The sequence below is a fragment of the Cannabis sativa genome, chromosome X (assembly GCF_029168945.1).
Source record: "Cannabis sativa cultivar Pink pepper isolate KNU-18-1 chromosome X, ASM2916894v1, whole genome shotgun sequence".
Lineage (NCBI taxonomy): Eukaryota > Viridiplantae > Streptophyta > Magnoliopsida > Rosales > Cannabaceae > Cannabis > Cannabis sativa.
The window spans coordinates 63,802,526-63,874,614 of record NC_083610.1 but is presented as its reverse complement, the minus strand read 5'-3'; the positions used below and the strand labels follow the sequence as shown (position 1 = coordinate 63,874,614).

At 35.8% G+C, this 72,089-nt stretch overlaps 1 protein-coding gene and 1 non-coding gene across 2 annotated transcripts; one reads left to right on the top strand and one right to left on the bottom strand.

Moving 5' to 3' along the window:
* Positions 1 to 34,262: 34,262 nt before the first annotated feature.
* On the bottom strand, positions 34,263 to 36,488 carry LOC115702454 (probable carbohydrate esterase At4g34215). Its single transcript, XM_030629907.2, has 2 exons — positions 34,859 to 36,488; positions 34,263 to 34,637 (listed from the first exon to the last, which is right to left on the bottom strand). The coding sequence occupies exons 1-2, from the start codon at positions 35,438 to 35,440 to the stop codon at positions 34,449 to 34,451; spliced, it is 771 nt and encodes a 256-aa protein (XP_030485767.1). The 5' UTR covers positions 35,441 to 36,488; the 3' UTR covers positions 34,263 to 34,448.
* Positions 36,489 to 60,930: 24,442 nt separating this feature from the next.
* LOC115703321 (small nucleolar RNA R71) lies at positions 60,931 to 61,037 on the top strand. The gene has a single exon (XR_004009096.1). It is a non-coding gene; the product is annotated as a small nucleolar RNA R71 (small nucleolar RNA).
* Positions 61,038 to 72,089: the final 11,052 nt, after the last annotated feature.

Here is a 72,089-nt window from a genome sequence, read left to right as displayed (position 1 = left end):
TCTTTACTATTTATTCTTTTATTTACCTGCGATGATTGTCATTCATAAATAAGGTCCGCTGTAAGTTGCCAAATTCTGAGTCAATATTTTGGTACTTTCATCGAGAGCCTTTTTTTAATTCATTCACCTCGTTCTGATCAATTACCATGGTTCTAACTAGAAGAACTCCCCCCTCGGATCCTCGTAAGGATCCCATGATGGTAAATCCCGATGTTCGTGTTCCTCCAATCACAAAAGGGCCTACTAATCTGGATAACACTTTCAATCTTGCCAATCTTGCAAATCTTATTGATAGGCCGTGATTCCTCACATGATCTCATGCAAAAGAGCAAATCAATATGGAACAACCTCCACATAACACAACTAGGGCTATTCCACGATGTTTTGTAGAAGAAACAGGGCCAAGAATTGGGGAACCAGTCATTGGTGAGCCTCACTTGGCCCTTGGTGGTGATATTGAGTTGGCTAGGCTCAGTTATAGGCTAGGTCACTCAAACAGGACAAGAAGAACCACGAGCTGCCGGATGCGATGCTTTCGCCTAGCAGAGATGCAAATTCCTAAGGTGGATGGATCACTAGGAGGCCATCTTCTAGGCCCGTTAGGTAGAACTAAATTGCCTTAATAGGGAGGCTAATGACTCGATAAGGCAGTTCAATAAGAGAACTACTGAAAGAGGTTAGGATTTGATAAGAGATCTTTTACAAAAGAGACTCATAGATAGATAAGGCAGAGTCTACAAACAGGTAGACAATGGACAAACAATCCAACTAGGTTCCTCAAACACGAGGAAAAACCCTTCCCTACCTGGTGTCACGGGCTCACCTTTTCAGGCAACGGAACACCTGTGCGGCACCTTGACTTCTCTAAGCCAAGGTCAACCTTCCAACCATCCGAGTAACAATGGGCTCATTTTTTGCGCAACCGTGTGCCTCGTGCACACTTCAGTCTCTCGAACAACTCCCACCGAGTCATGCTCGCAAGCATCCATGAGTGCATCCATGCATCGAGGCTTTCTAGCCAAGATACTCGCACTATCCATATGTTTTCACTATGATAAGGCAAATCCCAACACCGACCCTCACCTTGTCACTCGTGACCAAGGTAGCATGTGTGGCAAGATGCCAACACCAAGCTAACGTGCCAACGCTTCTATCATGCCCCATACGATACTGTCCGAACAGTCTCCCTCGTTGCCCAAGGACTCCCATACGTCCATGGACCAATCCTCAAGGCGCCATGCCTCCACGCATGTTGGTAGGCCCTCAAGATAAGCCACCAAGCTAGTTGCATACATTAGACCTCTGTCCCTTTCCAACATGGTGCATCCGTCCCATGCCTGCATGCAAGCTAGCCCACTAATGACTACCCGTGCCATCTCGTGTTGAGACTCATGGCCAAGGCGCACCACAATGTGTCTTGGAGGATCTAGGCCACGTCCCGTGCAAGCGGCATACCGGCAAGCAAAGGGAAACGTACCAGTGAACCTCTGGCGGCATTCTTCGACGCACTACCAAGTCGGCCCGACAATGTCCATGAGTACTCCAACTAATGGAGACATATGAGTCCCTTCGTGGTCCTCATATGCCCGCCCTACTAGTCCCACTGACTAGTAGTAGCTCACTTAGCACCAAGGTGCAAGGGGTGGTGGAGAGCTGACACCAGGGTACCCCCTTAAAGAGCATTCTGAGCTTTTAGCCTTCTACCAGTAACATAGATGATTTTTGCTCTGTAGACATATGGGAAGAACCATATACCAAATCACCTAGTTTTGCCAAACCGTTTGCACCATTCTATTTGTAGACCCAAATAAATGGCGAATACCAAGTCCCGTCCCATTCCGGACAATATTGAAAATATTTACGAAAATGCCACTGCATACAAACTAAGCATCAGCATGCCACCCGCATTGTAACACCCTAACTATCTTAGGCGTATTACGTGATTTTTAAACGTACTGTGCAGCTCGTTGCTAATCAACGAGGTTTATGGAAAAACGTGATTAATTAAATTTTTGCTTTTTCATTAAACTTAAAAACCATTTTACAAAAGTCTCGGGATCCCGATTTATAAAATATTTACAAAAGTTTTAACTGATTAACTTTTACATCAAAATGAAAGTCGTCTAACGACAGTTACAAAAATCTCAGCCGTGCTGTCCCGAGGATCGTACGCTCCAGGCCTAACCGCCCCGACATGTACAATCTCATAAGCTCGCTCACGGTCCATCAGCTATAGCCTTGCCTTTACCTACACATGAACATAAACTGTGAGTCGACAGACTCAGTAAGAAAAGCATAATAATATAATACATGAAACTGACTGCCGTGTCCAACACGATACTGAGTCCCGCTACTGCCATGTCCAACATGGTACTGAGCACTACTGCCATGTCCAACATGGTACTGAGTTTTGAACGTTCAGGGGACGGTACTATTGACAAGTATCCTCCTGATCGGTCGAACCGGTCATACTCCGCCGGCTGGTCATACTCCAAATGTACCGACGGGATAGGTCAATAGCATCGAACCACCAACCAAGTGTCACTGACGGTCGAGCCGGTCATACTCGGTGCTTGGTCGTACTACGCACTGTACCGACGTGACGGGGTTGGATGGTTCGAAGCCCAAATACATAACTAATGTAATCTAGCGGGCTTCCTACATGCACGCTAAACATGTAATCTACATATGCATCTTATACTAATCTTACACGGATTAGATTTCGGGTGTGCGGTCCAACCCGACCGGAACCCCGAAGCCGAGTGGCGGATTACATCGGCTCCTAAACCATAAAAATCACAACGCTATAAGTGACACGCTAAATCACTTCTAGGGGACTAAAACTTGGAACTAAAAGTTTCCCTATCGATAAAAAGCATGGCAATACCCCCTAAAAACCCAAAAACGAGGAAAAGCGGGTTCTCGAAAAATCCCCCAACCGCAGACGGCTGCCCAACAATTTCGGTTAAGGGAATTCCCGAACCCCCATCCCGAATTCCGATGCACAACCGAATCGGTTCCTCGCAGTGCACCAACTAAAAATCTCATAACTGCGACCAATTCAACCCCAATTGGTCCCAAACTTTCCGGACACATTCTAAACTATCCCTAGAACAAATCCAAAGCCTCAAAATCACCCAGAAAGCACATATACAAAATTCACCATTAAAGACCAAGCTTTGAGTTCAAAAACTCAAACTTGGTTAAATCCACTAACATGCATCCTAGCCTAGTTAATTCTACTTAACTAAGCATAATAACACCTCTGAAAACATACAAGAACATCCAGCAATTCACAGAAACAAAATATAACATTTCTTTCCAAAATTCATAACTTTTTCACATAAAAACTACAAGCTTGAACAACCTAACTAATATGCTTTCAACACAGCTCAATCAACATCAATAATCATGCTTTGAATCACACAAATTAACCACAAAAACACAGCAGCAAAATCAACTAAAAACTCATGCATGCATCATCATTTTTCATCATATTTTTCAAGAAATTAAAGAAGGAGAGGCATGAACCAACCTAGCTTGCAATGGACCTTAAAAGATGATGAATAACCAGCCAAAATCAAAGGAAAAACACCCCCTCCTTGCTGCTCAAGGCTTGGCCGAAAGAGAGAGAGAGAGAGAGTTGGTGTGTGTGATTTTTGGAAATGAACTTCTAATTTTGACTAAGTGTAAAATGTGAGGGAAAGAAGAGTTTTAAGGCATATATCACATTATTTCAGCCAACATTTAATAAAAATAAACATTTAATTTCCAAATAAAAACTCACATAAGACAAAACACTAATGGGGCAAAAAGACCATTTTGCCCCTCCACCATAAACCATGAAAATCATACTAAAGGGGTATTTTTGGGAAATTCTAAATTCCCGGCCATTCCCGACATTCCCAATGTCTAAACCCGTCCCCAAATTACCAACATACTAAGTTGTGATTCCTACTGAGCCAAACGCCGAGTTCCAAAATACCGGACACCGGAAATGCGAAATCTAAAAACTGCTGATGACATAATCATGCATTTCTGAATTCCATAAATAACAGTAATAAATTATTTAAATAGCTATAAATAATTTCATAATTAAACATAAACAGCTGCTAATTTCCAAATTAACAAAGCGGGCTTTACAACTATTCCCCCCTTAAAAGGATTTCGTCCCCGAAATCTAACCTGAATAACTCTGGATATTGAGCTCTCATATCTGACTCTAGCTCCCAGGTGGCTTCTTCCACCTTACTGTTTCTCCAGAGAACCTTGACCAATGCTATGGTCTTATTCCGAAGGACTTTATCCTTTCTATCCCGGGATCCGCACCGGTTGTTCCTCATATGACATGTCCGGGCCGCCGAAGACTCTCATAACCCGAGTATATGAGAGGGGTCTGAAACGTATTTTCTCAACATTGAGACATGAAATACGTTGTGCACTGCTGATAAGGCTGGAGGCAATGCTAACCGATATGCCACTTGACCTATCTTTTCGAGAATCTCGAAAGGTCCTGTAAATCTAGGGCATAACTTGCCTCTTTTCCCGAAACGTTTAATCCTCTTCATCGGAGATACTCGCAAAAACACATGGTCCCCTACTCGGAACTCAACATCCCTACGTTTCGGATCTGCATAACTCTTTTGTCTGCTCTGTGAGGCAAGCATTCTTGCTTTTATCTTTTCTATTGCCTCATTGGTCCGCTGAACTGACTCCGGACCTAGGTATTTCCTCTCCCCTGTCTCATCCCAGTGGATAGGGGATCTACACTTCCTACCGTACAACAGTTCATAGGGTGCCATCCCTATCGTACTCTGATAACTGTTGTTGTATGAAAACTCTATTAACGGTAGGTATTTACTCCATGAACCCTCAAAGTCCATAACACAGGCTCTCAACATATCCTCCAATATCTGAATTGTCCTTTCGGACTGACCATCTGTCTGAGGATGAAATGCTGTACTGAATTTCAGCTTCGTACCCATAGCCCGTTGCAAACTTTGCCAAAATTTGGAGGTGAATTTCGGATCCCTGTCCGAAACTATAGACTTCGGTACCCCGTGAAGTCTCACTATCTCTCTGACGTACAGTTCTGCCAACTGATCCACTGAAAATGTTGTTCTGACCGGCAGAAAATGAGCAGATTTCGTAAATCGGTCCACCACTACCAAGATGGAATCATGCAAACCCGTGGTCCTAGGTAACCCGACCACAAAATCCATCGTGATATCCTCCCATTTCCATTCTGGTAGGGTTAGAGGCTGCAACAACCCTGCTGGTCTCTGATGTTCAGCCTTGATCCTGACGACAAGTGAGGCATCTCGATACGAATTCTACCAAATTCTTCTTCATACCGTTCCACCAGAAGTACGGTTTCAAATCTTGGTACATCTTGGTGGTGCCGGGATGCAGAGAATACGGGGTAGAATGAGCCTCCTCAAAGATCTCGTTCCTCAATTCCACATTGTTCGGAACACAAACTCTGGCTTTATACAAAAGCATTCCACTATCTGACATCGAAAAGTCTTTGGCTTGACCAGCCAATACCTCATCTCGGATCTTCACTAACTCCGGATCTGTCATCTGAGCGACCTTTATTCTTTCCAACAGATCAGATTGCAGCGTTAAGTTGTGAAGCTGACCTACCACAAACTCAATGCTGGATCTAACCATATCCTCTGCTAGCTGAGGTGAGATCTGAACCATGCTAGCTACTTGCCCGGGACCCTTTCTACTCAGGGCATCAGCCACTACATTGGCTTTTCCGGGATGATAGAGGATCTCGCAATCGTAGTCCTTCACTAACTCCAACCAACGCCTTTGTCTCATGTTCAAATCTTTCTGAGTAAAGAAATACTTGAGACTCTTATGGTCGGTGTAGATCTCGCACTTCTCCCCATACAGGTAATGCCGCCAAATCTTCAGCGCAAAAACCACCGCGCCAATTCTAAATCATGAGTCGGGTATCGCCGTTCATAATCCTTTAGCGACGGGAGGCATAAGCGATAGCCGATCGGCTTGCATCAATACGCACCCCAAACCCCGTTTGGATGCGTCGCGATGAGACTACGAACTTCTCCTTGTCCGAAGGCAAAGCTAGTGCGGTGCGGTAATCAATCCGCTTCGGCTCACGAAAACTAGCTTCGCATTTATCCGACCGGATAAATCGGCCGATTCTTCTTTGTAAGCTCGGTTAGGGGCATTGAAATTTTGGAGAACCCCTCCACGAACCTACGGTAGTACCCGGCTAATCCCCGAAGCTTCGATCTCCGTCACTGTCTTCGGTCTCGGCCAATCCCTGACGGATTCGATCTTCCCGGGATCCACCTTGATCCCGTCTTCACCCACAATGTGCCCTAGGAAGGACACCTGAGACAACCAGAACTCACATTTCTTGAACTTGGCGTAGAGCTTATGTTCTCGAAGTCGTTGCAGTACCATCTGAAGATGTAACTCATGCTCCTCTTCTGATTGAGAGTACACGAGGATGTCGTCGATAAACACAATCACACAGATATCGAGGAAATCCTTGAATACTCTATTCATCGTGTCCATGAATGCTGCGGTAGAGCATTGGTTAGTCCGAATGACATAACCGGGAACTCGTAGTGTCCATACCTAGTGCGGAAAAGCCGTCTTTGGAATGTCCTCCTCTCGGATTCTCAACCGATGATAACCCGAACGGAGATCAATCTTAGAAAAGACCGTCTTCCCCGAAGCCGATCGAACAAGTCATCGATCCTAGGTAATGGATATTTATTCTTCACCGTCAACTTGTTCGGCCTCTGTAGTCGATGCACATCCTCATAGATCCATCCTTCTTCTTGACGAACAAAGCGGGGCTCCCTGGCAGTGACACACTGGGCCGAATGAACCCTATGTCAAGCAACCCTTGGAGCCGAATCTTCGGTTCCTTAAGTTCGAGTTTGGAGCCATCCTATACGGGGCTTTAGAAACCGGATCCACCCCTGGTGCCAAGTCAATCACGAAATCAATCTCCCGCCGAGGTGGTAACCCCGAAGTTCTTCGGGAAAAACGTCCAAAAATTCCCGAACCACTCTGATGTCCTCTGGCCGAATGGTGTCTGGCCGAGTGGTGTCCACCACCACGGCCAGAAACCCTAAGCACCCGCCGTGCAATAATTCTCTCGCTGACATAGCCGAGATCACCGGGATCCGAGATCCCTGAACCGAACCCACAAATACAAACGGTTCTTCACTTTCCGATTGGAAGACCACCATCTTCCTCTTACAGTCAATGCTCGCCGAATATTTAGATAGGAAATCCATTCCTAAAATAATATCAAATTCGACTAAGCTCATCTCTATCAGATCAGCGCTTAACTCTCTACCATCTATCCTGATCGGCATAGACCTAATCCACCTATTGGAGATAACCAATTCTCCGCCAGTGTAACGGGGTTCCAAACCCCGATTCATATCTATCAAGGGTCTACCCAACTTACTAAAGACTCTGGCCGCCACATAAGAATGTGTAGCCACAGAATCAAACAGCACTGAATAAAGCGAGTTGTTAATAAAAAGCTGACCTGTAACAGGCGATGGGTGGCATCCGCATCGCTGCGTGATAGCGAATACCCCGGAGTGGGTATCGTGGAGCTCTCGGTGCCTGCGAGTCGGAGCCGGGGACATTCCTCTTGAAGTGTCCGGGCATGCCACAATGAAAGCATCCCCGCCCCTTGCCGCACTCACCGGATGATGCCTCTTGCAGTGGGGCACTCGGGATAGGAGAATCGGGTCTCATTACCACCAGACGACTCCTCGTTCGGTTCCCCGAACCTCTTGTTCGACTCGAGCGCCGGAAGCGGTGGGTGCCCTCTTCCTCCGATCAATGGCCGAACCGCTACTCCCCCGCTAAAGCACGATGCGGGAGGGGTAGGGCTCCGCCACTAATCGGAGTACTAGCCGACTCGACATGCACCCCATCGCGCCCTCGGCTCGCGGTGCCTTCTCCACCATCCGAGCATAGGTGGTCTTTGTCGTCCGTGGTAATCATCGGGTCATGCCCGATCTTGGGATTCAACCCGTCCGAGATACTTCTCCTTCCCCGCCGAAGTCGGTCGGCACAATTCCCGAGGCCAACCTCGCCAACCGATCAAACTGAGTAGTATACTCAGTGACGCTCATATTCTCCCGCTGGGTCAGGTGAACGAACTCTTTCCTCTTGGCGCTTCTGACCGCCTCATTAAAGTATTTCACGTTGAAGAGTTCTTGGAACCTTTCCCAAGTCATGGTGGTGACGTCATGGATCTGAGACACCATGTCCCACCATACCGGGCGTCCTCCACGGAACCGAAATGTGGCGCACACCACTCCGTCATTACCGGTGACACCCATGAAAGTCGGGGGTACGGTAATCACGCGTCCGACCCTGCTCGGCTTTCGATACATCCGGACCTCCGGGAATACGGAGGTGCTTGCTTCGAGCCGCTCATACAAAGGTTCCAATCTATGGGCCGCCACTACCATCTCGGCACAGGCGGCGAGGCAAAGAGGTGCCACCTGGAACTACGGGCACGGGAACCGGGGAGCACCCCGCCGTCTCAACCTCTCGGATCTCGAGGTCTTGTTCTTCGATCCGGGCTTGCATCTCCGCAAACCGCAACTCCCACGGTCCGGGGCTCCACGATCGAGTTTGGGGGAGCACGGCGGCCTGTGGCGGGTTCTCATCACCCGGCCACGAGCCCCGCCTCGGGGACCTCTACCTCGGCCCACAGCGGTGGGGGAAACCGAGCCCCCGTCCCCGATTCGACCTACGGAGTTGCCCCGACTCTGGTAGTCCGCACAGCGTCCATCTAGTTAGAACCGCCCTGCGAAACCAAGAGTTGGCATATCGGGGTCGTATTCAAGGCGAGCTTACTAATGTAGCTTAATTTGGAAATTAGAAATGAAACATGCGCCTATTCTACTATCAAAGCTACTAACATGCTTCCTAACGGCTTTTCTTTTTCATAATCCGAATAAAATAACTACTAAAGCAATAAAGGCTTGCGAACCGTGAACCGAGCTAATCTTGCCGATGATGATTGTACATGTCGTGACGATCTTCGGAAGACAACACGGCGGCTACGATACCAAATTGTAACACCCTAACTATCTTAGGCGTATTACGTGATTTTTAAACGTCTTGTGCGACTTTCGTTGCTAATCAACGAGGTTTATGGAAAAACGTGATTAATTAAATTTTTGCTTTTTCATTAAACTTATAAACCATTTTACAAAAGTCTCGGGATCCCGATTTATAAAATATTTACAAAAGTTTTAAGCGATTAACTTTTACATCAAAATGAAAGTCGTCTAACGACGGTTATAAAAATCTCACCGTGCCGTCCCGAGGATCGTACGCTCCAGCCTAACCGCCCCGACATGTACAATCTCATAAGCTCGCTCACGGATCCATCAGCTATAGCCTTGCCTTTACCTACACATGAACATAAACTGTGAGTCGACAGACTCAGTAAGAAAAGCATAATAATATCATACATGAAACTGACTGCCGTGTCCAACACGATACTGGGTCCCGCTACTGCCATGTCCAACATGAGTGCCGAGCACTACCGCCATGTCTAACATGGTGCGAGTTTTGAACGTTCGGGGGACGGTACTATTGACAAGTATCCTCCCGATCGGTCGAACCTGGTCATACTCCGCTGGTCATACTCCACTCGTACCGACGGGATAGGTCAGTAGCACTGAACCACCAACCAAGTGTCGGCTGATCGGTCGGAACCGGGCCATACTCCTCATTCTTGGTCATACTCCACTGTACCGACGTGACAGTTGGATGGTTCGAAGCCTAAATACATAACTAATGTAATCTAGCAAGGGCTTCACATGCACGCTAAACATGTAATCTACATATGCATACCGTTATACTAATCTTACACCGGATTTCGATTTCGTGTGTGCTCGCCAACTCGAATTTGGAACCGAAGCCGAGTTGGCGGATTGCGGCTCCTAAACCATAAAAATCACAACGCTATAAGTGACACGCTAAATCACTTCCCGGGGACTAAAACTTGGAACTAAAAGTTTCCCTATCGATAAAAAGCATGGCAATACCCCTAAAAACCCAAAAACAAGGAAAACTAGGGTTACGAAAAATCCCCCAACAGGTAGGCCAGGTTGTCTAACGGTCTTCCGGGAATTACGAACCCCCATCCGAATTCCGGATGCACAACCGGGATAGGTTCCTCGCAGCCAACTAAAAATCTCATAACTCGACCAATTCAACCCCCAATTGGTCCCAAACTTTCCGAGACACATTTCTAAACTATCCCTAGAACAAATCCAAAGCCTCAAAAATCACCCGTAAAGCACATATACAAAATTCACCATTAAAGACCAAGCTTTGAGTTCAAAAACTCAAACTTGGTTAAATCCACTAACATGCATCCTAGCCTAGTTAATTCTACTTAACTAAGCATAATAACACCTCTGAAAACATACAAGAACATCCAGCAATTCACAGAAACAAAATATAACATTTCTTTCCAAAATTCATAACTTTTTCACATAAAAACTACAAGCTTGAACAACCTAACTAATATGCTTTCAACACAGCTCAATCAACATCAATAATCATGCTTTGAATCACACAAATTAACCACAAAAACACAGCAGCAAAATCAACTAAAAACTCATGCATGCATCATCATTTTTCATCATATTTTTCAAGAAATTAAAGAAGGAGAGGCATGAACCAACCTAGCTTGCAATGGACCTTAAAAGATGATGAATAACCAGCCAAAATCAAAGGAAAAACACCCCCTCCTTGCTGCTCAAGGCTTGGCCGAAAGAGAGAGAGAGAGAGAGAGTTGGTGTGTGTGATTTTTGGAAATGAACTTCTAATTTTGACTAAGTGTAAAATGTGAGGGAAAGAAGAGTTTTAAGGCATATATCACATTATTTCAGCCAACATTTAATAAAAATAAACATTTAATTTCCAAATAAAAACTCACATAAGACAAAACACTAATGGGGCAAAAAGACCATTTTGCCCCTCCACCATAAACCATGAAAATCATACTAAAGGGGTATTTTTGGGAAATTCTAAATTCCCGGCCATTCCCGACATTCCCAATGTCTAAACCCGTCCCCAAATTACCAACATACTAAGTTGTGATTCCTACTGAGCCAAACGCCGAGTTCCAAAATACCGGACACCGGAAATGCGAAATCTAAAAACTGCTGATGACATAATCATGCATTTCTGAATTCCATAAATAACAGTAATAAATTATTTAAATAGCTATAAATAATTTCATAATTAAACATAAACAGCTGCTAATTTCCAAATTAACAAAGCGGGCTTTACACGCATGCACCACAACATGCGCCACCACTTGACCACTACTTGGCCAACTTGTGGACATCACTTATCTTGTAACGTGCCCTCTTGGACCGCACGTAACATTCTCCCCCACTTCAACATGTCGATGCCCTCATCGACGGACCGCAGACAACTCTTCCTGATCTCGACTCCTAAGCTTACCCCAAGCTTCTCCCGAATCCTAAGTCTGTACTTGTCCCTCTACCTCCGTAAAACCACCCTCTTGGTGACGATCTCTCTCGCCCACTTTTGGACTTGATCAAAGACCCTATGCCACTGTCGCTATTCAGAACCACACATTGAGTAGTGCCTCCACACTAGAATACTTCCCCCCAACATGAACTCCTCTGAGTCCATCACAACGTCCCTCCAGTCAAACCAAGTAGCCCTTGCAGCACTGGCCTTAAAGCTAACACATCCTCTGATAGTAGCTCATTCGCCAATCGTCCAATGCATACTCCTTTCAGCAAGGACTAAGTATGGTGCACCCCTCGGGGTGAGGTTCACAAACCAATTGCTCCCAACGGCACCTATAGAACACGCTTCCACTAAAGCCAAGTCCCTTCAGAAATTACACATGCCAACCCTATGGCGCACCATCCTCCTGATGGCAATCGAGCAAGACACTCCCATTGCAGGATAAAGTTTGGTGCGTCCCACCTGGACGAGGCTCGCAAGCATAGTGCACCCAATACAGCACCAAGTGCACTCTTGCACATAATTTCTTCGCGAAGTTCACAACATTGGCCCTTCGGCCCTATCGCACACCCACGACTTCATGCAAAAGGCCCCGCTGACCCACTGCATACTTGCTCCTCTGAGCTCCTGCTTCTGTCAGCTCTCAAAACTGTGTTACAAGTTTATCTCCCAAATCAACCCTGCATCCTTTGATGACTCGCTAATTTTTGACAAACTTGATAACACCTAGTCTTACTCTTAAGACTTGAAGTCATTCCAATCCACTATCTCCCATCGGCATATGCTCTTTGAACCATTCGACTTACAGTCTCCCATAGAACACCAGTGTCCTCATAAACACAAAACATGCCAATAACATGCCGCAAACTAGCTTAGTCTTGATCTCAGTCTACGCCCCTGCATATTCTCTATCTGCAACTTGGAGCAATCATGCAAGTCTTCGCACTGAACAACCCATGTGTTGTAGTGTTTCCCTCTGGATTCACACACCAAAACTGAACAAGTACCCTGATTCTTCAAACATATGAATTAGTGGGCTCGCCCACTTCAACTTGGGAAAAACTTCTCTCTTAGAGGAATACCCCTCAAGATATAGCTCGCAAGCTAACCGCATACTCGCATACGATTACTCCATTCCACATGTCACTTTGATGAAGATGTTTAACTAATGCCTCAGTCATTCTAACTCTTTGCCCCTCGACATTTCAATGTTGCCTTAGTACCTTAGTCCTGCTGACTTTCACCTTAGGCCAACATTGCCATGGTGTTATCTTAGTACCTGAGTCCCGCAGACTTTCACCCTAGATAACTGGCACTGCCTGTATCTCGAGTCTTCTGGACTTTACATCCTGAACAACAATCAATCTCCATGATACTCATCTCGATGCTTGTAGTGAATAACTAGTCCGTTGAGTGAACCGTGAAGGTCTCTCCCCCACTTCATCTTTTGGCGTCCTCGACAACATGCCCACACGCGAATGCCTAACCTCCCCAACTCTTCATGCACACCATGCCATCTCAAAGTTCATTCCGCAGGATGTGACTCTTGAGTCAACTAACTCATATAGCACCCCTGTCGATTTCCATATGCATGCAAAGTCTGCTCAACCATCTAACTGATTCACACTTGCATCACACCCTTCTTGCTCCCCCAATGTACTAAGTCCCAATGATGCAGCCCTCTGGTCTTCATGCAAACTCTAGGACCCTTCTTGACCTTCGCATGCAAACATGACTAACTAAGTCTTTACTGTCACGGCCCTCTGGCCTCCACTCAAACTCTAGCGCCATCTCAACGCTTGCGCTCGGTCTTCTCAGCCCTGCTGGCTTCTTTGATGCCTTCATTCCACAACTCTGCATCTCTGTCGATGCCTTTGTGTGACTTACGCCCTCTGGCGCTTTTACAAGCCAGCACATTCCACTCAACTGCCTCGGCGCTTCCATATGGATCAAATAAAACTTGCATGCGAACACCTCCAAGTACAACCATCCTCTGACGATTGCGGCCTCTGCCCGCCTTGGTCTCCATGTGCGTCCCTCTTGACACACACATGTAGCAACTGAAGCGTTCCACGTCTATCCCAAATTGAATCATCTCAGTCATCAACTCTCAACCTCTGTCGTGACTAACAAAGATCTGACGGTCCCTGCACTACTTCTACACACATGCCAACAAGATTCCTTTTCAACAAAAGCGCCTCCTGCGGCTTACGATGTCACTCAGGCAAACTTGGTCTAGTGTACTAAGCATACAGTATGGACTACCCCTCAATCTTGTACTATGCAAACGAGTTTCAAACATTCTATTGCGCCTCTCTACAATTTCACGTGGTAGTTGTCTTTGTAGCATCTCTGAACTTGACTCGAAGCAACCATCAACGTCTCCTCTCTAGGATGTCCAATATTCCCATGAAGAAAAGCAATCCAGTCTTAACTCCATCTCAGCCTACTGATCCTCTTTAAAAGACTAACTGGCTCAACGACGACTTGTTCCAACATTCGGACCATCTCGATCCGTCCACCCACCTACATCCTCTCTAGGATAGGCCAACCAGGTTCACCTCCCACTGAGATGAACTTGGCTCTGATACCAACTGTCACGGGCTCACCTTTTCAGGCAGTAGAACACCCGTGCGACACCTTGACTTCTCTAAGCCAAGGTCAGCCTTCCAACCATCCGAGTAACAATGGGCTCATTTTTCGCGCGACCGTGTGCCTCATGCACACTTTCGTCTCTCGAACAACTCCCGCCGAGTCATGCTCGCAAGCATCCATGAGTGCATCCATGCATCGAGGCTCTCTAGCCAAGATACTCGCATTATCCATAGGTTCTCACTATGATACAGCAAATCCCAACACCGACGCTCACCTTGTCACTCGTGACCAAGGTAGCATGTGTGGAAAGATGCCAACACCAATCTAACGTGCCAACGCTTCTATCATGCCCCATTCGATACTGTCCGAACAGTCTGCCTCGTTGCTCAAGGAGTCCCATACGTCCATGGACCAATCCTCAAGGCGCCATGCCTCCACTCATGTTGGCAGGCCCTCAAGACAAGCCACCAAGCTAGTTGCATACATTAGACCTCTGTCCCTTTCCAACATGGTGCATCCGTCCCATGCATGCATGCAAGCTAGCCCACGAATGACTACCCGTGTTATCTCGTCTTGAGACTCATGGCCAAGGCGCACCACAACGTCTCTTAGAGGATCTAGGCCACGTCCCGTGCAAGCGGCATACCGGTAAGCCAAGGGAAACGAACCAGTGAACCTCTGGCGGCATTCTTTGATGCACTACCGGGTCATCCCAGTAATGTCCATGAGTACTCCAACTCATGGGGACATATGAGTCCCCTCGTGGTCCTCATATGCCCGCCCTACTAGTCCCACTGACTAGTAGTAGCTCACTTAGCACCAAGGTGCAAGGGGTGGTGGAGAGCTGACACCAGGGTACCCCCTTAAAGAGCATTCTGAGCTTTTAGCCTTCTACCAGGAACATAGATGATTTTTGCTCTGTAGACATGTGGGAAGAACCATATACAAAATCACCTAGTTTCGCCAAACCGATTGCACCATTCTATTTGTAGACCCAAATGAATGGCGAATACCAAGTCCCGTCCCATTTCAGACAATATTGAAAATATTTACGAAAATGCCACTGCATACAAACTAAGCATCAGCATGCCACCCGCATGCACCACAACATGCGCCACCACTTGACCACCACTTGGCCAACTTGTGGGCATCACTTAGCTTGTAACGTGCCCTCTTGGACCGGACGTAACACCTGGCGATGGTCAAATCTTGCTAAACATAGTTTATGGCACAAACAGTCAGTTCCTAGCACCAAGAGGCATTGGAGGATGACAAAGCAACTCTAGAGAGGGTATTATATACTGAATAGGCCCTAGCCAGCAAACACTATGTCTCTCTCTCTCTCTCTCTCTCTCTCTCTCTCTCTCTCTCTCTCTCTCTCTCTCTCTCTCTCTCTCCTAGAGTATCCGAGAATAAGTTGTTCCAAGGCTCAGGGACCTTGCTCTTGACAGGCTGGGACCTACGATAACCGATAACACACGGGACAACAATAACTCGAGGAGTGAAACTTGGAATGACTTGTTCCACCATAGAATAATAATTTCAGGCAGGTGGATCAACCAAACTCAAGAAATTGGTACGATCAACCTCCCATTAACTTATAGACTAGCTAGGCCAGCTAGGGGAATCTTGCCGGTTTGGTTGGCCATGGAAGTGCAACCACCCAAAGTCTGACCGACCAAGGCTCATGGCTCAGCCAAAGGTTGGCTGGGCAAGGCCCATTGCTTAGCCAGAGGCTAGCCAGCCAAGGCCAGTTGCCCGACCAAGGATAGCTCTCCAACCAGAAAAGGTTGCACGGGCAAGAGCCCTACCAGAACAAATCCATCTATGCAAGTACAGTTAGAACAAATAAAAGACATGATCAAAGGCTTGTCTGACTCAAAGCTGACCGACCTAGACCTGGACATGTCAAGGGGATCACCCTTTACATCATACATTAATGAACTTCCTCTTCTAAAGTTCAAGATGCCAACTCGAAAGATGTACACGTGAAAAGAAGATCCCTTAGTGCACATAAAATACTTTAAGATCCAAACAAATCTCAAAAAAGTAACTAGAGATGTGCGATGCCAGATCTTTCCAGCAACCGTGTCTAAAATAGCCCAACAGTGGTATTACAAGGTGGCCTCAAGAAGATTTAACTCATGGGATGAATTTTGTAATGACTGTATGTTTAATTTATGGATTAATAGGGTAATTAGCATTAATTATTGATATTTTATGTTTATGCATGGTCATATATACTGTGGGTCTTATTTTCAGAAATTGGGCATTAAAGTTATAATTTCTCAATTCCGGAGATTTTATTAAACTCTAAGTGTATTATTTATGTCATATGTGAAATCTATAATATTTATGCTTTTTTCTCGGTAATGATAGGAATATGAGGGATGGCTAATAGAGTCACATGGGTAAATTTAGAATCTTTCATTTAACAAGGTATTCATATGATGATATTTAGATTATCATGGATACGTGGAGTTTTAGTATTGGACTATTTTACACCTAACCCATTTAATTATTTAAGCTTAAGATAGAAGGATAATTTTGGTATTTTGCTTGATGAGCCAAGTGGCTTACTCCAGTTTTGCTAGCTGGCCATTAAAGAGTAAAAGATAATTAGTAATTATCTTTAAATAAGAAAAATGAAGGAATAAACAAAGAAAAGACAAAATTAGAAAGAAAAAAAACCCTAATTCTTGTTCTCTTTCTCTCTCATGCTTTGGCTCAACCAGAAACCATGGGAGAACCTAGACATCTTCATCTTGTTCCAATTATTCTAGTAGAATTCTAGAAGTAAATCAAATGTATAACTCTAGTCCATCATCTCTTTAAGTTTGGAAGCTTCTTTGTTGGTTTGTTATGCTTTTGTTGGAGTTAGGTTCTATTTAGTGAGGGTTTTGATTAAGAATGTTTTCTACAGATTATTAATGTTGTTTTATGCGAGTTTAAGTTGTTTTTTTGTTGTTTGATTTTGGAGTTGAGCAAGTTTGAGTTCAAGAACTCAAACATAGCTCAACAATTGTAATTTTCAAATTTCTGTATGTTCTGAGGTTTTATTGCTTGGAACTTATTCATTTTGATACTATTAGGTCTTTTGGAACTTAGATTAGAGTTTGGGATTGTTTTGAGCATGTTTGGAGGATTTTTGTTGTTTTTCAGTGAAAAATTGCAAGCAATTTCTAAAAAAATGGCCTACCATTTTTATTAGTGCAGAACCAGAAAAATGGCTCATCATTTTTATAGAAACGGCCTAACAATTTTCAGGCAGTTTTCCTGTTTAGTCATTTTTCTCGTGTTTCCTTGATATTTAGGGTTTTGCCATGCTATTTATGGATAGGGAAACTTCTAGTTTTGAGTTTAGATCCTCGGAAAGGTCTTAGAAAGTTGTTTACCTGTTTTACGTGATTATGACATAGGGCCTCCGTGCAGCGCATAATTTTCAATTAAGTCGACCAGCACACTTGAATTTAGAAACGAGGTAAGACTATTATAGAATATATATGCATGTGTATATCTGTATTATATGCATGTTATATGTGTGATATATATATATGTATATGTATATCTGTATTATATGCATGTTATATATTTGATTCATATGCTACCAACACTAGTACGGTAGCGGTACTGAGTGCATTGGTACAACATATGATGTTTAAGGGTACAATCTAGTGTTACCAACACTATTACAATTAGGTACATAGTACATGTGATAAAATACTCAGTGGTACTCAAGGTACAGTTCAGCCGTAACAATGCTAGTACAGTAGCAGTATGTAGTGCTTGTGGTACAAAGGTTGTACCTTCATTAAGAATGTTCTGAATCATTTGTTAAGCCTTGTGGACAGGTGTATGGGCACCTACATACAAGTCAGTGATATATTATATGTAATATGATTTTCTTACTAAGTTGTCGATTCAAAAATATTGTTTGCATGTGTAGGTAAAGGAAAGGCTAAGGCTGAGCAGTAGTGAGTCCAAAGCTCGAGGATGATTGTATATGTCAAGATGGTACTGTTGGGTTTTGTGCCCTAAATAAAACCCATTTCAATTTAATCAGATTTACTAATTAATAAAGATCAGAAATCGCATTCCATGTTGCATGGTTCACATGATTTATTTTATGATTGTATTTAATGTATAAATTCTATTAAGTCCAGAACATATGTATTTGTTCATGATTATAGTGTTGTCAGCACATTGGAATATAATCATGATTATATGTTCAAAAGTTTAATTCCCTGATTTGTCAGTTCACTGAATTTAGACTGGCATGATAATCAGCGATAGGTATACTTACACCTTGGATAAATGTTATGGTTTTTCCAGGGCATTGGTAAAGTTTACCAGTATCAGATGTATGGAGTATACATTGGAAGGGACCGATATTGAACTTGGATTAGATATGATAAATTTACTGTAATATCTATTCCATTCAATATCACCTAGTTGATCCTAGATCAAATGATCTTAATCCTGACATGGTTAGGTTTGATCTCAAGAGTTTTATTCATGTTCTTTGATTTGTTAGTTAAGCCTACTTTTTGGTCAGGGTGACACGTACATTTTGGGAACATGGTAGTGCAATTGAGTAGGAGCACTAATCACAGATATGGAATCTATAGCTTTTATAGGTATTTAGAAGTGAAACGATGATTTCCTTTGAGCTTGCTAAATAGAGATAAATGATAGAGTGCTCATTTTAGTGATTGTATTAATTCACTATAATATCATTTATAGGCAGCCAAGTGTTTTAAGGATAAAATACATTGAAAGGGTGTAACGGTAATTTTATCCCGATGCAATGTAGATCATCTATAGATGATCATTGATTATTGGGATTATAACAATGGATAATTAATAGCGTATCTATATCGTGGAACATATAGAGCGTTCTATGTATCTGAGAGTGCAATTTCAAGTTCTATGGTTGATGCAATGAGGAATTAATAAGTTAGTGAATTTACTTGGTAAATTCTAGGTCTGCTTATTGGAAGCTCAGTTATATAGGCCCATGGTCCCCATACTAGTTGAGACAAACTGCTTGTAAGAATCATGTAATTGATTTTAATTATTCAATTATAATTCGAAAATTAGACTATGTCTAGTTTATGAATTTTTCACTAAGCAAGGGCTTAAATGTGAAGAAAAGAGATTCTAGGTCTTATTTATTAATTAAGAGACTTTGATAAGTCTAATTAATAAATATATTAAATGAAAATATTATTTAATAATTAATTTTTAGTTATTAAATAATTAGAATTGACATTTAAATGGTTAAATTAGAAAATTGGCATTTTTGAGAAAATAAGATGGGAAAATAAGAAAATGGCAAAATTGCAAAGTGGGGCCCAATCCAATTCATGTGGCCGGCCACTTCACAAGATATTGCCACTTTATTTTTTCCATTATTTTAATGCTAATTAAATCTAACCTAACCTTAAGTGGTTTCCTATAAATAGGTAGTGATGGCTTAAAGAAAAAGATGATGATACATCTCATTCCTTTAGTAAAATTTTGAGCCTCCTTTCCTATAGCATAGCCGAAACCCTATCCCTCACCTTTCTCTCTTCATATTTTCATACCTTGAGTGATAGAGTGAGTGCCCACACACATCAAGTTGGTCCTCAATCATAGTATGTAAGACTGTGAAGAATCCAATCTCTAAGAAGGAGAATCGGGCTCAGATCTTGGTGATACTCTGCTACAGAAAGGATACAAGGGTTAGAGATCTGAGCGGAAGGAGTCATTTAATTCCGCTGCACCCACTGTAAGGTTTCTTAAAATTTATATGTGTTTATTTCATTGTTTTAGAGAATTCATATTAGGATGTTAATGAAACATATTTGTCAGTAAATCTAGATCCTGGTAAAATAAGGGTAAATACTATTTTGGACCCTGTGTTTTGCAAAAGTTACAGATTGGACCCTGTGTTTTGTTAAACGACAAAATGGACCCTGTATTTTCTAAAATAGTAAAAATAGGACCCTGAGCTTAATTTTTGACAACTTTTTTTTTTAATACAACCAACTTGAAGACAATACTTAATACGAACAGATACAAAAAATGTAAACAGTTTTGTCGTAACACTTTTAGATCGGATTATAATTAAACTTTATTTTGACAAAAAATCAATTCAGGGTCCTATTTGTATTATTTTAGAAAATACAAGGTCCATTTTGTCATTTAACAAAATACAAGGTCCAATTGGTAACTTTTGTAAAACAGAGAGTCCCAAATGGTATTTACCCGTAAAATAATTCCAACAGGTACGACTTGGAGAGTTCGGTCATGGGCTTATTTTGTAGTCGTTGTGCGACAAAGATATAAAGTTTATTTTGATTATGTAAAAAAATTTAAAAAGCGGGATCCCGACCTTTTTGTATGGTTATGTGTAAATATTTATAAAAGTTTTAATTGATCACGATTTTCGAGAAAACTTTTTGATTAGCAAAGGAGTGCACTATAAAAAAAAGTCACTGTAGCGTGCCTAATCATTAAGGTGTTACAATTTTGGTATCAAAGCCGCCAGGTTTTTTATTGAAGATCGTCAAGACATGTCCAATCATCATCAAAGATAAGCTCGATTCACTGTTCAGTAACCCTTTACTTGTTTAGTAAGTTAGGTGATTGGGAAATCATGATAGTAATATGTTACTTATTGGAATGCATTACCTAAAAATCCATAAGTGCGGTATTTAGAATATATTTGATCGTTGTCTGACTTACCTGACTTATGGGTTTGCAAGCTACGTCCTATACTATGGATGCCCAACAAAACACGAGAAGTTAGTGTAATATGGTCGAGACCGAAGGAAGTCAGGGAGGTCAACATCCTCAAAATTCCCGTGGACGCGGCAAGATCCGTGGAAGATTTCAAGGGGTGGTCATGAAAATCCACCAGAAGCTCCTTCAGATTGGGAGCAATGGGTTGCAAAATTGCAAGCATGAATATACCAGCAAGATGAGGAGATCCAGAGGCTGAGACAATAGGGTCCTCCTGCAATGCCTCCTCAGCAATTGCCAGCTACCTTGGTTCTAGTAGTGCCAGCAGAACAACCTGTTGTTGGAAACCGAATGAAGCCTTTGTATGAAAGGTTTCTCAAGTAGGAGCCTCCAATTTTTCTGGGAGGTATAGATGTCATGAAGGTCAAATAGTGGCTCATAGTAATTGAAAGAATTTTGAATTTCATGGGTGTCATCAAGAATGACCGAGTGATTTGTGCCACTTTTCAGTTCCAAGAAGACACACTCGTGTGGTGGGAGGTGGTATCCCACACCCGAGACGTCACTACTATGAACTTGGAAGAATTTTGGGATTTATTTAATGTCAAGTATTATAATGAGACTGTTTGCAGTGCTAAAAGGAATGAATTGGTTTAGAGAGAGGCCATGTCAGTGACAAAGTATACAACAAAGTTTGATCGACTTGCCAAGCTGGCTTCAGGTATAGTGCCCAAAGACTTTAGCAAAAAGAAAAATACTTGGCGTGATTAAATGCCAAAATTAGACATGATTTGGTGATACAATAAATGACATAACAACCTACACCGAAGTGGTTCAAAAGGCTCTCCAAGCTAAGGACGTGGTGGAATTTCTTCATGAGCCCCGATAGACTCCAAGTATTAGTGGGACCACCACCCTTCCTGCTTCTAGTTATGGTAGGGATGGTGGTGATAGCAATGTTAATTACAAGAGGAAGAATTTTCCAACATCTAGTTGTTCAGGACAGAGTAAGAGGTTTTAAGGGAACCAAGGTAGAGGTGGACGTCAGGGTTATTCTTATCCTGAGTGCCCTCACTGCAAGAAATATCATCTTGGAGAATATACTCAAAAGGCATGCTTTTAGTCTGGCATGGTTAGGAATTTAAAGAAAGACTACATGAAAAAGGAAGAGCAAAAATAGGAGACGAAAACCGTACCTACTCGGGTGTTTGCCATTACGCAAGCATATGCTGCAACCAGTCCTTTGGTGGTAACAAGTTAGATTTTTGTCAATGACACTAATATACTGTACTATTTCACTCTGGGGCTACACATTCATATGTGGCGTCTAGAATAATTAATAAATTTGGGTGTACTTTGTGATTTTAATGAGATAGGGTGTGGAATCCTACTACCTAGCGGAGAGTTGGTTATCTCTAAATGCTGGATTAGGTCTATACCAGTTAGAATTGAAAATAGGGAGTTGAGTGTTGACCTCGTGGAGTTGGAATTAACAAATTTTGATATTATACATGGGATGGACTTTTTGTCCAAGTATTCAGTCAGTATTGACTGTAAACTAAAGATGGTAACTTTTCAGGCGGAGGGTGAAGATCCATTTGTTTATGTCGGGTCCGTTCAGGGTTCTCAGATCCTGATTATTTCATTTTTAAAGGCTAAAGATTTATTACACAGTGGATATTTAGGATTTTTAGTAGTTGCGACTGACTGTAGTAGATCCAAAACAATTGGGCCTAAGGTTCTCAGGGTAGTAAGAGAATTTCTAGATGTTTTTCTTGAGGAGTTACTAGGGTTGCCGCCACATTGAGAGATAGACTTCATAATTGACTTGGCACCAAGGGCAGAGCCTGTTTTGAAGGCACCATATAGGATTGCTCTAGTACAACTCAAGGAGCTAAAAATACAACTTCAAGGAATGATGGATCTAGGTTTTACCCATCCTAGTGTATTGCCTTGGGGAGCTCCGGTTTTTTTTTTTGTGAAAAGGAAAGATGGATCCCTCTGAATGTGTATTGATTACCAGGAATTGAATAAGCTAACGATCAAGAGCAAGTATCCATTGCCTTGAATTGATGATTTTTTCGATCTGCTTCAGGGTAAGATGGTATTCTCTAAGATTAATTTGCGTTTGTGTTACCATCAATTGAGAATTTGCGAGGAAGACATCCCAAAGACTGCATTTCGGACCAGGTGTGGTCAATATGAATTTTAAGTAATGTCTTTCAGGTTAACAAACACTCTTCTAACCTTTATGGATCTTATGAACAGAGTGTTCAAGGATTTCCTCGATAACTGTGTTATAGTATTTATCAATGCCATCCTTGTATACTCTCAGACAGAAGCGGAGCATGAGCAACATCTTCGAATGGTTTTGCAACGACTTAGGGATCATAAGCTATGTGCAAAGTTTAAAAAGTGCAAATTCTGGTTATCAAAAGTGCCCTTTCAAGGGCATATTGTCAGGAAAGACAAAATTATGGTTGATTCGAGGAAGAATAAGTCAGTTAACAATTGGCCAAGGCCAAGAACAGTTACTTAGGTTTGAAGTTTTCTCAGATTGGCAGGGTATTATCGATGTTTTGTAGAAGGATTTTCTAAGACTTCAATGCCATTGACGAAATTGACTAAGAAGAACCAACAGTTTGTATGGATCGATAAGTGTGAAACGAGCTTCCAAAAGTTTAAATAGTGGCTGATCACATCACTAGTGTTAGCTTTACAATCAGACCAAGAAAAGTTTGTTGTTTATTGTGTTCTTATGCAAGCTGAGAAGGTCATTGCGTATGTTTCCCGTTAGTTGAAGGAATATGAGTAGCGTTATTCGACACATGATTTAGAACTTGCTACTGTTGTGTTTGCCCTAAAGATATGGCAATATTACTAATACGGGGAGAAGTGTGAGATCTATATAGACCACAAGAGTTTATAATACTTCTTTACTTAGAAATATTTAAATATGAGACAGAGATGATGGTTAGTACTAGTCAAAGATTGTAATTTTGTAATTTTATATCATCGTGGAAAAGCCAATATGGTGGCAGATGCTTTGAGTAGCAAAGATTCCGAGTAGGTTTTTAGTACCATAATGATCTCACCTCAGTGGACTTGGGATATGGTTAAAGTTGATATTGAGTTTGTGGTTGGGAAACTACATAACTTGACACTTAACTCAGACTTGTTAGAAAGAATCAGAAAAGTGCAATTGGAAGACTCTAAGCTAGGCAGATTATAGAGGAGGATTGGTGGGTTGACCTAAGGACTTCTCAATCTCAAATAATGGAATGTCACTTTACAAGGCTCGAGTTTGTGTTCTGAGCAGTGATGAGCTCAAGAAAGAAATACTTGATGAGGCTCATGCTACACCTTATTCAATACACTCAGGTACCACCAAAATGCATCAGGACTTGAAACCCTACTATTGGTGGTGCAAAATGAAGAAAGACATAGTAGAATATGTGGCTGAATGTTTAACTTGTCAACAGATCAAGGTAGAACACCAGAAATCGGCAGGGTTATTACAACTATTAACACTTCCTGAGTGGAAGTGGGATGATGCTACAATGGACTTCGTAGTTGGTTTACCTAGAACCACGAAAATGTATGATTCAGTATGGGTTGTAGTAGATCCTTTCTTAAAGTCAGGACACTTTTTTGTTGGATATTATTTTACCAGGATCTTAGATCTACTCACAAGTACGTTGTTTAACACCCTAAATATGAACTTTCTAAAACGATAAAATAAACACATATAAAGTTAAGAAAACCTTACATTGATGCAGTGGAATTAATGTCTCCTTCCACTCAGATCTCTAAACCTTGTATCCTTTCTGTCGCAGAGTATTATCAAGATCTGAGCCCGAATGTCCTTCTCTTTGAGTTTGATCCTTCACAGTCTTCCAATCTATGATTGAGTGACTACTTGCTGTGTGTGGGCACTCACTCTTTCACTAGGGTCGAAATATAGAAGAAGAAAAGAGAAGAGAGGGGTTCGGCCAAGGTATAGAAAGGGGAAGGCTCAGTTTTTCTGAAGAGAGAAATTTCTGTCAGAAGATGTTATGAAAAGCATGTGAAAACTTATGATTTGACTGAGCCATCACTTTCTATTTATAGGCAACTACTAGGGTTATCTTAGGAATTATTTGGCATTAAAATAATGAAAATATAAATTTGAAATACCACATAAAGTGCCGGCCAAGGTGTAGATAATGGGCCCCACTTGATTTTGCAGTTTTAACAAATTTTATTTCTATTTTCTCAAAAATGCCATTTTTCCAATTCTAACCATTTAAATGCCAAAACTAATTATTTAATAACTAAAATAAATTATTAAATAATATTGTCATTTAATTTAATTATTAACTAGACATATAAAGTCCATTAATAAATAAATAAACCTAGAATCTCTTTTCTTTACAATTTTGCCCCTGCTTAGTGAAAATTCACAAATTAGACATAGTCTAACTTTAGAATTATAATTGACTAATCACGAATCAATTATTGAGTCTTACAAGCAGTATGTTCTCAACTAGAATGGGGACCATGGATCTATATGTTGAGCTTCCAATAAGTGAACCGAATTTACCAAGTAAATTCCTACTTATTAATTCTACGTTGAATCCACTCTTAGAACTTAGAATTGCACTCTCAGACTTATATAGAGCATATTATATGTTCCACGATATTAGATATGCTATCTCATTTAACCATTGTTATAATCTTATTGTGATCAAAGATCCTCTATATAGATGATCTACATCGAGATGGGATAATTTTATCGTTCTCACCCCTCAATGTATTTTGTCCCTTAAAACACTTAGCTACCTGTAAATGGTGTTTAGTGATCTAAGAATTAGTCACTTAAATAAGAGCTCATCCATTTACTTCTATTTGCTAAGCTCGAAGGGAATCATCACTTGACTTCTATACACCAGTAGAAGCTATAGATTCCATATTTATGTTCAGCACTCCCACTCAATCATACTATCATGTTCCCAAAATATACATATCACCCTGACCCAAAAGTAGGCTTAACTAATAAATTAAAGAACATGAATAGTACTCCTGAGTTGAGCCTAAGCATATCAGGATTTAGATTCTTTTAATCTTAAGATCAACTACTGATATTGACTTGGAAAGATATATATATATATATATATAACGGTAAGTTTGTAATATCTTAACTAAGTTGCAATATCGGTCCAGTCCAATGTATACTCCATACATTCGAAACTAGTATACTTTACTAATGTCCTGGAAAGAACATAATACTTACTCCAAGTGTAAGTACACATCATCACTGATTATCACATTAGTGTAAATCCATAACACTGATGAAACAGGGACTTAGTCTTTTGATTCATATGATCACAATCACATTCCACTGTGTTGACGATACTATAATTGTGAATAAACATATGATCTGGATTTAACTAATTCTGTGTGTAAATGTAATAAACATATTAAACCATTAGCATATAAAATTCATGCAAACATAAATCACTTCAAATTTCTTATATTGATAACTAATGAGATTGTAAAGAGTTTTATTTAGGGCATAAAACCCAACATTTTTACCAGTAAAAACAACTTATACCATAAGATTAGTATGTAGAGTTATATGTAAAAGAGATAGTACGTCTTCATGGAGTTCCAAAATCCATCATTTCAAATAGAGATCCAAAATTTACATTGAAATTTTGGGTGAGTCTTCAGAGAGCTATGTGTACAAAGCTGAAATTTAGCACACCTTTTCACCCTCAGACTAATGGATAGTTCGAGAGGACAATACAGATACTAGAAGATTTATTACGAACCTGTATTATGGACTTTGAGGGTTCATGAAGTAAGTACTTGTCTTTGGTAGAATTTTCCTACAACAACAACTATCAGAGTACAATAAGGATGGTTCCTTATGAGATGTTGTACGGTAGAAAATGTTGTTCCCTAATTCCCTGGGATGAGACCGGGGAAAGGAAGTATTTAGGCCCTTACTTAGTTTAGAGGACCAATGAGGAAATAGGCATAGGGGTGTTCATAAAATAGCCGATCCAATCCAATCTGCACGATCCAATCCACACATATTTATAAAAAAAATTATATATACAAATAATATTTTAATGTAAAGAAAATATTAATTTAAAAGTCTAATACATATAATACAATTATATTTCAAAACTAAATAGATCAAATATATATTATATTCTTATATATAATTAAATATTTATTTATACATACAACTTTTTTTCTTCATTTGAAATTATTATTTTCTATTTTATTTATTTTAATGTGTTGTTGGAGACATAAAATAACTATACTTTGTTTTATTTTGTTGCTAGTTATGTGATTTTTTTTTTCATAAATATTAAATAATTTAAGATTAAAAAGTAACCAATCCAAAATAATTGATCCAATTTGTACTTTTACGGATTGGATTGGATTGGATTTGATCTATTGTGCGGATTGGATTGGATCCAAAAAATAAAATCTGCACTTAGTGTGGATTGGATACACTATGAGCAAAATAGTACGAATTGGATTGGATGAATACCCCTAAATAGACAAGATCAAGGCTTGGATGCTTGCTTCGTAAAGTAAGAAGAAAAGTTATTCTGACCCTAAGCACAGAGATATTAAATTTTTAGGTGGGAGAACATGTTTTCCTATGAATTTCACTAATGAAAGGTATAAGGAGCTTTGGGAAGAAGGGCAAGTTGAGCCCTAGGTTCATAGGGCCATTTGAGATACTCGAGAAGATTAGGCACGTAGCGTATTAGCTAGCCTTACCACCAGCGTTATCAGCTGTACATAATGTATTATATATTTAAATATCGAAGAAATATGTATCAGACCCGACTCATGTCTTAAGTTACGAAGCCTTAGAACTACATTCAAATCTATCCTATGAGGAACAACTAGTTCGAATTCTCAATAGGAAGGAAAATGTTCTTCTAAACAAGACCATAGCTTTGGTCATAGAACTCTGGAGGAATAGTAAGGTGGAGGAAGCCACCTTGGAACTAGAGTCTGGCATAAGGACTCAATATCCAGAGTTGTTCATGTTAGATGTTAAGGACAAAATCCTTTTAATCGGGGGATAATTGTAATGACCGTATGTTTAGTTTATGGATTAGTAGGACAATTAGCATTAATTATTGATATTTTATGCTTATGCATGGTTATATATTATGGAACCAGTTTTTAGAAATTGGGCATTAGAGTTGTAAATTCTCAATTTTGGAGATTTTATTAAACTCTAAGTGTATTATTTATGTCATATGTGAAATCTATAATTTTTATACTTTTTGCTTGGTAATGATGGGAAGTACGCTGGATGGTCAATAGAGTCACATGGGTGAATTTAGAACTTTCATTTAGTGGAGTACTCATAAAATGATATTTGGATTATCGGGGATAAGCGGAGTTATGGTATTGGACCATTTTGCCCCTAAGCCATTTAATTATTTAAGGTTAAGGTAGAAGGGCAATTTTGGTATTTTGCTTGGTGAGACAAGTGGCTAACTCCACTTTTGCTAGCTAGCCCTTAAAGAGTAAAAGGTAAATACTAATTATCTTTAATTAAGGAAAAATGAAGGAATAACAAAAAAAAAAGACAAAATTAGAAAAAACCCAATTCTTGTTCTCTCTCTCATGCTTCGGCTTAACCGAAAACTAAGGGAGAACCTAGGCATTTTCATCTTGTTCAAAGTGTTCTAGCATAATTCTAGAAGTACATCAAAGTTATAACCCTAGTCCATCATCTCTTTAAGTTTGAAAGCTTCTTTTTGGGTTTATTATGCTTTTGTTGGAGTTAAGTTCTATTTAGTTAGGGTTTTGATTGATGATGTTTCTGCAGCTTAGTAATGTTGTTTTATGTTGGTTTAAGTTAATTTTGTTGTTTGATTTTGGAGTTGAGCAAGTTTGAGTTCAAGAACTCAAACCTAGCTCAACAATGGTGATTTTTAAATTTTTGTATGTTTTGAGGTTTTGTTGCTTAGAATTGGTTCATTTTGATGCTATTTGGTTGTTTTGAGTTTGGGGTTGTTTTGAGCATGTTTGGAGGCTCTTTGTTTTTCTGTAGTGAAAAACGACAGGCCGTTTTTGCAGAAATGTTCTTCCGTTTTTACTAGTGCATAACTACAAAAATGGCTCGTCGTTTTTATAAAAATGGTCTGCCATTTATTAGGAAGTTTTCTCGTTTAGTCATTTTTCTTATGTTTCCTCAATGTTTAGAGTTTTTCCATGCTATTTATCGATAGGAAAACTTCTAGTTTTGAGTTTAGATCTCTAGAAAGGTCTTAGAAAATTGTTTACCCATTTTACGTGATTTGACATAGGGCCTCCGTTCAGCGCATAATTTTCTATTTAAGTCGATCGACAAAATTGAATTCAGAGTCGAGGTAAGACTAGCATAGAGTACATATATGTATATTTGTATGTGTATTATATGTATGTTGTTTATGTGATTCATATGCTACCAACACTAGTACGATAGCGATACTTAGTGCATTGGTACAACGTCATATGATGTTTAAAGGTACAATCCAGTGTTACCAACACTATTATGGTTAGGTACGTAGTGCATGTGGTAAAATACTCAGTGGTACTCGGGGTACAATTCAGCCCTACCAATGCTAGTACAGCAGCAGTACGTAGTGCATGTGGTACAGAGGTCGTACCTTCGTTATGAATGTTCTAAATCATTTGTTAAGCCTTGTGGATAGTTGTATGGGCACCTAGATACAAGTCAGTGATAGATTGTATATTATATGATTTTCTTACTGAGTCTGTCGACTCACAAATATTGCTTGCATGTGTAAGTAGAGGAAAGGCTAAGGCTGAGCAACAATGAGTCTAGAGTTCGAGGATGATTGTACATGTCAAGATAGACGACTTGGGCTAATTTTGTAGACGATGCGTAACAAAGTTGTAAAGTTTATTTTGATAATGTAAAAAAATTTAAAAAGCGGAATCCTGACCTTTTTTTATGGTTATATGTAAATGTTTATAAAAGTTTATAGTTAATCAAAAGTTTTAATTGATCATGATTTTTGAAAAAACTCTTTGATTAGCAAAGTAGTGCACTATAATTAAAAAGTCACTGTAGCGTACCTAATCATTAAGGTGTTACAATTTTGGTATCAGAGCCGCCGGGTTGTTTATTGAAGATCGTTAAGACATGTACAATCATCATCAAAGATAAGCTCGACTCACTGTTCAGTAAGTCTTTACTTGTTTAGTAAGTTATGTAATTAGGAAAGCATGATAGTAATATGTTATTTATTAGAATGTGTTGCCTAAAAACCCATAAGTTTTGTATTTAGAATATATTCGATCGTTGTTTGACCTACCTGACTTATGGGTTCATAGGCTAAGTCCTATAATTTGGACGCCCAGCGAAACACAAGAAGTTGTGGTAATATGGTCGAGACCAGAGGCAGTTGGGGAGGTCAAAATCCACGTGGACGTGGTAAGGGCCGTAGAAGATTTCAAGGGCTTAGTTCACACGTGTAGGTGATATATAAAGGCTCATGTTAATTTTGTTTGATTATTAAAATAATTCAAATTAATTAATTATTTATCTTTTAATTATTGAATTAAATATATTATCGGATAATTTATTTAACTAAAAAAGTAATATAAAAATAAAAGGATTTAACTAATTTCTGCTAATCAATTATATAATATTTATATTTAAATTTAAATTTTGAATTTGAATCAAATTAAATATTATCTTTTATTTTAAAAGATTAAATAAGAAGTTTGTTTATAACCTTATACATCTATTCTATATAAAATGTGGCTATATAACAGAATTTTTGGTTTATGAGAAATTATTGGGTGACTTTTTTTTTAAATAAAAAAAGTAACAAATTATTAGATGTTGCCACGTAAAGGGTCAGCATGCATGTAGTTAGTTAAAGCTAAATATAATTAATCCACCTAAAGTGTTGCAATTAATAATAAATGTGTATGTTTATTTTTTTATTAAAAATTATTTTCAAATTTTAATATTTAGAATTAGTTAAATTTTAAATATTATTTTAAATTAAATTTAAATGTTTTGATAGTTTAAATCCGAGCATTTTTATTAATTCTGAAGATAAATTTAGGACGAATAATAATTTTTTTGAATTATTATTACAAAGTATAATAGTAATTTTTGTTTTTATTTAAATCACTATCAGGCTTTCAAATTTCAATGATCATCACTACATTGAATATTATTAATTTTAAAATTGTGATATTAAAAGAAATTAAAATAAAATTAAGATACGTGACTTGACACGTAACATTTAGGGAAAAAAACAAAAAAATACAAAAAAGGAAAAAAAAATTACAAAAATACTTTGGGCCGGCCCATTAAACATTTATACAGTCCACATACAAATATTTACAAAAATACCACATGCACTAAGCCTTCAGCTGTACAGAGCGAACCATGAAGATAAAAATACGCGCTCGTTTCAAAACCGCAAAACAACCAAAATGAAACCAAAACGAGAAAAATACAACTATTAATTCTGGCAAAATCAACTGGAAAAGAATACCTGCAATGATTTAAACTGAAAATGACGAAAAAAAAATCAGAAAAACTGTGAAAAAACTGAAATTACACATTTGTTTTCTATTTTATTCGATCAAAATAACTCCCCCTAATATCGAAATTTATATTCATGAAATGTAGATCCGTAACAAACAGATCTGGAGCTCCCACTAAATCCAAAACAATGTATGATGTGAAAATTTAAAAAAAAAAAACCTCATGAATAATACATCTACGTTATATACAGTTGCATTTTGATTTATTTCTTGTTTTGGTTGCCTTATAGTTGCATTATCGTTTTATGATAGTTTATATATTATGCAAGAATTTAATTTGATGGGGACTAAGAAATAGTAGTTATACATAGTAAGTTTTGTGCAAATAGTTGCATATTAATTTTATAGTGAAATAACATATGCAAGTAGCAAAACTATAACAAAACTACAAAACAACTGTATGCAAGTGCAAATAGTTGCCTTATAGTTGCATTATCGTTTTATGATAGTTTATATATTATGCAAGAATTTAATTTGATGGGGACTAAGAAATAGTACTTATACATAGTAAGTTTTGTGCAAATAGTTGCATATTAATTTTATAGTGAAATAACATATGCAAGTAGCAAAACTGTAATAAAACTACAAAACAACTGTATGCAAGTGCAAATAGTTGCCTTATAGTTGCATTATCGTTTTATGATAGTTTATATATTATGCAAGAATTTAATTTGATGGGGACTAAGAAATAGTAGTTATACATAGTAAGTTTTGTGCAAATAGTTGCATATTAATTTTATAGTGAAATAACATATGCAAGTAGCAAAACTATAGTAAAACTACAAAACAACTGTATACAAACTAAAATACAGGAAAAACTCTTTGAACATCAACATCCATGATAAATCTTATTGTTACCCATTGATGATATAAAAATGAGACTGACCAGGTTAATCTAATCTATTAGCTTTGCCATCTTTACTCATAAATCTTAATCATGTTTGTCCTAATACTTTTCTAATATTAATTTTATAACTCTACTCACGTCAATACTACTACAAGCATGAATTAGATCGTTTTCTTTTTAAGTATAGAATATCATCGGTAATTGTTTCTTATTATTTTATTTTGTTATCTAATTATTTCGACGTGGCTTTGAGCTAGTCCAGCGAGAATAAAAATGACATTAAAATTGTACAAATTTATTTGTACATGCTTATATCAGTTGAATGGCCTAGTCAAAGTCTTCTCTTTTGTCATGAAAGTATTTCAGAAGTTGTAAAGTTAAACTAATAAGTTAAAAAGATTTAATTAAAAACTGAAATAAAATTAAAAATAAAAAGGAAAGAAGAAAAAAAGAGAGTGAAATGATGGATTGATTGATAGAAGTCAATCCTAGACCTAAGCAACAATATATAAGAAACTAGCTTTACAATTAAAAATTAAAAATAAAAAGAAAAGAAGAATTGTTATGGAAAAAAAATTAAAAATTAAAAACTGAAAATAAAATTAAAAATTAAAAATTAAAAACTGAAATAAAATTAAAAATAAAAAATTAAAAACTGAAATAAAATTAAAAATAAAAAGAAAAGAAGAAAAAAAGAGAGTGAAATGATGGATTGATTGATAGAAAATGAAAAAAGAGAGGGAAGAGAGTAGGATTTGATTGATGATAGATGGAATGATGACTAAGTGGTATTTGTGTAATAAAACCAACTTTGTAAGTAAAAATGTAGACATAGACGTGTAGAGGTATTTAGGTAATAAATTGTGCAAAATGGATTTTTCATGTAAAAATATCTAACATTTATCTAGTATAAATGATATATATATATATATAAGTATAAGAAACAAGTGATATAGTGAGAAAAATATAAGATATTTTTCAGATAAAAAGTAGGAATTGATTTCTCTCTCTCTCTCTCATACTCGCACACTTCTCTCTCTTTGCTCAACTCACATGCCACACACAACAGTGTAGTGTGAGTTTTGTATTCGTCCCTATCTCTTTACAATATCTCATAAATTGAGAATATGCTGTGATTTTAAAATTATACTCATCCAATCGAATCTAATAGCCCACTGTATTTTTAACCGTTGAGATTGGCTTTGAATATTGTGGTGTGAACTCTTCAGTAAGTTCTTAGATTGGACGTTCGATAAATTACAAAAAGATAACAAGAATCCCCTGATATGCTACAAGATATTATGTTGAGATCCTTAGGCTTATAGTTCATCAGTCTAGATTTAATCTATATATATTATGTTGAGATCCTTAGGCTTATAGTTCATATTGGATTAAATTATTTTAAGTGAATCCGTTTTTGCTTTTCTAACTTTGATAGACCATTAAGACCAACATCGAGACCACTTGTACCATAGGCCAATAGCCTTCAATAAATACTCCTTCCCTTCATAAGAGAAGGGGTTGGAAAATTTGTGATGGGAGCTATGCAAGAGTAATACACTCTCCATTTTCTCTATGCAACTCATATGTATTTCGAGTTTTAAGTTCTTCCATCTTTCTTCCATTTACTTGATAATTCTTGATTTTCCAACCAACTAACGTGTTGATGAGATTTTACCATCAACAACTTTGTAATTATAAATATATCCCCTAAACATTATCATTTGACTAAGAAAGTATTATTATTATTACTTATTATTTAAGGAAAAAAGTATTAGTTAAAGATTTCTTTTATAAAAAATATAATAATTTTGGAGTTTAGAGAAGTCAAATCAAAAGAGTTTAAAAAAAAAAAAAACAAAATCCATTCCAGTACAAACAAACTATATTAAAAACTTAAACTAACTCTGAACCAAAATTTAAAATGAGGAGTTTAGAGAGATTTTTACGATCAAATGCAACTTTATTAAGAAGAATTGACCTTATATTTTTCCTCTAAATGAAATGAACACAAATACTATTTTGGAACAATTAAGGCTTCCATAATCTATTTGCTATGTTTATTAAAACGCCAATAAGGGAATACATCTTTCACTGAAAAATTCAGGCCCTTCTGAGATGAGCATTATTATGAAGCAAGAAAGGCATTAGCTAACTTGACACCAAGCTGAACCTCAGAAGTGGTTGTAAGGTGGAGTTTATCTGGTTTAAGGTTCAATCCCTTGGCATCAACACACTTAACATTTGGTAAGCTGAGTTGAAGCTGAGCCTTTCTAACCTCCTCTATGTATTGTCCCTCTCCAGATGCAATTGCCACCTGTACCAGAAATAGAACAATATATATAATTTTCATACAAAACAATTATATTTTTACCTTTGCCTTATTGAGAAATAATTACACGAGTCACTCTTAAAGGATTTATTATTCCTTATATCTATTATTGATTGGTATGATCTTTGATGAATAAAATATACTCATTGTAAATCTACTAAAATAATCGAAAACCACTTGTGAATAAATAAAGGTAGAGATGGAACCTGTATAATGAGAAGATTCGGAATATTTAGATCAGAGCGGATATCGATTATGAATTTTTCCATGTTCCCACCATAAGCCTCAGCATCACTTGTTCTCACAGTGTCGCTCTCTCCCTGAAACCATAAAACGGCGCGTATCGTTCCCCCTTTCTTCAATGATTGTTTGGCCCTGCTAAGCAGCCTAGAGTAGAGCGGAGTTCCTCGGGCCCACTGCCTAATTCGTGTCCCACCAACAGCACAAGGGACCAGTCCCACCACGACGCTTGGCCCTCTGGCTCTAACCACCTCGTTGGCGAAGGCCATCCCGGGTCCAACCCCACAAGCCTTTCCGGAGTCGATGTCCGCGTGGAGTGGCTCGTGGGCACTCTCCCATTTTAGTTTAGCGCTTAGCCTAAGTATCTGGCTATTGGGGCTGCATTCCGGTGGGGCATAATGGTCCCATGCGCCATGTGTAACACCACCTCGGCCGGCCATGTTGCTCTGTCCTGCTAATACGAAAATGTCTATCGGAATAGAGGTCCCTATGGCCACCTTAGAAATCGATATTAGAGAGAATAACCAGAAAAATAACGGTTCAATCATGATAGATTATACTGGAAAAATCGTTGTTGGGATTTTGCCAAAAGAAAAAGGTGGTGTTTTTTTGGGGGGAAGGATACTGCGACTTTGGCTCTATCTTTGCTGCATTTCTTTCAGCCTTTTCACCCCCTTATGATTTTGGCTTTATATTTATATATATTTATACATATATAAAGCTTTGTATCAAAGTGAATCATCAAAATGCACACTGCAATTGCATTGATAGTGATTTTGTGATGGTATCTAATTACCGTATTTACATGGACAGAACCAAGCTTGTGCTCAGTGAGCCATTTTATTCTGATTTTAAGTGTTATCTACAACATAACCATAATTAAATAAAATTATGTCAACAAACACTCTCCTAAATCCTAATGCAAATTTGCGATCTTAAATTTGTACAAACATTTCTGTAAAATATTATAAAAACAAAAACCAGTATTACACCTTCCTAATAAAGTACGTTTTCTGAAAGTTTTAATTATTGCTCTTACTTTTTTATTGATAATTTTTCTTCTCAGCATTGTCTCCAACAGGTAGCTAAATTAATAATGTGTTGTTTATATAAAAAAGGAAAGTGTTATTTGTTATAAAATTATTATAAATAATATAAAATAAATAAAAAGAAAAAATAATAAGATGAAAAGAGAAAGCGAAACTGAATTAGAATTTCTCAATATTTTATTATAAAGGAGTGATTCCTATTTATACAAATACGTGAGCCATTGATTAGGAAACTAAGGAGAGAAACAATAATTATAATTAATGGTAATTAATAGAAACGATTTGGGTGATTTGGACATTCATATAAATAATAATTTATAACAATTCTCATTGGATGTCTATAATAACTGTCTCACTAAAATCTTGTTAGAAAATTTAGTAGGACAAAACTTGTTCAACGAAAAAATAGTGCAGTGTGAAATAGCTCCTCATTTTGGCCTTCATAGAGATCTTCTAATCGATAAATTCAAATCATATATGTCATCTTCTTAAATATTGATGTTGGTAATAATTTTGTGAATAAGCTTGCAAGCTTGACACTTGATTGAATGTGTTGGACACCAATATAACCATTCTCCTTAAGATCGTGAGTTAAGAAGAATTTGGTGAACATTTAGGCATTCATGGAGATGTTCTAATCGAAAAATTTCAATCATATATGTCGTCTTCTCAAATATTAATGTTGGTAATAATTTTGTGAATAAGCTTGCAAGATTGACAATTAATTGAATGTGTTGGACACTAATATAGCCATTTTAAGATCATGAGTTAAGAAGAATTTGGTGAAAATACCTTTGGTTCTATCTTCTTCACTATAGCTTTAGTTCAGCAATGCATTTTACGTTATCATCATAATCATCATGAGAATTATTGATGTTGATACTGTTTTATTAAGTGTAATTCGTATATTTCTCCAATATGTTATCTCAATGATCTCAGTAGTTGTTGTGAAAATTGTGTACGCAAGTATACGCAATCGTAACAAGTAATAAAGTGATAAATCGAGTATCGTCTCCACAGGGATTGAAAATTAGAAATTAATTTATAAAACTAATTACTCACAAATTGGTTTCAACAAAAATAACATAAAGTGATGAGAATATGTAAAAAATTAACAAACACAAACTATGAAAAAAAAACAAGCTAGAATTATTAAATTGGCCTAAAAATGCAAAGTTGATATAATGGTGCTAATGAGTATTGTTGTAAATTGATAATGTCAACTAGGAATTTAAAATGTCATAATCCTTTTTCCAAAGTGTTTATGGTTTGATTCTCTAATTAATTAACATATTCCTATGCCCAATTAATTTTAAGAATACCAATTTAAGCACAATTCCTTCAAGTCATACAAGGTAAATAACACATTCCTATGCTATTTACAAATCACACTTTTCCAAGTTGATATTCATGCATCATTCAAGCAATTCCACTAACCCTATTTTTTCCAAAATCAAGATTAGCTACTACTTACTAATGGTGATCAAGCAAAAGTAAGCAATTGCACAATAAACACTCTTGAATGAACAAAACCAATTTACTAAACATAGCAATAAAATATCAAATCATAATTTAAGTCAAGAAAATAATTCTAGCAAAATAAAAATTAACTCATAATAGATTGTGCAAAAATTACAAAATTTAAAAGAAAAGAAAGATAGAAATAAAAACTCATTTAGAGCTTGTCACAAGACTCTAAGTTTCTTCTCCAAATTGCTCTTCTTCTTCCTCTTGATTTTTGCCAATCTCAAAATTAAAAATGCTAAATTAAAACCCTAAATAAAACTCTCTCTCTCTTTTCTTTTTTTTTTTCTTCTTTTTCTTCTTTTTCTTCATTTTTCTTCTTTTCTTCACTGTCAGCCGCCTCCTGCTTCTTAATTCTTTTTAGCTTCCTCCTTCCTTTCACATATATACATATCTATATCCAATGCCAATAAACCCTTGCAAAAGAAAAATAATGATCAGCCCATTATTTTCATTTGTCTATTCCTCTTTTTTTTTTTTTTTTTTTTTTTTTGACTTTTCAACTAGTAAAGTAAGGCCCAATAAACATAACATCCATTAGTGAATTAAGTGTAGAATACTTGGACTTTAGTGAGTTTATGGACTTTAACATCATTTCTCTCAATTTGAATAATAACTCCAAAATGTACATTTAATCTTTTTACAAAAATACACAACATTGAGATTACACTTATAAAATGGAAAACTAAATCAAATTGATAAAATATAACAAAATTAATTAAAATTTAATCTAAAGATACTAAAATTAATATTTATGCAAAACTAAATAAAACCAAATAAAAGTCACGTAAATAAACTAAAAAACTTGAGAACAAAGCTAATTTAATGCCCAAAAAGATATAAATAACTCTATTTTCATAGAGTTATCAGTAGTACACTGTTGACACGATTTTTTATCAACCGATCTAAGAAGATCATAAACGAGCAAATGAACACAACCGTTCGTCAATTAAAGCAAACCAGTTTATCAAAAATGAATTTAACAAAGATGACCAAGAGAATGTTATAGTAGTTCACCCCCTTTCACATGTAATAGGCTAGTCCACTTGGATTGTTATTAGTCTCAATGCTTAAGGAGAGTTCTCCAAAGTTATATTCTCCAAGATTTCAATCCTAAAATGAGTTTTTAGAATGAGAGAGTAAGAGTTTGTTAGAATGATTTCGTGAGGATCAAAATTAGGGTGCTTTTACAAGTGAATTCACTCCCTTTATATAGGTTTTCATCTAGGTCTCTCTTAGAGTTTAAAATATCTTAACCTAACACACACCTTCCCCTAACTATAGTAAGGTTAAGTGTAAAATAGAAAATGACGAAAAAAATCATATTTCAAAACAAATATCTGAAAAATGATAACTGCTGAAGATATCTTTAATCTACATGTGCTAGCTTATTTTTTTCAGGAGGAGCACATGCATGTTAATGACGAGAACATGTTGAGATGGTGATGCTAATGAGTCATGAGAAGCACGTGCTGAGGTAAGGAGCATCTCCTCTAGGGCCAAGATGATGACTTTATGTTGTGATCTCGGCTTGGGCTGAGATTATGACTTGAAGTGGTGATCTCAGCTAGGGCCGAGATGGTATGAGGTGATGAGCTTTGGTACAAGGTGATGAGCTTTAGTACGAGGCAATGAACTTTGGTACGAGGTGATGAGCTTTAGAATGAGGTGGTGAGCATTGGTACAAGGTGATGGTGTTTGAGCCGAGGTGGTGGTGTTTTCAACCTTGGTCTGAGGTGATAATCTCGGCCTTGGTCCAAGGTGATGATGTCGACCTTATTTTGAGGTGATGATCTCGACCTTGGTTTGAGGTTATGATCTCGACCTTGGTACAAGATTATGATCTCGGTATCAGTCTGAGGTGATGACCTCAATCTTAGTTTGAGAAGATGATACTTTGGCCTTTTGCAAGGCTTGGAGCCGAGGTTATGAACCTCTTTGGAGCCAAAGTGAGGATGTTTGAGGATGCCAAGATGATGCCCTTATGATGATGTGCATCTTCACTAGGGCTAAGATGATGCCCTGATGAAGAGTACCTCGACCTTAGGGAAGGTGAGTTGACATTGTGTCACCACCTAAATGTACGTTGAGGTGATTAGTCATGGTGGTTTCACCACCAAGGTTCCTAGGTGAAATGCTATCTTTGCAATTGCTATTTTTTTTTTCAAAATTAAGGTATAACATGTTGGGTTTTATGCCCTAAATAAAATTCCATTTCAATGTAATCTATTTTATTCAACATCAATAAAGAAACAGAAGTATTTTTCATTCATTTGTGTATGTTTTGGTTCACTTTATCAATTGCTTGTCTATTTGATTTATAAATTCATCTGAAACCCTTTTCACATACTTGATCCTATTTATTGTGTTGTCAACACTTTGGAAAGTAAACGTGACTATGTGAATAAAGTTTCCTAGATTTATCAGACACAGGGTTTTACTGATATGATAATCTACAACAAGAGTTTACTTGCATTTGGAGAAATGCTATGTTCTTTCCAGAACATTAGCTAAAGTAAAGCTCAGGTTGGATGCATGGAGTATGCATCGGAAGAGACCGATATTGAACTTTGACTTAGATTTACTAAACTTATCGTAAAATCTATTCAAGTCAATATCGCCTAGTTGATCCTAGATCAAATGATCTTAATCCTGTTATGATTAGGCTCAATCTCAGGAGGCTATTCGTGTTCTTTGATTTGTTAGTTAAGCCTACTTTTAGGTCAGGGTGATACGTACATTTTGAGAACACGGTAGTGCCATTGAGTGGGAGCGCTAACATAAACATGGAATCTATAGCTTCTATCTGGCGAATAGTAAGCAAAGGATGATCTCCTTCGAGCTTGACCAAACGAAAATAAATGGTGGAGTACTCATTTCACATAAGCTGAAATATCATTTATACGGGGTCAAGTGTTTTAAGGATAAAATACATAGTAGGGTGTAACGGTAATCTAATCCCTTTACAGTGTAGATCATTCATATAGAGGATCATCGATCAAATTAGGATTATAACAATGGATAACTAATGATGTGTCTATATGGTGGAACATATAGAGCATTCTATATACTGAGAGTGCAATTCTAAGTTCTATGCGTGGATTCAACGAAGAATTAATAAGTTAGTGAATTTAAGTAATAAATTCTTGATCTGCTTATTGGAAGCTCGGTTATATAGACCCATCGTCCCCCCACTAGTTGAGATAATATTGCTTGTAAGACTCATATAATTGGTTTTGATTAATCAATTATAATTCTCAAATTAGACTATGTCTATTTGTGAATTTTTTTCACTAAGTAAGGGCGAAATTGTAAAGAAAGAGTTTTAGGGGCATATTTGTTAATTATGATACTTTGTATGGTTCAATTAATAAATATGATAAATGACAATATTATTTAATAATTATTTATAGTTATTAAATAGTTAGAATTGGCATTTAAATGGTTGAATTAGAAAATTGGTGTTTTTGAGAAAATCAGATGCAAAAGTGATAAAACTGCAAAATTGAAAAAAGTGAGGCCCAAATCCATACTGCCATGGCCGGCCACTTTTATAGGAATTATCCTCTGATATTTTTATTATTTTAATGCCAAATAATTCAAACCTAACCCTAGTGGAATGCTATAAATTGATAGTGAAGGCTTCAGGAAAATTACACACTTTTCATTCAGAAAAACCTGAGCCTCTCTCTCTACCTTGGCCGACCACTCCCTCTCTCTCTTCTTCCTTAAGATTTCGAAATACTTAGTGATTAGAGTAGTGCCCACACACAACAAGTGATACCTCAATCATAGTGAGGAAGATCGTGAAGAAAGACTTTCAGCAAGAAGGAGTTTCAGCACTAAAGAATCAGAGAAAGAGATCCAAGTTCAAATCTTGATAATACTCTGCGACAGAAAGGATACAAAGGTTAGAGATCTGAATGGAAGGAGTCATATTATTTCGCTGCACCCAATGTAAGGTTAACTAAACTTTATATGTGTTTATTTCATCATTTTAGAAAGTTCATATTTAGGGTGTTAATCAACATACTTGTGAGTAGATCTAAGATCCTGGTAAAATAATTTCCAACATAACACTTGCCTCCTAAAAGTATGCTCATAATTCAATAAGTAATACTTTTGAACTTCTTCTGAGACTTGCAAAATAGGTTTAGGATTACCTCTCCAATTTTTATTTCAAATGAGGGAAGTGGCCATCACATCTTGGCATGGGGACAAGGTGATGGCGTCTCTCGGTCACGAACGAAATGATGTGATTCACCCATTGTGGAACAAAGGTGATATAACCATGTAGATGATGACATGGAGTGAATGAGGTGATGATATCTCAGGATGATGTGAGCAATAAGGTCCAGCCACCTTGGTACCTGTTTGGGTGGCGCGGTTGTGTGACCGTGGTTATGTCGAAACATCTCAACAAGGACACTTTGTGATTTGGCCAAGAAGTTGTCGAGGTGGAGCAGCTTCAGTCTTGGAGGCCAACGTGATTTGGGCATTCTGGGTAGAGTCAAAGAGGTTTAGCCATGAGGACCACTATCTCTCATTTGGCCTTGATGTTGGCTCCAAGTAATATGTTTGGTCATGTGGGTCAAAGTTCCTTGAGCATCATGTGTTAGGTTATATTTAGCCTATGTTTTGGGTCTGTAAAGTTAGCATTTTCTCGTCTATTGGTGTCTTTTGGAGCAGTTTTACGCTTGATTTTCATTGTTTCAGGTTCCCGGGGTGTTAAAGTTCAAATTCAGTCAAATGGTGAAAAGACGGGACAAACTGGCAAAAAATTGGAAAAATCGGCTCCAGATGCGTCAGTAGTCGCGACCACCGTTGAGCCAGGTCGCGACCCTTTTTCATGGTCGCGAGTCTGGTCGTGACTTCGAGATTTGGCAGAAACCCGGTTTTTCTAGTTTTGCCTATAGTCGCGACCAGCTTAAAGGCTAGTCGCGACTAGGTACGGAAAACACAGTTTTGACCTAATTTTGATTTTTCTCTCAATTGGAGGCACACCTCTCATCCCTATATAAGGAATACGACTCTGAAGGTCAACCTAAGCAGAAAAAGACCTAAAAAGTGGATGAAGGTGGAGAGGAAGCTATCTTGAAGACCCGGAGCGATATCACCTTCTAGTTTCTTTCTCTTACCCTTAATTCTTCCTTTTATGTTTAGTTTTGTTTCAGAATTAATCATGGATGTTTTTAAAGTTTTTATGAGCTAAATTTCTCATTAAGGGAGGATGATGAATGTTGTTTAAGTTTATGCCTAGTTAATAAATAATTGCCATTCCTTCATCTTGTTTATGAATACTATCTATATTTGTGTTTAATTCCATGTGCAAGTTTGATCACCTTTTACATGTTTAATGATCTCAATTCGAAATCTGAAAAGTGATAATTGAGAATGCTAAAATTGGATAGTCTAGGTTTTGATGTGAAACGAAAGTATTTACATAGCCTTAGTGACAAATAGATTATTGCTTAATGCTGATTTTATGTTGATTTAATTAAGAAGTTAATTAGAGAACATAAGATTTAGAACCTAAAAGATCTGAAAAGAGTTAGGTTAATTTATAATCTGTCATTCACATTGAGATAATGATAGCAATTAGGTATTAACATTGGTAACTTAACAACAGGATTCACCTCCCTAATCTCTCATCCTGATTAATCGTCGTATATTCTTTTTTAATTTTCTGAGTATTTTCTTTAAATTGCAAAAATTAATGTTTTACCAATTAGAATCATAAGTGTAGTTTAGTAGTACTTAATCCAATTCCCTGTGGTTCGACCTCACTTGCGTGAGATACTACTTGATTGCGTATACTTGCGTAGTAATCATAAAATTCGTAACATCATGCTTCGGAATAACTTCTTTTCATCTTAAACTATATACCTCCAGTGTGGAGTTGAAAATGTAGAGTGGTCACTCATGGCTTCCCTTGCTATATGAGTTTTGAGTTACATGTCTCATCCCATCATATATTTGAGTTAAGTTGCTTCTCTTACTCGAATTTGACACCTGAATAGAGTTAAAGTCTCTTACTCAAGTTTGATACTTGAATAGAGTTAAAGGCTCTTGCTCTATATTGACGTATGAGCATAGTTATATCCCAAGAGAAGTCAAATCATCACTGCCTCCTTGAAAGAAAGATGTCCAAAACCGCTAGACAATGGGGGCATACTTGCCCGACCGCCATGATACTATGATCATGGTGTGAATAGCTTTTCAAAATTGTCAATATAATGGAAGTGTATGGCTCAATGCAAAGGATCTTTCTTCATGATTATACAGAATTTTTGATTATTTCTATTCATGATGCTTCGACTTAATCGACGAATAATGAAAAACAAAATCTGGATAAATACCAATAGCTTTTATGGGTTATAAAATACTGATCGAAATAAATAATTCTTGCGGTGCAAAATCAACAAATTTTTTTTTAGTGATAGTTATATGATTTTTCATTTGAGTATAGTTATATCTATACCCTTCCTCCCCCTAAGTAACAAGGTTTACTTAGTATCCTTTATTACTTATTTTTAGAGTTTGGCGAAGTGACTATAATTATTTTTTAATAACTAATTGTCTTCATTGACTAAAAAATATAAACTAATAGAAAAAAAATGCAAAAATAAATATTTGACTAAACATTGTTATTAATCTAGTTGCTTCTTTTCCCATGCGTGTGACGCACACTTATTTGTTGATGAAGCCACTATTCACTAGTGTGCTACTAACCTCCTCTAGGGTAGTGGTCGTAGCACAACTACTCCCTCCACGGGTGGGGTAAGCCCAGGTTATGACCCGATTGGCCTCCTTGTGGATGCATTGGAAGGTTGAGAATTTTGTACTCTGGTACCATTGGTTGTTGTATATTGGCACCTCGAGGATTGTATTTCCTTTTCCTTGCATAATGAGCTAGGGGTCTGTTATGGATGAGTGTGTCTATTTCGTCTTTTAGATTTTGACACTCATTGGTAATTTGTCCTAGGTCCTTGTGATATTGATATTATTTTGATGAATGTCTTCGTGCTCAATCACCTTTCAAGGACTCTAGTACAGGGAATGGTACATGGTGCTCATTTTCTACATAAATAGTTTTAAGGGACTCTGCTAGCTTCATGTAGATGGTGTACATGGGCTAGTAGTGGTCTTGACCTTTGTTTCTTTTACCTTTTTGATTCTCCCCATCGCAACCTTTTCTCTTGTTATTTTGTATAAAGTTATTGGTGACTAGAGGTTTAGTTGTTGGCGGTTGTGACGAAGCAACATTAGTGGTGGTAGTACCTGGGGTAGTTTGTTCTGAAGGAATAGAGAGGATGTTGGCTGTCCTTGCCTCCTCAATGTTGATGTACTACTAGGGTCTTTTAATAAATTCAACTATGGTAGGGGCACTCATTTCTTGCGGGCTATCCTATAGTAAAAACCCATGAGTTAAACCTACCCTGAGTTCCATAAGTCTTCCACTATCATCCACATCTCTAACCTTGGCAGCTTTCATGTTAAACCTTTTGATGTAGACTTTTAAACTTTCACTAGGTTGTTGATTCACATTGGCCAAGGAGGAGAACTTAGGTTTTCGAGACTAGGCGGCATGAAAAATCTTTTTTAAATTCAATCGACAACTTATCGCAAGAAATAATGGAATGCTTCTTAAATTTGTTAGTTTAGGTCTTAGTCGCCCCAATTAAGGTCACCGGGAATAACATGCACTTTAAGTCTCCAACGACCTGACTCACTCTCATTATTATATTGAAATAACTAATATGAACTCTGGGATCTGTACTCACTCATATTTTGTTGTGGGTGGCATCTGGAAACCTAGACGATATGGTAGTGTAGAGATATGTGGTGAAAATGGCTCAAGTTTTTCGTCTTACTCGTGCCCCCAAAATTTTTGTTAGTGTTTAACAATTGTTGAATTTGTTGTTCTAATGTGGTGAGTCTAGGGTCATTTGTCCATGAAGCCAAGACGTTGTGATCTTCTGGTAGAGGAGTAACCATATTAAACTGAGGTGCATATTCCCCCTACTGAGAAGGTATTGTTGGAAATTATTTTACCAGGATCTTAGATCTACTCACAAGTATGTTGACTAACACCCTAAATATGAACTTCTAAAACGATTATAAAATAAACACATATAAAGTATGAGAAACCTTACATTGGGTGCAGTGGAATAAAATATCTCCTTCCGTTCAGATCTCTAACCCTTGTATCCTTTCTGTCGCAGAGTATTATCAAGATCTGAACCTGGATCTCTTTCTCTCCTTCTTTAGTGCTGAAACTCTTTCTTGTTGAATATCTTTCTTCATGATCTTCCTCACTATGATTGAGGTATCACATGCTGTGTGTGGGCACTACTCTAACACTAAGAGGTTCGAAATTATTCAAGGAAGAAGAAGAGTACGAAGGTGGCAGCTAGGGTTTAGAAAGAGAAGGCTCAGGTTTTTCTCTGAAGGAAACCAGAAGTAAAAGTGTTAATTTCCTGTAGCCTTCACTATCTATTTATAGCATTCCACATAGGGTTAGGTTTGAATTATTTGGCATTAAAATAATGAAAATATCAGATGATAAAGCCTATAAAAGTGGCCGGCCATGGCTATGTGGATTTGGGCCTCACTTTTTGCAATTTTGCAGTTTTATCATTTCTGCATCTCATTTTCCCAAAAACACCAATTTTTAAATTCAACCATTTAAATGCCAATTCTAACTATTTAATAACTATAAATAATTATTAAATAATATTGTCATTTATCATATTTATTAATTGAACCATACAAAGTATCATAATTAACAAATATGCCCTAAAAACTCTTTCTTTACAATTTCGCCCTTACTTAGTGAAAAATTCACAAATAGACATAGTCTAATTTGAGAATTATAATTGATTAATCAAAACCAATTAAATGAGTCTTACAAGTAATATTATCTCAACTAGTGACGGGACCATGGGTCTATATAACCGAGCTTCCAATAAGCAGATCAAGAATTTATAACCTAAATTCACTGACTTATTAATTCTTCGTTGAATCCACACATAGAACTTAGAATTGCACTCTCAGTATATAGAACGCTCTATATGTTCCACCATATAGACACGTCATTAGTTATCCGTTGTTATAATCCTAATTTGATCAATGATCCTCTATATGAACAATCTACACTGTAAAGGGGTTAGATTACCGTGACACCCTACAATGTATTTTATCCTTAAAACACTTAACCCCGTATCAATGATATTTCAGCTATGTGAAATGAGTACTCCACCATTTATTTTCGTTTGGTCAAGCTCGAAGGAGATCATCCTTTACTTACTATTCGCCAGATAGAAGCTATAGATTCCATGTTTATGTTAGCGCTCCCACTCAATTGCACTACCGTGTTCCCAAAATGTATGTATCACCCTGACTCAAAAGTAGGCTTAACTAACAAATCAAAGAACACGAATAACACTCTTGAGATTGAGCCTAATCATAACAGGATTAAGATCATTTGATCTAGGATCAAGTAGGCGATATTGACTTGAATAAATATTACGGTAAGTTTAATAAATCTATGTCAAAGTTCAATATCGGTCCCTTCCGATGCATACTCCATGCACCCAACCTGAGCTTTACTTTAACCAATGCTCTGGAAAGAACATAGCATTTCTCCAAATGCAAGTAAACTCCGTTGTAGATTATCATATGAGTAAAACCTGTGTCTGTTAAATCTAGGAATCTTTATTCACATAGTCATGTTTACTTTCCAATGTGTTGACAACACAATAAACAGGATCAAGTATGTGAAAAGGGTTTCAGATAAATTTATAAATCAAATAGACAAGCAATTGATAAGATGAACCAAAACATACACAAATGAATGAAAAGTACTTCTGTTTCTTTATTCATGTAGAATAAAATGGATTACATTGAAATGGAGTTTTATTTAGGGCATAAAACCCAACACACTCCCACTTGCACTAATATAAAACTAATCAGTACATATCAATTAATCCTAAATTCTGACGGTGCTTTTCAAATGAAGTTACGGCCAAGACTTTGGTGAATGGATCAGCTAAGTTGTCTTCTGTGTCCACTTTCTCAACCAGTACATCCCCTCTTGCCACATATTCTCTAATGATGTGATACTTCCTTTCTATGTGTTTGCTTCTCTTGTGGCTTCGAGGTTCCTTACTATTGGCTATTGCTCCATTATTATCACAAAGTAGGACCAGAAGCTTTTCCATTCCAGGCACGACACCGATACTGGTGAAGAACTTTCTTAGCCATACAAGCTCTTTAGCAGCTTCTACTGCAGCTATGTATTCTGCTTCCATCGTCGAGTCCGATATCGCGGTTTGTTTAGCACTTCTCCAAACCACTGCTCCACCCCCAAGAGTAAACACCATCCCAGATGTAGATTTCTTGTCTTCAAGACATGCCTGGAAATCTGAATCAGTATAGCCTATGGGATTTAAAGCACCACCCTTGTAGACTAATACAAGATTTCTTGTACTCTTTAAGTATTTCAGAATATATTAACTGCATTCCAATGTTCCTGTCCTAGATTTGACTGATACCTGCTCACGATTCCAGCTGCATAGCAGATGTCAGGTCTAGTGCATAACATTGCATACATTAGACTTCCAACTTCAGAAGCATAAGGAATTTTCGCCATGTCCTCTATCTCTTGAGGATCAGTAGGAGACTGTTCCTTAGATAGACGGATACCATATCTAGAAGGCATGTTCGCCCCATTGGTAGTGTTCATGGAGAATCTCTCTAAAACTTTGTCAATATAGGTTGTTTGAGAGAGAGCAAGAGATTTGTTCTTCTGGTTTCTGATAATCTGAATACCAAGAACATAGGCTGCTTCACCCAAATCTTTCATATCGAATTAAGTGTTAAGCCATTCCTTGATGTTAGTCATTTTCTTGATATTGTTTCCAATAATCAAAATGTCGTCAACATAAAGGACCAGGAATACTACTACTTGGTCTTCCTTGAGTTGGTAAACTCAAGATTCATCTTCATTCTGAAGAAAGTCGTAGGTCTTCATGATTTCATCAAACCTTTTATTCCATGAGCGAGAAGCTTGCTTAAGTCCATAGATAGACTTATTTAATTTGCAAACTTTCTTTTCCTGCCCTGGAAGAACATAGCCTTCTGGTTGCTCCATATATATGGTTTCTTCAAGTACCCAATTAAGGAAGGCAGTCTTGACATCCATTTGCCAGATTTCATAATCGAAAGCAGCAGCTATGGAGAGAAGAATTCGGATGGATTTGAGCATGGCAACAGGACTAAAAGTTTCCTCATAGTCCACACCTTCTCTTTGGGTATAACCCTTGGCTACAAGTCTAGCTTTCAAAGTTTCGACTTTGCCTCCAGCTCCTCTTTTCTTCTTGTAAACCCAGTTACATCCAATTGGATGATAGTCATCAGGTGCGTCTACATATTCCCAGACTTTATTCTTTTTCATGGAATCTATTTCTGAATCCATGCCGGCTGACCATCGTTTCCGTTGCGGACTAGCCATTGCCTGTTTATAGGTTAATGGGTCGTCTTCAATACCGCCACCAACGACCATATTGATTTCACCATCCAAGCCATAACGAGCTGGTTTTGTTGAAACCCTCCCACTACGGCGAGGAGCAGTGATCTTCTGAACAGGAACTTTGGTAGTAGTTTTCTCAGTAGGTTCGACTGAGGGAGTGGGATTATCCTCTTCTTGAGTGGAAGAGGACGGAACATTGGAAGGACTTATATCTGAAAGCATTTCCTCCAACACTACTTTACTTTGTGGTTTGAAATTCTTAATATAGTCATCTTCAAGGAAAGTGGTGTTTGTGGAAACAAACACTTTATCATCCTTGCGACTATAAAATAGTCCACCCCTAGTCTCTTTAGAATTTCCGACAAACATGCAAACTTCAGTTCGTGATTCAAGTTTGCCTTCTTTCTTTCTCAAGACATGAGCAGGGCACCCCCCAGATTCTGTAATGGCAAAAACTAGGTGTACGACCATTCCATAGCTCTAAAGGTGTCTTAGGGATTGATTTAGATGGAACAACATTTAAAATGTCGGTTGCCATCTGAATTGCATATCCCCAGAAGGATGTAGGTAGAGTTGAATAACTAAGCATGGACCTAACCATTTCCAAAAGCGTGCGATTCCGTCTTTCTGCAACTCCATTTTGCTGTGGAGTGCTAGGGGCGGTTAATTGGGATTCAATTCCAAGTTTAATTAAATGATCTTTGAAATGCATATCCATATATTCTCCACCCCTATCAGTTCGCAAGATTTTTAATATTTTACCCAATTGGTTTTGAGCCAATGCTTGAAATTCCTGAAACTTTTCAAATGTTTCAGATTTCTTATGCATGAGGTAAATATGTCCATATCTAGAGTAATCGTCAATGAAAGTGACAAAGTACTCATAACCACCTCGGGCTTTTACATTTAAAGGTCCGCAAACATCTGAATGCACTAACCCTAGGGGTTGTTTGGCACGCTCTCCCTTTGCAGAGAAAGAACGTTTGGTCATCTTTCCTTCTAGGCAAGACTCGCAAACAGGTAATTCACCTAAGACGACATTTTTCAATGGGCCGTCTTTGGTTAGCCTATTTAGTCTGTCATAGCCTATGTGACCCAAACGTAAATGCCATAGATATGTTTCATTATCATCATCGATCTTTTTCTTTTTGTGGTTTCTAGGTTTAGCTACTTTAAAAAGTTCGTTATGTAGGGAAAATGGTGTTTCTGGTCTAAGAACATAAAGCCCCTGTTCCATGGATGCAACACAAATATGATTGTCATTTCGAGAAATGGTAGAACCAGAACTCGAAAAATATAATTTGTATTGTTGCAATTGTAAGCATGAAACAGAAACCAAGTTTCTACTGAAATTTGGAATGTATAAGACATTGTCTAATTCCAAAATTCTGTTTTGAAACTTGAGTTTGGCTTTTCCTCTAGCTCTAACCGAAACCATTTCGCCATTACCAACCTTAAGTTTCAACTCTCCGGATTTCAAATAATTCCAATTCTCAAGCAATTGCAATGAACAACTTACATGGTTTGTAGACCCAGAATCAAGAATCCAAATGGATTTATCATTCTCTAAAACACATGATTCGAAGACTAAAGCATCACTGCTTATTCGTTTGTGAATTGTTGTTCTTGCTGGTTCATTTTGTTGTGAAGTATAACTTGAGGAAGTGGAATCACTTTCTCTTATCTTCTCAACTAAGCTTGAAATAGTAGGATTTATGGAGTTATGAACTATTTGCTCTTCAGAGTGAACAATTCCCAGCTTACCTGCTTTCTGGAATTTTATGTTCATCATCAGCATATGGGAAGTATTACTCTGACAAGGAGTTTATAACTTCAAGTTCATTTGCTAAGATATTAACTAGGAGTGGAATGGGATGAGGGTTATTGGCACTACAACACATCAATAAAACAGAAGTAAGGTTTTGGTTCAAATTCATACACAAGTTCAGAAAATAACGAATAATCACATATGTTATAAAAATACTAAATCTAACATAGTTTATTTTCCAAGGTTTCCAACATAATGAAATACAGTGTCCCGGTAGGCGAGAGTCAAAGATAACATTAGTTGAATAGAGTAGTCAGCTCATCTAAAATAAAACCATTTTAGCAACCTTTTATTCGATCAAAATGAGAATCCAACATTGTCCCGGTAGGCGAGAGTCAAGGTTATTCTCATTTTATGAGCTTCCACCATTGTTTCATGTTTTATGAGTTTATCTCTAAGTAGTCACCGTAGGAGAGAGTCTAATAGAGACAAAAACTCACAAAACACTTATCAAATGAGATCTTACGGTATTAAAAGTTTTCAACGAACAACCATCCATAAGGGGGAAAAAGTCTAGCGTCCCGAGGTTATATTGAAAAAATTTAACTTTTGTAAGACCAACAATGGAGATCGAATATCTTTTGATTAAAGCTCATTATTTTTTAAAAAAATATATGTATTTTATTTAATCATCTGTTCCATGAAAAATTACAAATTAAAGTTGGTTTAAATAAAAAATCAACTTTATTTAAATTTCAATTATTATTTAAATTCGAAAAATAAATTCGAAAATAATGGAACAAATTTGAAAAAATCTTGTTTAAGTTGTTTAGAAGAATCTAAAAAATCAACTTAAATATCTTTCAAATTAGATTTAATTAAATATAAAATTAAGTTGTAACCACTTAATTTGAAAATATTCTATTTTAAGTTAATATTTGAAAAAATATCAACTTAAAAAATATCTAAAGAATCTTAATAACCAATTCCTAAAATTCCTCAACTTAATTTTGAAATTTGAAATTCAAAAGATATTCAGATTTAAGTTGATTAGTTAGAGATAACTAATATTCAACTTAAATAGGAATATTTAATGAAAAATTTAAATTAAGCTTCAGAAAGAATCTAGTTGGTTATAATTCTATATTTAATTAATTACAAGAAAATACATATAGTTTAGCTTAGAATATAATTCTTTAAACTATGGTTTTCTTAAATTAATTTCAAAATAAATGAAATTAATTTTGTTGCTAATCAATTTTATTAGGTTAAACTAATTTAATTAACCTAGTACAGTTATCCAAATCAGGCAAATGGGCCTTCACAATTGGGGTAGTTCATGTGAGGGGGAGCTGGGTTCAGTATGTCGTACCCACTACTATGGCCCCCAACTCTCACACAAGGCCCAAAAGAGAGGAATTTAACCTTAAAATGAACAACTGTTATTAATTGAATAGGCCCGAAAACTAAATGGGCCTAAATAAAATCTATCAAAAACTATGATATTTTATTTAGCAACAACCTATATGCATCTATAACAAAATTAAACATATAGGCTCACACAGGCACACATTTGGATGGATCCTATCATGTTGCTAGGTCATACACAGATGAAAGAAGATTGTAAAATTTACCAGTTACAAATTATTTACTTGACCTATCGTCAATTGAACCATGGGTTAAAATCAAATCGTTGGATCTGTCAACAAGTTAACCATGGCAATTTAGATCAAGCAATAATAGGTTTTATAAAACTTATTAACAAGATGAATTGGATAGTTGGATGTAGGATTTATTTAATTTTAAATAATTATTTTTCGAAAATATTTAAAAAAATATTTCGGTTTTTAAGAATAAAATAATAAAAAATTTAAAATTAAACCTACAATTTTTGAAAAAATAGGTTTCAACTAACCTAAATATCATTTCAAAAAATAATTGCTAACTACCTTTTAAATTTTTAAAGTTATTTTATAAATTAAATATAAAACAAAAATAAATAAATATTTTTCAAATTTTATAATTTAATTTAAATAAAATAACAAAATTTTAAAGTTAGCAAAATATCTTACTTCTATTTAAAATTACATGATTATAGTAATCTTATTTTAAATTTAAATAAGGTCAAATAATTTAAAAAAAAATTATTTTAAAAAATATTTAATATCTGAACTTTAAATTTAAAAAATAAGATAAAATAATCAAATTTAAAAATAAGATATAAAATCAAGAACAAAGATAGATTTTTACTTGTTTTCAAATTCAAATTACACTAATATCTAAAATTAAATTTAAAAAATTTAAATTAATTTATTTCTTATATTAGATTTGAAAATTGAAAAGTAAAAATAAAAATACAAAACTACACAAAAAATCTGAAGTTAATTCCATGAAATAGCATGAAAAATCGAAGAAAAACGAAAAAATTGCGAGTTGTACAGGCAGTATGCATTGCATACTGTCCATGGGCGCGCACGGGGTAGACTGACCGAGAAACCTCAGCGCAGGACGCTGCTAGCAGCCTTTCCGCGCGCGCACGCTCGGTTTCAGACACGAATTCGTGTCCGTGGGCGTGCTGTCTGAAGGAAAGTCCCTCATGCGCGCGCGTGTGACAGTTGCACCATCCCGATATTTTTCGAAACTTCAAAAAATCATAACTAATTCAAATTAAATCGAAATTGAGTTCTGTAAAAAAGTAAATTGCTTAATTTTTTCCAAACTATCCAAAAAAAATAATTTCAGAAACAGATATTCAATTATTTTTCACGAAAATTCACAAACATCAATCAATCATCATACAACACACAAAACATAATGATACCATCCAAAACATAAACAAATCGTTTTAAGTCCAAAATTTCTTGCAAGCAAATCAATTACCATGGCTCTGAGGCCAGTTGTTGGAAATTATTTTACCAGGATCTTAGATCTACTCACAAGTATGTTGATTAACACCCTAAATATGAACTTCTAAAACGATTATAAAATAAACACATATATGAGAAACCTTACATTGGGTGCAGCGGAATAAAATGTCTCCTTCCGTTCAGATCTCTAACCCTTGTATCCTTTTGTCGCAGAGTATTATCAAGATCTGAACCTGGATCTCTTTCTCTCCTTCTTTAGTGCTGAAACTCCTTCTTGTTGAATATCTTTCTTCACGATCTTCCTCACTATGATTGAGGTATCACTTGCTATGTGTGGGCACTACTCTAACACTAAGAGGTTCAAAATTATTCAAGGAAGAAGAAGAGTATGAAGGTGGCGGCTAGGGTTTAGAAAGAGAAGGCTCAGGTTTTTCTCTGAAGGAAACCAGAAGTAAAAGTGTTAATTTCCTGAAGCCTTCACTATCTATTTATAGCATTCCACATAGGGTTAGGTTTGAATTATTTGGCATTCAAATAATGAAAATATCAGATGATAAAGCCTATAAAAGTGGCCGGCCATGGCTATATGGATTTGGGCCTCACTTTTTGAAATTTTGCAGTTTTATCATTTCTGCATCTCATTTTCCCAAAAACGCCAATTTTCAAATTGAACCATTTAAATGCCAATTCTAACTATTTAATGACGATAAATAATTATTAAATAATATTGTCATTTATCATATTTATTAATTGAACCATGCAAAGTATCATAATTAACAAATATGCCCTAAAAACTCTTTCTTTACAATTTCGCCCTTACTTAGTGAAAAATTCACAAATAGACATAGTCTAATTTGAGAATTATAATTGATTAATCAAAACCAATTAAATGAGTCTTACAAGTAATATTATCTCAACTAGTGGGGGGACCATGGGTCTATATAACCGAGCTTCCAATAAGCAGATCAAGAATTTATAACCTAAATTCACTGACTTATTAATTCTTCGTTGAATCCACACATAAAACATAGAATTGCACTCTCAATATATAGAACGCTCTATATGTTCCACCATATAGACACGTCATTAGTTATCCATTGTTATAATCCTAATTTGATCAATGATCCTCTATATGAAAAATCTACACTATAAAGGGGTTAGATTACCGTGACACCCTACAATGTATTTTATCCTTAAAACACTTAACCCCGTATAAATGATATTTCAGCTATGTGAAATGAGTACTCCACCATTTATTTTCGTTTGGTCAAGCTCGAAGGAGATCATCCTTTACTTACTATTCGCCAGATAGAAGCTATAGATTCCATGTTTATGTTAGCGCTCCCACTCAATTGCACTACCGTGTTCCCAAAATGTACGTATCACCCTGACCCAAAAGTAGGCTTAACTAACAAATCAAAGAACACGAATAACACTCTTGAGATTGAGCCTAATCATAACAGGATTAAGATCATTTGATCTAGGATCAACTAGGCGATATTGACTTGAATAAATATTACGGTAAGTTTAATAAATCTACGACAAAGTTCAATATCGGTCCCTTCCGATGCATACTCCATGCACCTAACCTGACCTTTACTTTAACCAATGCTCTGGAAAGAACATAGCATTTCTCCAAATGCAAGTAAACTCCGTTGTAGATTATCATATCAGTAAAACCCTGTGTCTGATAAATCTAGGAATCTTTATTCACATAGTCATGTTTACTTTCCAATAAGTTGACAACACAATAAACAGGATCAAGTATGTGAAAAGGGTTTCAGATGAATTTATAAATCAAATAGACAAGCAATTGATAAGATGAACCAAAACATACACAAATGAATGAAAAATACTTCTGTTTCTTTATTGATGTAGAATAAAATGGATTACATTGAAATAGAGTTTTATTTAGGGCATAAAACCCAACAGGTATGTCATATGGTACCTGGTATGGGACTTCTCCTTGTGCATGCCCCCTATCCAGATGGCCCCTTAGATGAGGTTGTCTTCTCTGATTGAGGTGATCATGCAAGTTTGGGTCCCTTGCATCATGAGGGGACGCATAGAGTATATCTCAAAGTATTGAGATGGAGTGTTGCCATGGAAACTCACTAATCAGCTCCTTAAGTTGGAGCGATAACTATCTTCTAAAAAGCTTACCGTTCTTTGTTGTTGGGGGTTCTGAGGTACAGCCTCTTGTTGATGATATGTTTGGGAGTCGGTAGTCTAGGACCTTGATAAATAACTATCCTTCTGAGGTGGAGGTTGGGCGTATCCACGTTCCCTTGGTACAGATCTTCAACGAACATAGTTATCTTGAGAGACATCACATTATATTTTCCATTTATGTCCCCTAAGTTGAGGTTCTGGGTGAATGTAGTTATCTCGTGAATTCCCTTACCTCTCTCGAGGATGTTGAGGTAAGTCTTGACTTGGGGGTAAACTAATGGTTCCCCCTAGGTTGACAACACAATAAACAAGAATATCAGTGTGAAAAAGGGGTTGGATGAATTTATTAATCAAATAAGTAAATAGATGATCACATGAACCAAATAACACATTAAACAAGTAATGAAATTAAATCTGTTTCTTTATTGATATTTGAATGGAAAAGATTACATTGAAATGGAGTTTTATTTAGGGCACAAAGTCCAACATCAAGTAGGGGATCATGTGTTCTTACGAGTGTCTCCAATGAAGTGGATCAAGCGTTTCGGGAAAAGAGGAAAATTATGCCCTAGATTTACAGGACCTTTCGAGATTCTCGAGAAGGTTGGACAAGTGTGTTGTATACCGAAATGGTACGTTTTACATTTATCAACTTGCAAGCGCACGAATCTTTATTGTAGTATCCAGATTGTGAAGAACGAGGTCGAACCCATGGGAATTGCGTGAAATCGAAGAAAATACTAATTTAATCTAAGCTAATAAAACTCTAACCTAGTTCTGAAAATGGTGAGGTTTTTGGTAACAAAATAAAATAAAGTGTTTAAACGATAAAAATGAAAGTAACAGATATTTTCAGAGGTATTTGGGGATATTATTAAGGGTTCAGAATCCACTTAAGTGTATATAAAATATTTATGTTTATATTGATTCTCATAATTTAACCAGTAATCAAACCAATTATTTTCTAATAAAAAAATAGATTTTCCTTCGCTTTAAAATTATAAGTTCTAAGCATTAAATGTGAAACAATTTAATGTAAATACAAAAAATCAAAGAATATTATTTTTAATAAAATATGGAACCAAGCATAAATAATTTCTAACTATCAAAAATATTTGATATTAAAGATGAAAGAAATTATTTTAAGAAGCGAAAATCATAAGCATATATTGTACTGAGAATCAAAATAAAAATAAATACTTAATTAAATACACTGGGTTTCATCGTCCTCCTTAATAATAAGGGAACTTAGAAACCCATAAGAAAATTAACTAAGAAAGCGGTAAACTAACACTGAGCGGTCTGAGCGTTTTCTCTGGATTTTTCTGTCTGAAACTAAAACTGTCACTGAATTCTAAAAACCTAAGCTTCTATTTATAGAAGGGTAGAAGGACTAATGTGCAATTAAACTTATTACAAATTGCAAGTGGGTAAAAATGTAATTAAAATAACATAATTCGGAGTGCCACGTGTCACTGTCGGATTGGATGCATGTGGACACGTGGAGAGACGAGAGAATGCCACGTGGAAAGTGGCTGAAGCTACTTTGGGCTGAAGAGAATCGGACCAGAAGAGAACCACTCGCGCGCCTGGGAAGTGGCGCGCACGCACGACTAAGGAGAAGCCGTGCGCGTCACGCGCGCGTGGGAGCAGAGGGGCTGTTGGTGCTGGCGTGGCAGCTGCGGGCGAATGGGAGGAGACCACGTGGCTGCCCTGTCTGCTGGGAGAGAGAGATTTGGGCCGATTGGGCTTTTTTCTTGGACTGTTTTGGCTCTTCAAAAATGCCATTTTTCATTGCTTTGGATCACATTTTTACTATTTTTCTTTTTCTTTTCCTTTCTTTTCACAAATGTCATTTTCTTAATCAAACATAAATAAAATTAAATCCAAATAAATATTTTCAACACAAAATATATCACAATAATTTAAATGAAAATATTTATTTAAGATCTAATTAATTTGTATTTCTTTAAATAAAAACAATGCATTTTCTTAATTTCCTTTTTTATTTATTTATTTCTCTTATTTGTGTCATAAAATGTTATTTCCTTACAAAATTAACTCAACGCTACAATATTTTCAAATAAAAATATATTACATTAATTTCATGAAAATATTATATAGAATTAATTTTATTTTGTATTTTTACACTAATAAATATGCATTTTTGACTACTTAACACAACCCCCAACTAGCTTATTTCTAGTCCCTAGCAATTCAAGCGGATAACAAAATATTACCAAAATGAACAAATCAAAACAAACTCTGACTAATTGAAACAAAATAAAATATTAGTGTAAACTCTAGAAAATACTATATAAAAAAAATTACAATAGATATAATTCCAGACTTTGTGTGTGTGTGTTTCAAATCATATTCTTTGCTTTAATCCATAACGCAGATAATATTGAAAAATCTTTAAAGTAAAATCTCAACTCCAAATCCTCACAGGTATTGAAATATTTGAAAAGAGGAAGGGTTGTCACTCTTGGAGCTGGAAAGATATATTAATTGACGCTCAAATGGATAAAGATTTTTAGGACGAACAATGTAAACAATTATTGACCCATAGATAGGCTAACCAAAAATATTTTGAAATTCAAATGACAAGTTAACTTTCGGGATTTCATTACAGTACCTAGAGCCAAAATAAAGAAATAAACAACGATTTTTTTTTTCTATTTGGTGACTAATATTTATAAAAAATAAATTATAGCAAAGTTTCTTTTGATTGATGATGATACATTATATATTTTTTTCTATATATATTATATATGCATATATATTTTTACCGATATATATATTTTTTACTTTGCTAAAGGATTAAAACTAAGATATTGCTCTTTATATGATATACATATATATATATGTAATTTTTTTTAAGGGCAATATCCACAATAATTATTTACCGTAACAAAATTTTCTTTGGTATATTTTAAATTTTGACCAAGCTACGCTGATAGAGAAATGTTGCTCTTGCTTTTTTTTTTTTTTTTTTTTTGTATATCGTATGTAAGATATTGCTCTTTATATGATATATATGTATTTTTCTTTTAAGGGCAATATCCACAATATATATTTATACACTTTTTTTTTAAACAAGAGGCAACAAGTGTGATAAAAAAAAATAATTACAATTAGACTCAATTCTAAAACAAGTATCCCTCTAGTAATTGTCATATTTTTAAATTTCAAAAATTTCGATTTTACCAATTCAAAAGATCACTATATGTTCAAAAAGGCGCTTTCTCAATTCTCACTTCTCACAAAAAATGAAAGCTTTTAACTTAAGATTTTTCTCAATTAAATGTGTTAAAAACAATCAAATCATATATTAGTTTGTGCAATTTTTACTGAAATTACTATCTAAGTAATTAAATATAGTATAAACTAGTCTAACACAATATTTATTTATTCACATAATTAGCAGCTAAATTTGACTCAAAATTTTCAAAAGGTAAGAAATTTATCGAACTTAACGCAAGAATATACTCAATACCCCCAACTAAAATGAGACAGTGTCCTCAATGTCTAAATATGTATATGATAAGAACATGAGATGAGAACCGAAAAACTAGAGAATATGCACAGTGATAGATGTTGATGTTCTAACAAAAACAAATGAGAGAAAATAAACTAAATTACTGAAAAATAAAGAAAGCAATTAAAGATAGGACCAGTAGTTAAAGAATTCACTAACCTTGGTAAATCGAGTCGTGAAAGAGCGTTTCCTCCACTTCAGGTGGTGTTAATTCTAAAAATGGTTTCAACCTTTGACCATTGACTTTGAATACATTACCAGATTTAGAATTTTCAATTTTAACAGCTCTGTAAAACAGTACGAAGAGAAAATGGACCAGTCCATTTAGAACGTAACTTACCGGGATCAAAAGGAATGTCCCAATCAGGAGGTCGAAATAACTTTTGTGGTCTAGGGAGTGATTGTGATTCTCTAGGAATTTTCACAGATCGATCTGGTAACTTTTTCGGAACATTGGTGTTTCTTTTTGCAGTACACAGATCTTTTAAAAAATTTGAGTAGGCAGGTATTTGCTTAATGACATCTAAGAAAGGGATATTTATATTTACTTCCTTGAATACCTCTAAGATATCACCATACTGACTACCTCTTTTGATTGGGATCAATCTCTGTGGGAATGGAGCTTTTGGAATGAACGACAAAGTTTGACTCATTTTTTCAACCGAGTCTTTGGAATGTGAACTTTCAGGCTGACTCTTTTCATTTTCTTTTAACGAGTCAGTGTTCATTTTAGCATCAGGTTGAGATATATAATCAGGTTTTTCAATAATTTTTCCAGACCTAAGGATAGAAATTGAATTAGCTTCTTCAATAGGTCTAGATGTACTTACCTCGTACTGACTCTTCAGATTAGGAATGGGTTGACTGGGAAGTGTTCCCTTTTTCCTTTCAGCTACAGCTGTAGCAAGCTGACCCATTTGTGTTTCAAGTTTTAACAAGGACTGTTGGGTGGTTTTCATGAACTGTTATAAGGTATCCTCTAAAGATGGTTTTCATTGTTGTTGAGGATATGGCATATTATGTTGGGCATGACTCTGATTGGGTGAGTTGTATTGGTGCCCTTGGTTCATTGGAGGCTGGTTCTGTCTCCAAGAAAAATTTGGATGATTTCTCCAATTTGGATTGTCGGACTGAGCAAATGGGCTATCAAATGAATTCCCATAAGTTTGAAGAGCATTCACATCTTCAGAAAATGCCTCTTGATATATAGGCAATGATGGAGAGGATTGGGTAGTATGACTTGTACTATAACATAGAGAACAAAATTCATTCCTATGGATAGGAATATTCTTGGATTGACTTAATGACATAGCTTCAACTCTCCTAGTTATATTTGCTAATGATGTTTTGATATCTACGTCATCTTTGACATCGTAAATTCCACCTCTCTTAGGTGTGTTGGAAGCTTTCGATCTAGGATCTTAGCAATTCCATTGTTGAGAATTTACAGAAAGACTCTCAAGAGACTCCCAAGCCTCATCCCCTCTAAATTGCAAAAATTTTCCAGTGTGCATTGATTGTACCATTTGTCAGTTTGAGGGAGATAATCCATCATAAAAGTATTTTACCAATCTCCATTTCTCAAAGCCATGGTGTGGACATTTTAGTAATAAATCTTTAAATCTTTCCAAACATTCATAAAATTCTTCGTGATCTTTCTGATAAAATTCGAAGATTTCTCTCCTAATATTATCAGTTTTAGACATGGGAAAAAATTTGGACAAAAATTTATTAACTAATTCATCCCAAGTAAAAATGGATTGGGCTGAGAGTGAATTAAATCAGGCTTTAGACTTATCTTTTAATGAGAATGGAAAAAGTCTAAGCCTAACAAATTCATCAGAAAAATTTTGAAATCTAAAAGTAAAACAAATTTCTAAAAAATCTTTCACATGCATATATGAATCCTCTCTATCTAACCTATAAAAAGATGGTAAAAATTGAATTATAGAAGGTTTCAACACAAAATGTGTAGCATTTATTTCAGGAAAAATAATGCATGATGGAGAATTAACATAAATGGGAGAAAAATGATGAATGAGAGTTTTTTCTTCCCCATTTACTTGATTTGGTTCCATGATGTAGAATTTTCAATCTTTAATTTCAACCTACAATAATTTTCTTTTAACCAAACAATTTTTTAGAATTTCGTTCCTAGCGAATCATACACCAAGTATCACAAAAATTAAAATAACATGAAAAAATTAGGAGGCGGTGCCTCCATATAATTGCGTAAATAAAGACTGAATTTAAAATATAGCGGAAAATAAATAATATGTATATATTTGACAGAAATATAAATACTAATATTAATATATGTGCAGAAATAAAGACAGAATTTAAAATATAGCGAGAAAGAAATAATATGTATATATTTGATCGAAATATAAATATTAATATTAATTATAATTTAATAATATATACTTTATTATATATAATTATAATAATAATAATATGTTTTTCTTAATAGTTAAGTAATGTATATAATAATATAATATAATATATTAATATTATATATAATAATAATATATAATTAATTTTTTTTTAAACTTACCTAAACGTAAATTTATCATAATAATAATAATAATAATAATAATAATTTTATATATATAAAAGTTTTACTTTACTATTAAGAAACGTGATATATAATATATATATATATAATATAATAACAAGTAGAAGAATTATACCAACCTGAATTAAAGAAGTTTTTCTTCTTGCAGTTCTCCAGCAACGGCGCCAAAAACTTGTTGTATACCGAAATGGTACGTTTTACATTTATCAACTCGCAAGCGCACGAATCTTTATTATAGTATGGAGATTGTGAAGAACGAGGTCGAACGGGAATTGCGTGAAATCGAAGAAAATACTAATTTAATCTAAGCTAATAAAACTCTAACCTAGTTCCGAAAATGGTGAGGTTTTTGGTAACAAAATAAAATAAAGTGTTTAAACGATAAAAATGACAGTAACAGATATTTTCAGAGGTATTTGGGGATATTATTAAGGGTTCAGAATCCACTTAAGTGTATATAAAATATTTATGTTTATATTGATTCTCATAATTTAACCAGTAATCAAACCAATTATTTTCTAATAAAAAAAATAGATTTTCCTTCGCTTTAAAATTATAACTTCTAAGCATTAAATGTGAAACAATTTAATGTAAATACAAAAAATCAAAGAATATTTTTTTTAATAAAATATGGAACCAAGCATAAATAATTTCTAACTATCAAAAATATTTGATATTAAAGATGAAAGAAATTATTTTAAGAAGCGAAAATCATAAGCATATATTGTACTGAGAATCAAAATAAAAATAAATACTTAATTAAATACACTGGGTTTCATCGTCCTCCTTAATAATAAGAGAACTTAGAAACCCATAAGAAAATTAACTAAGAAAGCGGTAAACTAACACTGATTGCTCTGAGCGTTTTCTCTGGATTTTTCTGTCTGAAACTGAAACTGTCACTGAATTCTAAAAACCTAAGCTTCTATTTATAGAAGGGTAGAAGGACTAATGTGCAATTAAACTTATTACAAATTGCAAGTGGGTAAAAATGTAATTAAAATAACATAATTCGGAGTGCCACGTGTCACTGTCGGATTGGATGCATGTGGACACGTGGAGAGACGAGAGAATGCCACGTGGAAAGTGACTGAAGCTACTTTGGGCTGAAGAGAATCGGACCAGAAGAGAACCACTCGCGTGCCTGGGAAGTGGCGTGCACGCACGACTAAGAAGAAGCCGTGCGCGTCACGCGCGCGTGGGAGCAGAGGGGCTGCTGGTGCTGGCGTGGCAGCTGCGGGCAAATGGGAGGAGGCCACGTGGCTACCTTGTCTGCTGGGAGAGAGAGATTTGGGCCGATTGGGCTTTTTTCTTGGACTGTTTTGGCTCTTCAAAAATGCCATTTTTCATTGCTTTGGATCACATTTTTACTATTTTTCTTTTTCTTTTCCTTTCTTTTCACAAATGTCATTTTCTTAATCAAACATAAATAAAATTAAATCCAAATAAAATATTTTCAACACAAAATATATCACAATAATTTAAATGAAAATATTTATTTAAGATCTAATTAATTTGTATTTCTTTAAATAAAAACAATGCATTTTCTTAATTTCCTTTTTTATTTATTTCTTTCTCTTATTTGTGTCATAGAATGTTATTTTCTTACAAAATTAACTCAACGCTACAATATTTTCAAATAAAAATATATTACATTAATTTCATGAAAATATTATATAGAATTAATTTTATTTTGTATTTTTACACTAATAAATATGCATTTTTGACTACTTAACACAACCCCCAACTAGCTTATTGCTAGTCCCTAGCAATTCAAGCGGATAACAAAATATTACCAAAATGAACAAATCAAAACAAACTCTGACTAATCGAAACAAAATAAAATATTAGTGTAAACTCTAGAAAATACTATATAAAAAAAATTACAATAGATATAATTCCAGATTTTGTGTGTGTGTGTTTCAAATCATATTCTTTGCTTTAATCCATAACGCAGATAATATTGAAAAATCTTTAAAGTAAAAAGTCTCAACTCCAAATCCTCACAGGTATTGAAATATTTGAAAAGAGGAAGGGTTGTCACTCTTGGAGCTGGAAAGATATATTAATTGACGCTCAAATGGATAAAGATTTTTAGGACGAACAATGTAAACAATTATTGACCCATAGATAGGCTAACCAAAAATATTTTGAAATTCAAATGACAAGTTAACTTTCGGGATTTCATTACAGTACCTAGAGCCAAAATAAAGAAATAAACAATGAATTTTTTTTGTGACTAATATTTACGAAAAATAAACTATAGCAAAGTCTCTTTTGATTGATGATGATATATTATATATTTTTTTCTATATATATTATATATGCATATATATTTTTACCGATATATATATTTTTTACTTTGCTAAAGGATTAAAACTAAGATATTGCTCTTTATATGATATATATATATGTAATTTTTTTTAAGGGCAATATCCACAATAATTATTTACCGTTGCAAAATTTTTTTTGGTATATTTTGAATTTTGACCAAGCTACGCTGATAGAGAAATGTTGCTCTTGCTTTTTTTTTTTTTTGCTTTTTTTTGTATATTGTATGTAAGATATTGCTCTTTATATGATATATATGTATTTTTCTTTTAAGGGCAATATCCACAATATATATTTATACTCTTTTTTTTTTTTTTTTCTAAACAAGAGGCAACATGTGTGATAAAAAAAAATAATTACAATTAGACTCAATTCTAAAACAAGTATCCCTCTAGTAATTGTCATATTTTTAAATTTCAAAAATTTCGATTTTACCAATTCAAAAGATCACTATATGTTCAAAAAGACACTTTCTCAATTCTCACTTCTCACAAAAAATGAAAGCTTTTAACTTAAGATTTTTCTCAATTAAATGTGTTAAAAACAATCAAATCATATATTAGTTTGTGCAATTTTTACTGAAATTACTATCTAAGTAACTAAATATAGTATAAACTAGTCTAACACAATATTTATTTATTCACATAATTAGTAGCTAAATTTGACTCAAAATTTTCAAAAGGTAAGAAATTTATCGAACTTAACGCAAGAATATACTCAATACCCCAAACTAAAATGAGACAGTGTCCTCAATGTCTAAATATGTATATGATAAGAACATGAGATGAGAACCGAAAAAACAGAGAATATGCACAGTGATAGATGTTGATGTTCTAACAAAAACAAATGAGAGAAAATAAACTAAATTACTGAAAAATAAAGAAAGCAATTAAAGATAGGACCAGTAGTTAAAGAATTCACTAACCTTGGTAAATCGAGTCGTGAAAGAGCGTTTCCTCCACTTCAGGTGGTGTTAATTCTAAAAATGGTTTCAACCTTTGACCATTGACTTTGAATACATTACCAGATTTAGAATTTTCAATTTTAACAGCTCTGTAAAACAGTACGAAGAGAAAATGGACCAGTCCATTTAGAACGTAACTTACCAGCATTAAAAGGAATGTCCCAATCAGGAGGTCGAAATAACTTTTGTGGTCTAGGGAGTGATTGTGATTCTCTAGGAATTTTCACAGATCGATCTGGTAACTTTTTCGGAACATTGGTGTTTCTTTTTGCAGTACACAGATCTTTTAAAAAATTTGAGTAGGCAGGTATTTGCTTAATGACATCTAAGAAAGGGATATTTATATTTACTTGCTTGAATACCTCTAAGATGTCACCATACTGACTACCTCTTTTGATTGGGATCAATCTCTGTGGGAATGGAGCTTTTGGAATGAACGACAAAGTTTGACTCATTTTTTCAACCGAGTCTTTGGAATGTGAACTTTCAGGCTGACTCTTTTCATTTTCTTTTAACGAGTCAGTGTTCATTTTAGCATCAGGTTGAGATATGTAATCAGGTTTTCAATAATTTTTCCAGACCTAAGGATAGAAATTGAATTAGCTTCTTCAATAGGTCTAGATGTACTTACCTCGTACTGACTCTTCAGATTAGGAGAAGCCGTGCGCGTCACGCGCGCGTGGGAGCAGAGGGGCTGCTGGTGCTAGCGTGGCAGCTGCGGGCGAATGGGACGAGGCCACGTGGCTGCCTTGTCTGCTGGGAGAGAGAGATTTTGGCCGATTGGGCTTTTTTCTTGGACTGTTTTGGCTCTTCAAAAATGCCATTTTTCATTGCTTTGGATCACATTTTTACTATTTTTCTTTTTCTTTTCCTTTCTTTTCACAAATGTCATTTTCTTAATCAAACATAAATAAAATTAAATCGAAATAAAATATTTTCAACACAAAATATATCACAATAATTTAAATGAAAATATTTATTTAAGATCTAATTAATTTGTATTTCTTTAAATAAAAACAATGCATTTTCTTAATTTCTTTTTTTATTTATTTCTTTCTCTTATTTGTGTCATAAAATGTTATTTTCTTACAAAATTAACTCAACGCTACAATATTTTCAAATAAAAATATATTACATTAATTTCATGAAAATATTATATAGAATTAATTTTATTTTGTATTTTTACACTAATAAATATGCATTTTTGACTACTTAACAAAGTGGCATATCGTTTAGCTTTGTCTCCAGCTCTTTCAGCAGTTCACAACGTATTCCATGTTTCCATGCTACGAAAATACGTTTTAGACTCTGCTCATGTACTAAGTTATGAAAATCTTGAGCTGCAACTGGACTTGTCATATGAAGAACTGCCAGTTCAGATCCTAGACAAAAATGATAAGGTCCTTCGGAACAAGACCATAGCCTTAGTCAAAGTACGCTGGAGAAACAGCAAGGTGGAGGAAGGCACCTGGGAGTTAGAATTTGACATGAGAGCTCAATATCCAGAGTTGTTCAGGTTAGATTTCGAGGATGAAATCCTTTTAAGGGGGGAATAGTTGTAAAGACCGCTTAACTTTAATTTGAAAATTAGCAGATAATTAGGGTTTAATTATGAAACTTGCATATTAGTTTTGAATTATTAATTTATGGAGATTTATTTGAATTCAAAATGTATTTTATATGTCATATATGGAATTTCATAATTCTGCATGTTTTGTACCCGACAACATTAGAACGCAGTGGTTGGCTATTAGAATCACATCTTTGTATTTTTAGTATAGCATGGCACTATAGTTAGACATTGAGAATGTTGGGAATAGTCGAGATTTTAAAGTTGATAAATATACCCCTAAGTGATTTTTATGTGGGCAAGGGCAAAATAGTAATTTTACTTTATGGTGTTTTGTCCTTTAGTGGACATAAGCTCATTGAATAAATCTGATTTTTTACAAATGATATTAGTTAAATAAAACATGTGATTATTGACTCATTTTATACAAAAATCAAAAATTAGACAAAAAATTACTTTTTCTCTCTCTCTCTCTCTCTCTCTCTCTCTCTCTCTCTCTCTCTCTCTCTCTCTCTCTCTCTCTCTCTCTCTCTCTCTCTCTCTTTCGAACCCTCCTATAACCAGCTAGGGTTTGGGTTGTTCTTCAGCATTTCAAGCATTTTCCAGCAAGTGTTAGGTGATCTCAAGCTCTAGGTAAGTTCCTAGCATCCTCCTCTTTAGTTTCTTAAACTTTAAGAAAATGAATTTATGCATTTTTTTGATTTTAGCTACTGTAGTTTTTGTTGGTGTATGATTTGTGTTTCTGAAGTTAGATTATGGTTAAATATGTTGATTTAAGCTAGTTTTAGGGGATGTTATTAGGTTTGAGCACGCTATGAGTTTTAGAACTCAAGCTTGGCTCTTTAAAGGTGTTTTTTGATTCTGAGCTTCTGTAGTTATTTTGTTGCTTGGAATATATTTATTGGGGTATAATATCCAGGTCTGGAAGGTTAGGTAAGGATTGGAATCGATTTGGTTAGGTTTTGGATTTTTCTTTGGGTTCTCTGGGGTAAACCGGTTACCCGAATTTGTTGCTGGGTTCCCCAAAAAATTCGTGTTGTCAATTCGTATTAGTTTCAGAGCTTTGGTTGGTTACTTGGTTGCTAGTATAGGGTATTTCCATGTTAAGTTGTAGTAGATAGGTTTTTGGTATAAAACCTAAGTCCCTAGTTGTGATTTAGTGTGTCACTTATCCATGTTGTGATTGATGTGATTTAGGAGCCTGTAATTCGTCGAGTAGTTGTTCCACTCAGGTTAGCTGGCACACCTGTATTCAGAATCAAGGTAAGATTAGTATAATGTCATGCATATATTATTACATGTTTAGCATACATATTGTTTATGCCTGTTAGAGTACATTGATAGCAGTAATAATATACGCATAGTTGTATTGATAACTGATAAATGTATGTTGGCTGAAATACTGATCGATGCTGTCACATCAATATGGCTAGAGTATGACTGGCATATTGAGTATAGGCTGACATTATGGTCGATAGTATTGTCATATGAACGTTCTAGACTCAGTACCGTGTGGGACATGGGGATAGGGTTATGGTTGGGTGTGTGGGCGCTTGATTATAACCTGGGATATTGTTATGTTTTATGTTATGCTTTTCTTATTGACTCTATTGACTCACAGTGCCATTTCTATGTGTAGGTAAGGGCAAGGCTAAGGCTGAGGAGCCGTGAGAGCGAGCAGATGAAGACTGTACATGTCGAGCAGTTAGGCCTGGAGCGTACGATCTTTGGAACACCAGGGCTTACCTTGTATAGTCGCTAGGCGACAAACTTTTGTAAATGTTTTTGTGAATGGGATCCCAGAATTTTATAAGTGTATTACCTTATGTTTCTAATTAAATTAGTAAATTTTAATTAATCACTATTTTTGATAACCTCGTTGATTAGCAATGAGCTGAACAGTACGTTAAAAATCACGCTAACATGCCTAAGTTAGTTAGGGTGTTACAGATATAATTTTTTATCTTTATTGAAATTAAATGAGATTATAATGAAATTGAGTTTTATTTAAGGCATAAAATCCCAACAATCTCAAAATGAGAAAGCATGGGGAATAATTCTTTGAGGATGGTCTCATCCTGTTATTGTAGATTATGAAGGTAATTCTATGTTAAAACCTGAACTTGAATTGTCTACTAAAGATGATAAGTTATCTGCTTACAATAGTAAAGCTTTACATGCTATTTTTAATGGAATAGGTAAATGTTTTATTAAGCTCATATCTTCTTGTGAACCTGCTAAAGATGCTTGGTAAATTCTTCAAACCCAATTTGAAGGAACAATTGATGTTAACTGATCTTGATTTATAATCCTTCAAACTAGGTTTGATGATCTTATAATGTTTGATAATGAATCTATATCTGAATTTTATAAAAGATCATCTGATATTACTAACAAATTTTTTGCCTTAGGAGAAAAACTTGATGAATCAGTGGTAGTCGGAAAAATTGTGAGAGTCCTTCCTAACATATTCGATACTAAGTTATTGGCCATGGAAGATGTAAAATATTTCAACAAGATCCAGGTGGAGAAGTTGATGGACTTCTTACGTACCTTTGAACTAAATCAGCAAATCAAGTAAAAAGACAAACCCAAGGCCACAATTGATAGAGGTAAAGGTATTACTTTTAATGTTGTTGAAATAGAAATTTCAGATAATGAAGAAGATGATGAGATGAATGTTTTAACTAAACACTTTTAGAAATACATGATAAAGATAAGTGACAAAAAGAATTTTTCAAAATTCTCTAAAGGTAATACTTTTTCAAAACCTTCAATGACTAACAATTAAAAGAGAATTCAATGCAGAGAATGTGAAGGCTTTGGCCACATTCAATCTGAATGTGCAAAGACATTGAAAAGGAACAAAAAGGTTTATAATGTTACTTGGTGTAATGACGATTCAAAAAGTAGTGAGAATGATTTAGAAAATATTGCTTTAACTTGTGTTGTTCCTAACATCTTTTGTGATTCACAGGTAAATGAAAGAATGGTATGTTTGAATAATTCCATTAAGGAAGAATCCGATTCTAATGAATTTCAAATCCGTGATGAGTTCCTGACTTAGTCTTATAAGGTTATGTATGAAAAGTGGATACATGTTACTTCTGAAAATAGATCAATGTCAAAAATAAATAAATAATTGTCTCATCAAATTGAATTTCTTGAATTGAAAATTAAAGAATATGAGATTGATTTTTGGTTAAAAGATGAGGAAATTATTTTATTAAAGAAGGAACTTGAACATTTCAAGGAAAATGTTCAAATGCTTAACCCTGGATCTTCAATTTTTGAGGAAATTTAGAATGCAGGTCAAAGAGGCTTGGTTGGTCTTGGATCAAAGGACACTGAAAGTTCTGAAAAAGTAAAATTTGTAAAATTTAGTGTAACAATGAATTTACCTGCTACTGCAAATTCAAGGTCTGTTGTTTCAAAGGTGTCATTTGCAGCAACAAAATCTTTAGAAAGCACAAGAAGAGTAAGTTCTCAGGTAAGAAGGTTTATTCCTATTTGTAATTTCTGTGGCATTAAGGGACATATCCGACCTAGCATTTTCACCATGCAAAATTTGTTCAAATTAAAATATTTCGGTATTTTGAAATTTTTTTAAAACAAACATAATGCTCCAAAACAAAAGTGGATTGAAAAAAGAAAATATCTTGCTTGATTTTTTGATAAAAGTGTTGCGTCTCAAATATAGTATCTTGACAGTGGTTGTTCTAGACATATGATAGGCGACAAGGATTTTTTGGTGAAAATCAAGCCAATGAAGTGTGGCAAGGTCACATTTGGCAATGGTTTAGCAGAAAATGTAATTGGTATGGGAACTCTCAATTTTCAAGGCTTACCAAGGCTGAAATATGTTATGCTTATTGAGGGACTAAAAGCTAATTTACTTAGCATTATTCAGATTTGTGATCAAGGTATACTGTCAATTTTGACAATAATCATTATTTTGTTCTTAACATTGATAAACAATGCATTTTACAAGGGTTTATTGTTGGGTTTTATGCCCTGAATAAAACTCTTTACAATCTGATTAGTTATCAATACAAGAAATTTGAAGTGATTGATGTTTGCATGAATTTTACATGCTAATGGTTTAATATGTTTATTACTCTTACACACAGAATCAGTTAAATCCAGATCATATGTTTATTCACAATTACAGTATCGTCAACACAGTGGAATTTGATTGTGATCATATGAATCAAAAGACTTGGTCCCTGTTTCATCAGTGTTATTGGATTTACACTAATGTGATAATCAGCGATGATGTGTACTTACAGTTGGAGTAAGTGTTATGTTCTTTCCAGGACATTAGTAAAGTATACTAGTTTTGAATGTATGGAGTATACATTGGACTGGACCGATATTGCAACTAAGTTAAGATATTACAAACTTACCGTTATATATATCTTTCCAAGTCAATATCAGTAGTTGATCTTAAGATTAAAAGAATCTAAATCCTGATATGCTTGGGCTCAACTCAGGAGTACTATTCATGTTCTTTGATTTATTAGTTAAGCCTACTTTTAGGTCAGGGTGATACGTATATTTTGGGAACATGATAGTATGATTGAGTGGGAGTGCTGAACATAAATATGGAATCTATAGCTTCTACTGGTGTATAGAAGTCAAGTGATGATTCTCTTTGAGCTTAGCAAATAGAAGTAAATGGATGAGCTCTTGTTTAACTGACTAATTATTAGATCACTAAACACCATTTACAGGTAGTTAAGTGTTTTAAGGGGCAAAATACATTGAGGGGTGAGAACGGTAAAGAAATCTCATCTCGATGTAGATCATCTATATAGAGGATCTTTAAATCGCAATAAGATTATAACAATGGTTAAATGAGATAGCATATTGATATCGTGGAACATATAATATGCTCTATATAAGCCTGAGAGTGCAATTCTAAGTTCTAAGAGTGGATTCAACGAAGAATTAATAAGTAGGAATTTACTTGGTAAATTTGGTTCACTTATTGGAAGCTCAGCATATAGATCCATGGTCCCCATTCTAGTTGAGAACATTCTGCTTGTAAGACTCATTAATTGATTCGTGATTGATCAATTATAATTCTAAAGTTAGACTATGTCTAATTTGTGAATTTTCACTAAGCAGGGGTGAAATTGTAAAGAAAAGAGTTTCTAGGTTTATTTATTTATTAATGGACTTTATATGTCTAATTAATAATTAAACTAAATGACAATATTATTTAATAATGTATTTTAGTTATTAAATAGTTAGTTTTGGCATTTAAAAGGTTAGAATTGGAAAATTGGCGTTTTTGAGAA

Excerpts from the sequence above, each read along its gene's own strand:
- LOC115702454 (XM_030629907.2), bottom strand. The coding sequence starts at position 35,440 with ATGATTGAACCGTTATTTTTCTGGTTATTCTCTCTAATATCGATTTCT. Across the intron at positions 34,638-34,858 it reads CGAATCTTCTCATTATACAG|GTGGCAATTGCATCTGGAGA; the intron begins GTTCCATCTCTA and ends TTTCTGGTACAG.